This window comes from Rutilus rutilus (genome assembly GCF_951802725.1).
Source record: "Rutilus rutilus genome assembly, chromosome: 17".
NCBI classification, from domain to species: domain Eukaryota; kingdom Metazoa; phylum Chordata; class Actinopteri; order Cypriniformes; family Leuciscidae; genus Rutilus; species Rutilus rutilus.
The window spans coordinates 2,714,455-2,786,543 of record NC_140230.1 but is presented as its reverse complement, the minus strand read 5'-3'; the positions used below and the strand labels follow the sequence as shown (position 1 = coordinate 2,786,543).

Sequence of the window (72,089 nt, the reverse complement as noted above, 5' to 3'; positions counted from 1 at the left end):
GCCAACGAGCCAGTATTAACACTCGCTCGCCTGCACACAAACGCCGTTTTCACGGCGACCCAGATAAATCTCAAAAAGAGTATAAGTGCTTTAAGTGTAGAAAATGTGCCCACACCCATGTGCTCACTGCTTCACACAAGTACAATCCCCATGGTAACGCGCCCAGAGCGCTCTCTCATAAAGCGGCCTCACACCGCTCGAGTACTAAATGTAGTAAATGTGCCCACACTTCCGTGCTCACACCTACTCGCTGCTCGCTCTGTCACTCAGTTACCTCAAGTTGCTACGGCTCAAGCCGCAGGGGTATTAAGTGTAGAAAAAGTGCCCACTCCCGTGTGCTCACTGCCTCACACAGACCAGGCTCCCATGGCAACGCGTCCAGAGCGCTATCTCTTAAAGCGGAAACTTTCCGCTCGAGCATCAAGTGTAGAAAATGTGCCCACAGCCTTGTGCTCACACCTGCCCACTACCCGCTCTGCCAGACAGGTTGCAAACCTCATAAAGCCCCCAAACACTGGCCGTGTCATAAGTGCAAATCCTGCGCCAGCTCACGAGCACGCGCACCCACTTTCAGACACCATAATCCCCACGCCGCTCTCGCGCCTGGGTTATTTGACAGCAGTTCACGCTCCATCGTCCGAGATCGAGCTACTAAAATCTGCACAGTCGGCCAGCCCTGTTCTTCTGCCCTCGTGTCCGAGCATCGGCGGCGCACGCGCCGCCCCATCTTCTCTGATACAGGTTCCCCATCCCGCGCAACGCGGCGATCTGAACCCAGAGACCATTCGACCCCTAGCTATGCATGCAAAGGCATGGGAGGCTATTCAGGGCGCGTCAGAATGGGTGCTCAACACCATAAGACACGGTTATTCGCTCCAATTTGCTCGTCGCCCTCCGCGTTTTCTAGCGCAGACGGAAACGAAAGTGAGTTTGGAAACAGCACATCTGCTTCAAGCAGAAATAGCAAAGCTGCTGCGAAAAGGGGCCATAGAACAGGTTCATCCTTCCTTGAGCGAGTCAGGCTTTTACAGCCGTTACTTCCTCGTTCCCAAGAAGGACGGAGCATTAAGACCTATTTTAGATCTGAGACATCTGAACAAGGCTCTCATGAGACGGCCGTTCAGGATGATTACAACCAGACAGATCCTTGCGCAAATTCGCCCAGGAGACTGGTTTATCTCTCTCGATCTGAAAGACGCGTATTTCCAGATCCAGATAACTCCCCGTCACAGGCCATTCTTCAGATTCGCCTTCGACGGTCGAGCTTATCAATACACAGTCCTGCCGTTCGGCCTGTCTTTAGCACCCCGTACATTTACGAAATGCATGGACACGGCTCTCGCTCCCCTGAGGAGTCAGGGAATGCGAATTCTGAACTATCTGGACGATTGGCTCGTTCTAGCGCAGTCAGAGACAGAACTTGTGTCTCACAGAACAGCGCTACTCGACCACCTGGAGGGTCTGGGTCTAGCGGTCAACTGGACCAAGAGCTCGCTCTCGCCCCGGCAGTCGATTTCCTTTCTCGGAATAGAACTAGACTCGGTGGCGATGACGGCCAGATTGTCGGAGCAGCGCGCGCGCCGCATCCAGCGCCTCGCTGCATCCTTCAAGGAAGGCAACCAGGTTCCCCTGAAAGCATTTCAGCGCATTCTGGGGCATATGGCCTCAGCTGCAGCAGTGCTTCAGCTGGGTTTACTGCGCATGCGCCCGCTTCAACGCTGGCTGAGAACGCGCGTATCCCATCGAGCCTGGGCGACCGGCGGCTCGCTAATCAGAGTGACTCAGGTCTGTGTCTCAGCCCTGCAGCCCTGGCTAGCAGCCGAATGGTATCACACGGGAGTGAATATGGGAGTGGTTTCACACCGGAAAGTTGTCTCAACAGACGCGTCCAACCTAGGTTGGGGAGCGCTCTTCGAAGGCAGACCGGTCTATGGCCACTGGTCAGACCAGGAGAACCTCCTACACATAAACTGTCTAGAGATGCTCGCGGTCGAGAAAGCACTCATGCACTTCCTCCCATTCCTCCATGGTCACCATGTTCTAGTCCGCACGGACAACACTTCAGTAGTGGCCTATGTGAACCGCCAGGGCGGTGTCAGATCAAAGCAACTCTGCGCCCTGACGGAACGCCTCCTCGTATGGGCTCAGCACTCTCTGCGCTCTCTGAGAGCATCGCATGTGCCTGGCCATCTGAACGAGGGCCCCGACAGACTGTCCAGGGACAACGTTCCCCCTGGGGAGTGGTCTCTACACCCCCAAACAGTCCAGTCGCTGTGGCGCCGCTTTGGCAGAGCGAAAGTCGACCTCTTTGCGTCAAAAGACAACGCACACTGCCCAGTATTCTTTTCAAAGAGCGAGGACGCGCTGGCCCAGTCTTGGCCCAGCGGCCCGCTATATGCGTTTCCACCGGTCTCTCTGCTGCCTCAGGTCATCGAGAGAGTCAGGAAAGCGCGCCACACAGTGCTCCTCATAGCCCCGTTCTGGGAGAACCAAGCTTGGTTCCCGGAACTCATACAATTGGCAGACTCAGCCCCCTGGCCGATTCCGGTGCGGAGAGACCTTCTCTCTCAAGCCCGCGGCTCGATTTGGCATCCCCACCCAGAGCACTGGTCTCTGCATGCGTGGAGCCTCAACAATTACATGCTGATCTACCAGAAGGGGTGATGAACACGATCATACAATCTAGAGCCCCCTCCACGAGGCGGCTCTACACGTCTAAATGGTCGGTGTTTAACAAATGGTGCACTACCAGAGGGCTCAATCCACAGACATGTGGGGTCTCGCAAGTATTGTGCTTCCTTCAAGAGCTACTGGACGCGGGCAGGTCCCCCTCCACGCTCAAAGTCTATGTCGCGGCCATTTCAGCGCTCTCTGTCTCAGAGCCGGGCCGCGCATTAGGAAGGAACGAGTTTGTCATCCGCTTCCTTAGAGGAGCGAGGAGGATGAACCCCCCGCGACCCCCTTCGGTTCCTATGTGGGATCTTTCACTGGTCTTAGACGCACTGAAAGCACATCCCTTTGAACCCTTAGAAACTGTGGATATGAAATACCTCGCGCTCAAAACCGTTTTTCTGATAGCACTGTCTTCAGTAAAACGTGTGGGAGACCTTCACGCGTTATCCACTAACGCTGCGTGCCTCGAGTTCGGACCCAATGACTCTAAAGTTATTCTCAGACCGAGGCATGGGTACGTCCCCAAAATTTTGGGCACTCCCTTCAGAGCGCAGGTCATTTCCCTTTCAGCCCTGCCGAATGCTGGCTGCAAGGCAGATAGTAATCTCCTCTGCCCAGTTAGGGCGCTGAGAAGCTATATTTCACGCTCCGCCGCCTTCAGGCGTTCAGAGCAGCTCTTTGTTTCGTTTGGTGGGCGCACCAAGGGTCTCGCCGCCTCGAAACACACCCTGTCCAGATGGATAGTTGATGCTATCGCAGCTGCTTACGCATCTAAAAACCTGCAGTGCCCTTTGGGCATTCGGGCACACTACACCAGAGGCATGGCCTCATCGTGGGCGTGGTCCAGTGGGATTCCCATTCATGACATTTGTGCAGCGGCAGGCTGGGCCTCCCCCTCCACATTTGTTAGGTTTTACAACCTGGAAGTTCCCGCTTTGCAGGCCAAAGTGTTATCAGTCTAAGTCTCGCGTAAGCCAGCCCACTGTCTGTGCGCGGGCTACGCTGCTGATTTAGCTCTACTGGTTGAGCTACACTATGTGGGAAGTGTTAGTTGGACCGGCTGTGCCGCTCCCTGCCCCATATTATGTGCTTGTGTACTGTGGTATCTTGGCCGCCCAGCTCCGCTTCGCGTTCCCTGGGCTCCCCATGGGATTCATTCAGGATGCTGGGCGCGCGCACGGCGTTGACAAGGGTGTTCCCGCAGCGTAAGCTAGCTTACGCAATACGAGAGAACCTCTCGTAAGAGAACGTACTCGGTTACTAACGTAACCTCTGTTCTCTCTAGAGAGGGAACGAGTATTGCGTAACCCGCCGTGCTCTCGCCACGAGCTCATTTCGCTTCATGCGACAGAAACCAGCGAAGCAGCCTCTGTTCCTTGCTTATATACGCTAGGCCACACCCCTAATGACGGGCTGTGACGCATTAAGCGCGCCAAGCGCGCTCATTGGACGTGACGTCACGCGCAAGGCTCAGCCATAGGCTGCTGCAGTTGCCGCAGAGCAGCCAATGGGCACGCGATTCGCCTGCCCTAGGTCTGCAGGCTGCCGCACTGCGTTGACAAGGTTTAAAAAAATTAAGGATAATTTTTGGCTTCAGTATCTCAAGAAAGGAGACTTTCCCGCAGCGTAAGCTAGCTTACGCAATACTCGTTCCCTCTCTAGAGAGAACAGAGGTTACGTTAGTAACCGAGTACGTTTTACTTAGTTTTTTTTCTAACCAGTTATGTACATTAGGGTTTTGTGTTATATTTAATGTTGTTAAATCAATGATAATTGCATTTTTAATGTCATGTGTGTTACCATGATGGTGTTTACTGTTTGTGTGAATGACACTGTGCAACTTTTATTTTATTAGTATTAACTATCTTGTGGAAAAGCTACTGTCAGGACTCTGGTTTGATCATCAGCATTGCTGTTGTGTTTGTTTTGTGTCTTGGTTGTCAGTTTCTCTCATTCTGCCATCACAGCTGCACCTCATTCTAATCAGTGCTCCTGCGCTCTTCTTACACACACTCCTGTCTCCCATTTTGCATTGATTTTCTCCACTACTTATACTTCTCTCTTTCTTTGCTTCTCTGTCAGTGTGTCTTGGTTGCCGTCAGTTTCACTACTATCCTAAAAATCTTGTTCGAGTCGTGCCTAGCTTACATGTCTTGTCTGTTTATTAGTGATGGCAAAATGAGGCTTCCTGAACCACTGAGACCTCGCAGTCCATTGCTTCAGCCAAAGGTTCATTACTCGAAGCTTCATTCAGCATTGCTCACTAGTGACACCTAGCTACTGTGCAAAGAAATAGCAGACAAATTCATTCATTCTGAACCAGTGTGTGTGTCCCCTCCCCCCCTGTTTTATTTATTTATTTATTTATTTTCTTCTCACTGTTAGTGTCTGTAACCTTTCATTTGCAATAATAAAAAGACCTGAGCAGACATTTGTCCATTGCCTGGGTATAATATAAAATATGTATCTTTCTCTGTCTGAATTTACTTGTGCAGAGACAACTGTGACACAGACAGTTAATTAACTATTCATAAATTGTTTGGATAGTGACAGTATGAACAACAAAAGTGACACTGTGTTGAGTGCAGTGCTTATGGTGGAGGGAGTGTAGTAAAGTAAACTGCATCAGTATAGTCTGGGGTGGTAAAAATAGTTTCTGGTTGGTTATTGTGCAGGGAACTGTTACTAGTTCTAGTGCAGTGTTGTGCTTATGGGACTGGGGATATAGAGGAGCAAACTGCAACACTGCAGTTTGGGGTGGGTGAAGGAAGGATTACAATAGATTTTTATTGAGAAACAGAATTATTTCAAGCGTGTTGTGGTTTAGATGATTCCTCTTCTCGGACAAAATCTCTCCAGCCTTGGAAAAGAAGGAACAGAGGATGCAGGGGAACATAATAATGCCAGTGCCAGCTGGTATAAATGAGGATACTGATGCTTCTATTGAGCACAGACAGGGGAGGATTCCCTCTTTCTTGCTGGTCTATCACCAGGAAAAAGGAAGAGGTCACAAAAAGCAAACAAATCCAAAAGGGCAATCCAAATCAAAAAGCAATCCAGTCCAGATCCAAAAATCCAAATCAATCCAAATAAACTTATCTAATTAATATAACAAGACTACAATATAGCTACTATAATTAATGATAACAATATACTATAACTATTCTAACCTGATGATGCAATAATATACAGCCCTAACACATATATGACGCAATAACGACAATGACAATGATAGTTATCTAACTCTCTGACTCTCTGACACACACTACTACAACTGCTTCTACTACTGCTGACAACACCCACAAGGTGGCGCGAGTTTCGAACCCCCTTTTTCCGGAAGCAACACTCAGACCGAACCGATGACGTATTCACACAAACCGAGGCCTCGTTTGTCATTAGTCACGTGATTTTCACGTTAACAACACAAGCCTCGAATCGCGGCTTCATCTGGCATGCCCATTTTTTCTCGACACAAGCTCCGACGCCTCGGTTCAAATGTCACATCACTACTGTTTATGTAATCTTGTTTTTTCCCTCTGATTTGCCTGTGATGTTGCTGCGTGACTTGTGCCAGGGCTAGCATCGCTAATCATAGCTTACATTAACTTTTACTAGCAGTGATTTTAAATGGATTTCTCCAAATAGCATGCCAAACTTTACCTGTCGAGTAGAAACTTCACGACTGAGGCATCAGTGGGAAGCCCAACCTGTGCTTTTAGCGCACGCCAGCGTGTGAAATATTCTCCCAAAAACACTCTGGTCTTGTTTCTTTCTTCAGAGGCATATCACCAGAATGATTGACAACTAGGAGGACCAATAGTCTTGATGATCCACCCGGAAAAAGAAAATCCTCCACTATACCTTTAACAATCCTCCTATTTATTCCGGTGAGCCTACAGTGTGTCGTGCATTCATTATTCAGTGTGAGGTGATTTTCTCTCTGCAACCCCTCACTTACGCCTCAGACTCAGCCAGAGTGGCGTTTGTCATCTCCCTTCTTGCCGGCCGGGCTCTGAAATGGGCCACTTTTGTCGACCGTGTGTCTGCTTTTTCAGTTTCTGATGCTCCAGTCCACTCACCTGCTCCGGAACCTATGCAGTTGGGCAGGTGCCGATTATCTGCAGAGGAGAAACAGAAACGTCTATCCAAACAATTCTGTCTCTACTGTGGTCGATCTGGACATTTTGCTTCTTACTTCTTCCTGTACGGCAAAAGCCAACGCTCGCTAGTAAGCAAGGGGGACTGACGAGCGCTACTTCCACCACCCCATCTACTGGTCCCTGCTCTATGCTCCCAGTCTCGGTCACATATGAAGGTGCTGTCCATCAACTCTCTGCCCTCATTGATTCAGGAGCCGAAGGGAATTTTTTTTTTTTTTCTTGGACTTTGAAAAAAGGCATTTCTTTTCAGTCTCTCTCTCCTGTCTTTACTGCTCACGCTTTAGATGGCAGAGAACTTACCACCATTTCTCAGACCACAGTTCCTCCGGTAATCATAGAGAAGAAATGGTATTCTTTGTTTGTCACTCACCCCTCACTCCTGTGGTCTTAGGTCATGCCTGGTTAACCACTCACAATCCACACATTAACTGGTCTGAAAGCACTATCTTATCATGGAGTCCCTATTGTCATGCCCATTGTCTTGTGTCTGCCTTGTCTTCTGTCTCTTCTCTCCCTGTGTTGCAGGAGGAGCCGACTGATCTTTCCCGAGTCCCGGAGGTCTACCATGATTTGCGGGCGGTCTTCAGTCACTCACGGGCCGCATCTCTTCCTCCGCACCGTCCCTATGATTGTGCCATCAATCTTCTCCCTGGCACTTCTCCGCCCATGGGACAATTGTTCTCCTTGTCAGCTCCCGAACGGGCGACCATGGAGAAGTATTTGTCGGAGTCTCTGTTATTAATCCTTCTTCCTCTCCGCCGTGGTGGGGTTCTTCTTCGTGAAGAAAAAGGATGGTTCCTTGCACCCTTGCATTGATTGTCGGGGGCTGAATGACATCACCATTAAAAACAGGTATCCCCTGCCATTGATGTCATCAGCCTTCGAGATCCTGCAGGGGGAAAGGTACTTCACTAAGTTGGACCTCCGCAATGCTTTTCATCTGGTTCGGATCAGGGAGGGGGACGAATGGAAGATGGCTTTTAATACCCCCACGGGAATTTTGAGGACAGGGTCCTTCCCTTCGGTTTGACTAATGCCCCAGCCATCTTCCAGGTGCTCGTCAATGACGTGAAGAGACATGATCAACAATCTTGTCTTTGTGTATCTGGATGACATCCTGATTTATTTTATTTTTTTCTCGTCCACTCCAGGTACATTCAGCACGTCAGACAAGTGCTGCAGCGGTTGCTAGAGAACCAACTGTTTCCTAAGGCGGTGAAGTGTTCCTTCCGTTCCGTTTTTGGGACACATCGTCTCGGTGGAGGGGATCCGCATGGATCCTGCGACGGTAGAGGCCGTCTCCAACTGGCCCACACCTGGCAACCGAAATTCACAGCAAAAATTTATTGGATTTGCTCATTTCTGCAGGCGGTTTATCCATAATATTGGCCAGGTGGTGGCTCCTCTGACAGCATTAACCTCCACAAAGAAACCGTTTTGCTGGTCCTCAGCCACTCAGATGGCCTTTGATAAACTTAAGAGGTGGTTTTCATCTGCACCTATTTTAATAACTCCGGATCCTACCCGGCAGGTTGTTGTGAAGGTTGATGCGTGAGAGGTAGGTGTCGGAGCGGTTCTGTCTCAACGATCCCCTCTTGACAACAAATTTCAGCCTTGTCCATATTTCTCACACCGATTGTCTTCCACAGAATGGAACTACGACATCGGCAATCGTGAGTTGTTGGCAGTGCGGCTGGCTTTAGGGGAAGGGCCCCAAATTTGCATTGATTTTCTCCACTACTTATACCTCTCTTTGTCTTTGCTTCTCTGTCAGTGTGTCTTGGTTACCGTCCGTTTCACTACTGTCCTAAAAACCAGTCTTGGTCGAGTCGTGCCTAGCTTACATGCCTTGTCTATTTAATCTTGTTTTTTCCCTCTGATTTGCCTAGTCCCTGTACTCAATCCTGTTTCAGCTTGCTCACCCGGTTTCAATCTTCTGCTCTTGTTTTGGACTATTGCCTTGGCTCTACCCCCAGGGCAGTGGATCTGCCTCTGGTTTTGACCTCTGCCTGCTCTAGGTACCCCCTTGGCTCTACCCTCTGCTCTTGGGTCCCTTTTTATCCCAGCACCTGTAACAGTTGCTTGTGATGAGCTTTGGTTCATCATGTGACTCACCACCGCTGTGATTGGTGCATTGTAAAAAAGCCAACTTACAAAAAGTCCTCCAAATAAACATAAAACAGTAAAATTGAACTAAGATATTTTGATTGGAGGTGTTCATGCATGATACTAAGTTCATTCAACAAATTGGTTCCTTAAATGTTAAAAACATGCAATGTTTTGTTGATCTTACAAAGAAGTTTTCGTTTTCATTGAATCTCGCGATTCTCGTTCGCGCGTGCGCAGTTTGAACATTGAAAGATTTGAACAATTCCTTGACATGGTGTCAGAAGTGGCGAGGTAAAGAGAGAACTACATGCCCGAAAATGCCACTGTTCAAGCCGCCAGACAACTTTACATTCGACAAGCCGGGAGAATGACCGTCATGGCGACAGCATTTTGTGAGATACAATACGGCTGCCAAGCTCACAGAAGAGGACGGGACCGTCCAAGTGAGTACATTAATTTACGCGATGGGAAATGAGGCGGAAAATATTTACAAATCCTTCGTTTTCAATGAAAGAGAAAAAGAAGACGATTTCGAGACAGTTTTGAAGAAATACGATGACTACTTTGTACCACAGACCAACATCATTCACGAGAGGGCGCAGTTTCACCAGCGATCTCAGAGATCAGGGGAAAAAGCTGAGACATTTATTCATGCACTGTACGAATTGTCAGAAAACTGTGACTTTGGTGCTAACAGAAATGAGAACATCAGAGATAGATTAGTTGTAGGAATTAGAGACAAGGATTTGTCAAAAAGATTGCAACTAATTAAAGACCTCACACTGGATGTTGCAGTACAAATGGTAAGACAAGCAGAGGAAGTTACTCACCAGGTCAGCCAGCAGGGGGATCCAATGCCTTGTCTTCTGTCTCTTCTCTCCCTGTGTTGCAGGAGGAGCCGACTGATCTTTCCCGAGTCCCGGAGGTCTACCATGATTTGCGGGCGGTCTTCAGTCACTCACGGGCCGCATCTCTTCCTCCGCACCGTCCCTATGATTGTGCCATCAATCTTCTCCCTGGCACTTCTCCGCCCATGGGACAATTGTTCTCCTTGTCAGCTCCCGAACGGGCGACCATGGAGAAGTATTTGTCGGAGTCTCTGTTATTAATCCTTCTTCCTCTCCGCCGTGGTGGGGTTCTTCTTCGTGAAGAAAAAGGATGGTTCCTTGCACCCTTGCATTGATTATCGGGGGCTGAATGACATCACCATTAAAAACAGGTATCCCCTGCCATTGATGTCATCAGCCTTCGAGATCCTGCAGGGGGAAAGGTACTTCACTAAGTTGGACCTCCGCAATGCTTTTCATCTGGTTCGGATCAGGGAGGGGGACGAATGGAAGATGGCTTTTAATACCCCCACGGGAATTTTGAGGACAGGGTCCTTCCCTTCGGTTTGACTAATGCCCCAGCCATCTTCCAGGTGCTCGTCAATGACGTGAAGAGACATGATCAACAATCTTGTCTTTGTGTATCTGGATGACATCCTGATTTATTTTATTTTTTTCTCGTCCACTCCAGGTACATTCAGCACGTCAGACAAGTGCTGCAGCGGTTGCTAGAGAACCAACTGTTTCCTAAGGCGGTGAAGTGTTCCTTCCGTTCCGTTTTTGGGACACATCGTCTCGGTGGAGGGGATCCGCATGGATCCTGCGACGGTAGAGGCCGTCTCCAACTGGCCCACACCTGGCAACCGAAATTCACAGCAAAAATTTATTGGATTTGCTCATTTCTGCAGGCGGTTTATCCATAATATTGGCCAGGTGGTGGCTCCTCTGACAGCATTAACCTCCACAAAGAAACCGTTTTGCTGGTCCTCAGCCACTCAGATGGCCTTTGATAAACTTAAGAGGTGGTTTTCATCTGCACCTATTTTAATAACTCCGGATCCTACCCGGCAGGTTGTTGTGAAGGTTGATGCGTGAGAGGTAGGTGTCGGAGCGGTTCTGTCTCAACGATCCCCTCTTGACAACAAATTTCAGCCTTGTCCATATTTCTCACACCGATTGTCTTCCACAGAATGGAACTACGACATCGGCAATCGTGAGTTGTTGGCAGTGCGGCTGGCTTTAGGGGAAGGGCCCCAAATTTGCATTGATTTTCTCCACTACTTATACCTCTCTTTGTCTTTGCTTCTCTGTCAGTGTGTCTTGGTTACCGTCCGTTTCACTACTGTCCTAAAAACCAGTCTTGGTCGAGTCGTGCCTAGCTTACATGCCTTGTCTATTTAATCTTGTTTTTTCCCTCTGATTTGCCTAGTCCCTGTACTCAATCCTGTTTCAGCTTGCTCACCCGGTTTCAATCTTCTGCTCTTGTTTTGGACTATTGCCTTGGCTCTACCCCCAGGGCAGTGGATCTGCCTCTGGTTTTGACCTCTGCCTGCTCTAGGTACCCCCTTGGCTCTACCCTCTGCTCTTGGGTCCCTTTTTATCCCAGCACCTGTAACAGTTGCTTGTGATGAGCTTTGGTTCATCATGTGACTCACCACCGCTGTGATTGGTGCATTGTAAAAAAGCCAACTTACAAAAAGTCCTCCAAATAAACATAAAACAGTAAAATTGAACTAAGATATTTTGATTGGAGGTGTTCATGCATGATACTAAGTTCATTCAACAAATTGGTTCCTTAAATGTTAAAAACATGCAATGTTTTGTTGATCTTACAAAGAAGTTTTCGTTTTCATTGAATCTCGCGATTCTCGTTCGCGCGTGCGCAGTTTGAACATTGAAAGCATGCGCATAAGCTACTTCTACACGGAGTTTCAAAAAGTTGATGCAGTTGAGAAGACGACGACGACAGCGGTTTCCAGAAGTTGATGCTGGTGAGAAGCGGATGATAGCGTCCTAATCAATCCAATTTTTCCTGTACAATAACTAGTATGAATTAATCATAATCGCCTATGTTATTTGTCATATAGATGTATGGTGCTCTTTACAAACTGTTGGTGTAACGTAAATCACTCATGATGTGAAGGAGTGGTGTCGTGCCTGATCAATCCTGCTTTTCTTCAAAATAACCGGTGTGTATTAATCATTTTTATAATCGTCTGTATGTTATTTGAAATATTTAACGAATATTGTGCTCTTCACAAACTGATGGCCTAATTCCATTTCACAGTGTGTTTCTGATTTCGTGCACTTTTTCCGATGCTGATGTGAAGGAGTGGTGTCGTTCCTGATCAATCCTGCTTTACTTTAAAATAACCGGTGTGTATTAATCATTTTTATAATCGTTTGTATGTTATTTGAAATATTTAACGAATATTGTGCTCTTCACAAACAGACGGCCTATAACGTTACGCTAATTTAGCAGTGTTTGTTACTAATTTCACACACGGGAAATGTTTCAATCGTTTTAATAATGGAGAAATTGCGAAAAATAATGTCTATATATGTATAGACAAAAATATTGACCATCTAGACATCTTCCTGCAATTTCTTTAAAAGAAAATGAGCACTGTGCACGTCTATTCAAGTTTTTGAGAGAAGTTTGCAAATGGAAAAAGGGATTTTATGTTAATCGTTTGATGGGAAAAAAATAGTGTGGTATTTATAAAATGTAGTAGTAACATGTTACTGATTTTCTGCACTTTTTATAAAAAAAAGAAATTCAGTATAAAAATGGCCTAAACTGTTGAAAAAAAATGTTTTCACAGCGAATTAGTCCATAGGAGGTAATGCAGTGCAGATATTGTAAATTTTCTAACACTGACCCAGAAGTCCTGGTAAAGCATTACAGGCTTCGTCATGGACAAGGTCATAAAGGAACAAATTGGACTTGCCTATATTCAGATTGTGTCTGATCATTCCGGACACAAAGTGCTTTAAAATCGCATTTGTCATGCTGCCACACCCGCAGAACTATTATAGGCAAGTCAGCCTAACATTTAAATGTGATCTGTGTGAATTTGAAAATGTTTGCAGTGAAACCATATTTTTAGACATCTTAATGGACATCTAAAAAGGCATGAAACTGTACAGTGTCCTTTTTCTGGCTGTGAGTATAAAACCAACAGGCTTTCCAATTTTGCCTCTCACAGGACAAGGAAGCACAAAACTTACACAACAAAAGATTTAAGAAACTCTGTCATAACTGAAACTGAGAACATTAACACTGATACAACACTGAACTTTGATGATAATGATGACCATGATGCTGGGCAGTCCTCACAGGTTGTTCAAGAGTCTACTGACTCTGGTTGTGAAAGTGTGGATGTTGAAACTCTTGAACATAAACTGGCTTCTGTATTTTTGAAATTGCAAACAGTCTTGCATATATCCAAGAGTGCCATACATAACATAGTTGAGGAAATTCATGATATATTGCACTTTTCCAAGTCTCTTGCTGTTGAAAGCATCAGAAATATTTTGGTCAAACGAAAAATTGATGTAGATAATGTCAGAGTATTGTGTATGCGACTTTAAGAGTACTGTGTATGTGACTTTAAAGGAAGCCCTTTTAAGGAAAAGCCATATATAAAGTGAGCTCGCTGAGAAGCAGCACTTGTGTACTTGAACCTCTGTTCGTTATTCTTTTCGTTATTAAATGAAAGAAAGAGTCATCGTCTGCCTCCTTCCTTGACATGGTGTCAGAAGTGGCGAGGTAAAGAGAGAACTACATGCCCGAAAATGCCACTGTTCAAGCCGCCAGACAACTTTACATTCGACAAGCCGGGAGAATGACCGTCATGGCGACAGCATTTTGTGAGATACAATACGGCTGCCAAGCTCACAGAAGAGGACGGGACCGTCCAAGTGAGTACATTAATTTACGCGATGGGAAATGAGGCGGAAAATATTTACAAATCCTTCGTTTTCAATGAAAGAGAAAAAGAAGACGATTTCGAGACAGTTTTGAAGAAATACGATGACTACTTTGTACCACAGACCAACATCATTCACGAGAGGGCGCAGTTTCACCAGCGATCTCAGAGATCAGGGGAAAAAGCTGAGACATTTATTCATGCACTGTACGAATTGTCAGAAAACTGTGACTTTGGTGCTAACAGAAATGAGAACATCAGAGATAGATTAGTTGTAGGAATTAGAGACAAGGATTTGTCAAAAAGATTGCAACTAATTAAAGACCTCACACTGGATGTTGCAGTACAAATGGTAAGACAAGCAGAGGAAGTTACTCACCAGGTCAGCCAGCAGGGGGATCCAATGTGCAGCGAGAGATCAGACGACCCAAACAGCGTACTGGCTTGGTCGAGTCGTGCCTAGCTTACATGCCGTGTCTATTTAATCTTGTTTTTTCCCTCTGATTTGCCTAATCCCTGTACTCAATCTGAGCACAGCAGAGAAAGACAACCTGGTAAAATACGGAATGGCGAGGACAAATGCAGCCGATGTGGCAAAACAAAACGTAAAGACAGAGAGAAATGTCCTGCTTTTGGAGCAGAATGCAGGAGATGTCACAAGAAAGGCCACTGGGAAAGCTCAACTGCTCACTTAGAATCTTATACCAATCAATTAACTGTTTTAATTTTCCCGTCAGAAAAAGAATTGTTTCTCAACTTTTATTGTCAATCTTGGATTATGCCGACACTGTATACCAAAATACTACAGCCTCCTGCCTTCAGTCTCTTAACACTGTCTACAATAGCCTGTGTAGATTTATCCTCCGCTGCCCCTACAGAACACACCCTTGTGAAATGTACCATCAACTGTCCTGGCTGACCCTACCAGATAGAAGGCATTTTCATTGGTTACAATTTATTTTTAAATGTATTTTTATGGACTATCCTAATTATTTAAAACAATATCTAATTCCATTTAGCTCATTTTATAACTTGCGACACAATAACCAAATCTATTTTCTCATTCCTCAAATCAATAAAGAAATAGGAAGATATGCATTTCAACATAAAGCACCGTATGAATGGAATAACCTTCCAATTTCAATTCGCTCTTTGACTTCCTTTCCAATGTTTAAAAATGCCCTAGCTTAACATTTTCAGAATTCATGCAATTGTTTTTAATTTTTTTATTTTTTTTTATATCTTTGTGCTGGTTTGAGGGCACAGGTCAGGGCAGATGCTGTAGCATTATCGGTGGTCACTACTGCACTACTGCTTTACAATGGTTACCACTGATGGAGTTGATATCCTTAAAATTGATTAAATGGAACCTATTTTAAGCATGGTGCATCAATCCTTTACATTTATGTGTGTATACGTGTTTACTGTTGTCTAGATGTGTGTTCGGTACATATATATTACATGAGTCTACTCTGTTGAGCGATGAGTGAGCAACCTTTAGAGAGTCTTGTATGAGTGAATGTCTTGTTTGTATGAGTTATGTATTATATATTTCTGCACTTACCATTATCATATTGCGTTTTCTGTTTCATTTGTGTATATGTGTTTTTTGTTTTATTTGACTGCTGCTGTAAGGTCAATGTCAATTTTTGTACCTGGACTCGAGGACCCCCTCGAAAACAAGATGGCTCATCTCAAGGGGTTATTCCTCTTCAATAAATAAATGTCAATATATGTTGTAAAGGGCCCAACAGTGAATAATCTTCTCAGTGGAAGGGCAGCTAAAGAAATGGGCTTGGCTAAACGAATAGAAGAGGTAAATACTAACAATGGGGACCACGGAAAGCTAAACACTGAACCAGTTAAGATTCTACTCAAAGAAGGAGCAGAGCCGTATGCTGTTAACACTGCCCGTAGAGTCCCATTGCCACTGCTTCAGAAAGTGAAAGAAGAATTAGGAAGGATGGAAGCTAGTGGTGTGATTGAGAGAGTCACTCAACCAACAGACTGGTGCGCACCTATGGTGCCCGTCATCAAACCCAACGGACAGGTGCGAATATGTGTTGACCTGAAAAGACTGAATGAAAACATCAAAAGAGAACGATTCATGCTGCCAACAACAGATGAAATTCTCGCGAAACTAACTGGAGCCAAAGTGTTCACATCGCTAGATGCCGCAAGTGGCTTTTGGCAGATAACGCTGCATCCTGAGAGCTGCCGGTTAACAATATTCATCACACCATTTGCCAGGTATTGTTTTAAAAGACTTCCTTTTGGCATTAGCATTGCACCTGAGATTTTTAGCGAAAAATGCAAGAGCTGTTGTTAGGTCTGGAAGGAGTCCAAGTGTACATGGACGACGTCATCGTATATGGAGCGTCGATGCAAGAACACGACACACGATTGAAGCAGGTAATGGGAAAAATGGAACTCGCAGGTCTGAGATTAAATAAAGACAAATGTATGATCAGAAAAAGTGAGCTGCATTTCCTGGGTCAGGTAGTCGACGAGAATAGAGTCCGAGCAGGAAAATATATATCCCATCTGGCAACACTGGGAGGTCCACTATACGAACTCCTACGAACCGAAACTGCATGGACTTGTGATGCGGCACAGGACCAAGCTTTCCGACAACTAAAGGAAGCGCTTATGACATCGCCAGTATTGTCATTTTATGACGCAGAGAGGCCAACAACTGTATCTGCCGATGCAAGCAGTTACAGCTTGGGAGGAGTGCTACTCCAACAACATGGAGACTGCTGGAAGCCTGTCGCATACTGCTCGCGAACCCTTAATAGTGCGGAACGTCATTATGCGCAGATAGAGAAAGAGTGTCTCGCAGGAGTCTGGGCGTGCGAACATTTCAGCAAATACCTGAGTGGAATGGGACATTTCAAACTCATTACAGACCACAAGCCGCTGGTTCCTTTGATAAATGTACCAATCAGATGCCAGAGACTTTTACTTAGACTGATGAGATTCAATATGACAGCTGAGTATGCCCCAGGTAAAACACTTGTTGTAGCAGACACTTTATCACGAAGCCCACAAAGCAGCACCATGGACAGTACCACGGAAGTGGACGTCAGCTGCTATGTTAATGCGATCCTTGAAAGCCTTCCTGCTTCAAATGGCAAAATAAGTGCAATTCGTGATGCGACGCAACAAGATGGAAAATTGCAGAGAGTGAAGCACTTAATTGGAATCGGATGGCCTGAACATGCTCGCGATGTACATCCCTCGGTGAGAGACTTTCACGCATTCAAAAGTGAATTGTCTGAGACTGATGGCTTGCTTACTAGAGGGAACCATATCATCATACCAGAGTCTCTTCGAGGAGAAATTATCGAACGAATACACGAAGGACATATGGGCTTGACCAAATGTAGGGAAAGAGCACAGACATCAGTATGGTGGCCAGGACTGTCCTCTGAATTAAAACAGAAAATCGAAAAGTGCACATTCTGCTGCGAACACAAAAGAACACAGAGAAAAGAACCTCTGAATCCAACTCCGTTACCAGAAAGACCATGGCAGCGCTTGGGGGTAGATTTATGTGAGTACAAAGGAAAAAACTACATCGTACTCTCAGACTATTACTCCAGATTCTTAGAAATCCTACACTTATCGAGCACCACAGCTGAACAAGTAGTCACCAAGCTCAAAGCTACATTTGCACGATTCGGGATCCCAGAAGTTGTCGTGTCGGACAACGGCCCACAATTTGCGAGTGAAACATTCCAGTCATTTAGCTGTGAGTATGATTTTGAGCATGTGACTTCAAGTCCACATCATCCCTCGAGTAATGGTCATGCAGAACATGCAGTACAGTCAGCAAAAGCCATCCTACAGCAAAAGGACCCGGTACTAGCGTTGCTGAGCTACCGAACAACCCCAAATGCGTCAACTGGAGTGAGCCCGGCAGAACTTTTGATGGGACGGAGACTCAGGAACACATTACCAACACTGGACTGCAACCTCATTCCGAAGTGGCCAGATCAGAGACTGATAAGGAGACGAGATGATGCTGCTAAGCAACAACATGCATTCTATTTTAATAGACGGCATGGAGTGAGAAACTTGCCTTCGCTAAAGCCAGGAGATCCAGTCCTTGTCAAGCTGGATGGGGAAAAACAGTGGAAGACTCCAGCGACAGTCATGGGACAGAGTTCAATGGAGCGCTCTTACATGATCAGTAGCCCTGAAGGGGGAATGAAAAGGCGTAATCGGTGCCACTTACAGCTTCAACGTCCCTCTGAGAGCAGTGATGATGCCGAAACAACAGGGCACTCAGAAACAAAGTGTGATGATGACACAGTTCGAACAAATGACTCACTGCTCACACAGAAGGATGTAGAGTAACAAGGTATGGTAGAGTGAGTAAACCAGTTCAGAAGCTGAATTTGTAATACTGTATGTCTTACAAGTAGTGTAAGAATAGAGTTGTTCTAATGTCAAACTGTTCTAATGTCAATGTTAGTGGTTGAAGTTAAGTATAGGAAAAGTGAAGAGAAGTAAAATGTTGATAAATGTGAGAAGCATTAATACTGTGTTATGTAAGTCATGCATACAGTTAAATTCTCTAATTTAAGGAATAGTTGGTTGTTTAGGAGACCATAAGTTGAATCTTTAAAACACAGCCTTATGCTAATTAATGTAGAGATAATATACTATGTTCATTGTAATTTGGGATACCAGTTCTTCTGTTAAAAGAAAGTTCTTAAAAGGGTGATGTCAGAGTATTGTGTATGCGACTTTAAGAGTACTGTGTATGTGACTTTAAAGGAAACCCTTTTAAGGAAAAGCCATATATAACGTGAGCTCGCTGAGAAGCAGCACTTGTGTACTTGAACCTCTGTTCGTTATTCTTTTCGTTATTAAATGAAAGAAAGAGTCATCGTCTGCCTCCTTCCTTGACAGATAATTCTATCCTCCAGGAAATTAACAGTGCTATTTTTGAGACCAATCCTCTTCTGCTGACTACTTCAGAAAAAGGCAGTTTATCCACAGACCATAAAAGGAATGTGTATTTCAAAGAACAATTCTCTGTAATTGAGCCAACAGAGTATCTCTATGACAGGACACACAAAAATCACTTTGTTTATGTGTCTTTATATCATGTTCTGGAACGCTTACTAGGTCTTTTCAAGATGGTGCTTACTTTAAAGAGAACCGACTTCTAGGTGAAAAAGACCTTGCAATATCTTTGGGACTGTATGTTGATGAATTTGAAGTGTGCAATCCCTTGGGCACTTCGAGAAAAATCCATAAGATTGTTGCCATTTATTGGGTGGTTCTAAACTTGCCTTCCAAATTCCGCTCTAGTCTTTACTCAATTCAGCTTGCGGTCCTTGGTAAGAGTGATGATGTGCGCTTCTTTTGATATGAGAAATTTCTTGATCCACTGATGAAAGATGTGAAGTGTTTGGAGCAAACAGGTGTTTTTGTGCCTGCTCTGAATCAGTACATAAAGGGGACAGTCTTTTTCTTTTGTGCTGATAATTTAGGAGCTCATAGCTTGGCAGACTTTCAAGAAAGCTTCAATTCTGACAAACTGTGCAGATTTTGTTTGATCAGTAAGCATGAAGTCAAGTCTGGTCAGGTTGAGATCATTGATTTCAAACTAAGAACTGTAGAAGAACACAATTCTTTTGTCCAGGAAGTGCAGACAGGTGGAAGTTTGCAAACATTTCATTTGATGAGCTCAATCACTGCATTAAGTCCTTCCCGTACAAAGATTAAAACAAAAGAAGTCCAAAAGAAGTTAACAAGCCAAAGGTCTTAACCAAGTCAAGTTTTACCAAAGGTACAATAGGTGGTAATGCACACGAGAACTGGACACTTTTACGTTTGCTACCTCTTATGATCGGTCACAAAATTCCTGAAAATGAAGCATCTTGGGAGATTCTAATAGACCTGAAGGTCATTGTTGAGTTAGTTCTATCATCAAAATGTTCAGAGGAGTCGCTTTGTTACCTAGAGAGCAAAATCAAAGACCACCAAAACTTGCTGACTGAAACCTTTGCCAACTTTTCTCTACTTCCAAAACATCATTTCATTAACCATTACCCTCATTTGATTCGTTGTTTTGGACCACTAGTGTCACTATGGACAATGCGCTTCGAGGCAAAACACAGTTACTTTAAAAAAGTAGTCCATGACACTCAGAACTTTAAGAATGTTCTACTGACACTTTCCATGAAGCATCAACAAATGATGGCGTATTATCTTGATGGTCAAGACTTTTTCAAACAATCACTACATGTGGAGAAAGTAAAGGTGTTCACACTTGCTTCTCTTGAAGCCCCAGTTATGTCAGCAATTGAGAGAAGGTATCCAAACACAAGCCAAGTGTCTCTCTCCTCCGCTATTCATTTGCATGGAGTTCGATATTCAGCTGGCATGATTATCTCTGCAGGACAATGTAGTGGCTTGCCAGAATTTTTTTAAATACTGAACTGTGTTGTGTCCCCCAAAGATGTGTCATTCCTTTGTAAAAAACTGTCCGCCTGGTATCTTGAACACTTCAGGTCCTTTGAGATAAAGGAAAACAGTTTTAGAGACATTCATGTTCTTGATCCTGGCATGCTGAATGACTTCCATCCATTGACAGCATACAAAGTTGGTATGAAAGTGCTTGTGACTCCAAAAGTGTTTTTAACTCATTAGGAGAGTTGACAGTTGTGTCTGTATTCTTGGTCAGACAGTATATTCTACACACTAGAATATATTCACTTAGGTTCCCACCATTGCTGTTAAGAATGAAAAAAAAAAAAGTGTCCCAGTGAATTAATGATGACTGCTTTTGACTCTAGGTTCTGCTTTCTATAGAGAGCATGTTGCTGCGGGTTAACATTTCCCCTACCAACATCAGGAGGATAGAGCTGCCTGAAAGGCCTGAGTCTGTGGACTATTTGAAGTATTTCCTTAGTGAGACATTGCAGCTGAAATCTGGATTCTCACTACAATTTGAAGACCTGGACTTTAACAATGAACTTTGTAACTTGAATGACATCAAAGAATTGCCAGCAGCAAAGGCAACTTTAAAGGTTTTGTGGGAAGAAGCATCTCCTCCGCTGGACATAACAGATGCAAGTTCAAGGTCCTCGCTTGATACAGCAAGCATGACAAGTTGTCAAAGTGATGTCCAAATCCCTGAATCATCTGTGTCCAGAAATCTTAGAAGTGTTGAACAGTGGCCCTCTACTTTTAACATACCTACTTTTTCTCTTGATGCGGAACTCAGGCTGCGTAAAGCCATTGAGATATACCAGCAGACAAAGAAGCCTCTGAGTGTCCAAAGGGACATGAAGTGTGAGATTCTGGACAAGATTGTGCAGGCAATTTTTGAAATTAAAGCCTACCCCGATGCCTATGAGGTCCAGTCAGTTGCCTCTGCTCTAGTACAAAAACATCCTTGCCTTGCAGAACCTGGCAAACGCACAGGTTGGGATGGATGGATTATGAGTATAAAGTTTAAGCTTGGCAATTTTCGAGCCAAATTGAGAGAGGCTGGTTGTTCAGAAGTTATTGTTAACACTAAACGTAAATCACTTGAGGGTATGACAGCCACCATTAAAAAGCCTAAAAGAGCAGAGGTGAACTTTTTACCGGACCATCCTGAGGGTCAGACAGATGATTCACTTGAGGAGGTGAGACTTGGTATGGTCGATGAAATGAAAAAAAAAAGGATTGATTCAGCACTCATTCAACTGAAAATGCAAGAAACATTTTCTCTTCGCCGCAAAGAAGTTGTAGAGATTCAGCCACTAGTTGAGGAGGTTAGAGAGAGATGGCCTGCACTTTTTCTAAAGGATGAGGTAAACCATTTAGTAACAAAAGTTGTTACCTGTGTTCTTCAGGTTTCTTATTTTAGTCAATATGAATTGCTATTATTTTAATTATAATTACCATTAGAAATTTTGAATATTTTAGTTATAGTAGCAACACTTACTGGTGATTTACTATTAATGTTGTTTTTATTATTTTATTTTTTTTTAATTATTTATAGATCTGCAAGGAGTTTTTTCCTCCTGGGGAAGTTCTACATGTCCCTCGAAACATACACAACACCTCTCCTGAAGCTGTACAGAAAGAGAACAGATGTATTTAGCAAAGAAATGAAGACTCTCTTGGATAAGCTGGATGAACAGGTACTCATTTTTTAATATATTCCAAATACTGCATTATTTACAGCTTTCTGAATAGGGCCATTGATGCAATTTTGTGTATTTTTTTTATATGTATTGGGTTTAACACATAACAGTAAAACATAATAACATCAATTGATGTTGGACTTAACATACACAATTTGCACATAACAGTAAAACCCCAAAACATCCATTGAACTTGGTACTTTTAGTAATAAGTTCAATGTAAAATTAGAATTGTTCACCCTGAAATTATTCTGTAATCTTTTTCTTACCCATGTGTTGTTCTAAACCATTATGACTTCCTTTGTGCTGCAGAACATAAAAGGATCAATTTTGCAAGAAAGAAGAAATTTCAGTCATTTACAGTGACATTTGATAGTTACCATTTTTCAAGGCCTTTTTGCATTCATTCAGAGTGGTGTCACAAGAAATGCCGAAACCAGTGGCGTTTTGGTAGTATTTCAGAGGTTAAGCAATTATCAATTGTGTTTTAATAAGTCACGAGATTCTACACATGCAGATAGGAAAATGGTCAGTAAATATTAACTGGCATATCTGTCTGTTTTTCACTCAAAGCAATTGTGTTAATTAGGAAACCGTGCATGAGTTTTGTGGACTAATTTTATGATGGTTTTAGATCTTTGTTGATGCCACTGTATACAAAAAGAGCAATCTGTATTTTTAAAACAGAAATATTATTTGTTCCAAAAAATAAAGCAAGTCATATGGGGTTGGAACGACTTGAGGGAGAGTAAAAGGTGACCGTAAAAGATGACAGAATAATTTTTGGGTGTACTGTACCTTTACCTACTAAATCAATAGAGTAGTTAAGGTCATAGAGCATCTGCAGATTTTATAAACAAAATATATATTTTTTTATTTTTAGGTGACTGACATTACCTCACATCGGAAAAGAACAGCTCTTAAGGGATTGCCAATTTTTCTGAAACTTACTTGCTTCCCTATACTGACCTGCTCTGGAGTGTCTCCAAATGGACACCCAACTCTGTACCTGGGTCTCGTCTCCTGGCGACGTCCCCACTTGGGTATCTGACCTAGTCTAACTTGTTTTCCCTTACTAATTAGTTTTCTTGCTGCGCAGCAGAAATGAACAGACAGACTTTCAGCAAATGTCCTTTAAATGCTTTAATGACGGCCGGGAGAGTCTTCGAGCAGTTCTCAGAGAACTCTCCCAAGAAGAATCAAGGCCGGAGGATCTCAGACAAATTCCATTGAGAAATCCCACCGTAAAACACATATACAACAGTTTTTATAGTATAGAGGTATGACATAAATGTCAGGCTGCATTACATAATTTCCCCACTATTTGATTGGTTCTTCATATGCAAACCCCTCTGTTACTAGGTAAAGCAAACTCTGATCTTGTGGTGGCTTCATCTGTTAATCACAAGATTCTAACAGACTGTCTAGTTTCATTTCCCCAAACTATGTTATTTTTACATGCATACGCACACGGTCAAAGACACAAGTTTTCCATTGGTTTCGTACAGTACATCCTGTTCCATTGTTAGATGTTAAATAAGGTTAGATGTTAGAAACATGGTTAGTTTAATATACAGTTTAAAATTTCCACGACAGAAGCCAGCAATGTTTACTCAAGATGTGCCTGGTAAAATACCATTTTCATACCCTATTTCTAAATCCTTTTTTTATACTATATTTTACATGTATTCAGTTTACTTACACAACAACGATGATGATGATAATTATTGTTATATGTAAATGTACATTTCCATTAATACACCACCATCCATTATTCTCCCAGGATACTGATCCTGTGGACCAGTGCACCAAAGGTGTAAAGATTGGAATCCTCACTGTGGTCGAAGATGATGTTGCTGCCGTCACATCATTGCCAACTGTAATCAACCTGGCCATAATCCTGGAAGAGGCCATTGCGCTTGAGGACATTCCAGATATGCCAGCAGCATTCGCATACTTGTTTGGTCTCATGTATGCTGTCACAAACCACTCCGAGACACGAAGGTTAGATCCAAATGCAGCTTTATTGGCTGGGGAAATCCAGAGGCGTAATCCAATGTACAGGCTAGGGTCATACACAGGCAGGCAGTCAAAACAAAGAAACAAACAAAACAAACAGGCAGGGACCAGAGGCAAGAGAGTAATCCAGGGAACAGGGCAAGATATCAAAAACCAAGAAACAGGAAACCAGGGGAAAATGCTTAGAAATGCAGTGTGACACTAGACAAGACTTTGCGGTGAGTGAATGAATGAACAAGGTATAGACTGAGACTAACAGGATGATAAGACAAAGGTGAATGCAATCAGTGAATGAGGTACAGGTGAATGTGATCAGTGATAAGTGATAATGAGTCCAGGCAGTGAGTTCTGGGAAATGTAGTTTGAGAGTGATAGTAATCTTATGTGGTGTGCCCTCTGGTGGCTCTCAAGGGCAACTCCAGCTGGTGATCGTTACATATGCACTCAACATGAGTATCCAAAAGAACTTCAGTATACTTTTGAAGTAATACAAAAGATCTTCATGGATCTTGGTGGCATCTGCTCTGCAAGAGTACAGTCATTGACGTCTAAACTTTGCTAAATGGACAAATGCATCTGAATAACGTTCTTCCAGTGGCCATTGTTTATTTTATACTTTCATAGTTAATGACTAAAAATCAATACTGTTTTCTTTCAATGCATTCATTAATGTGAAGTATTCACTTGTTACAACCTTTTTCCTTAAAGAGATAGTTCACACAAAAATGAAAATTCTTTCATCATTTACCTACCCCCAAATTCACACAGGTTTAGAACTTTGGGGGTGAGTAAATGATAAAAAAAACTTTTATTTTTCAATTTAATTAGACTACTTAAATAATGAATCAGTCTATATGCCTATAGATAATAGGCCTATTTGTTCAGTAAACCAGAAATATTTTGTTCTGGTATTCATTAGGTAAACATGACTATTTGTGTTGTGACAACTTGCGATGTTAATGTAATATTTTAAGTTGGGTGGACTTTAGTCCCTGATTGTCGAGTTTACTCAAAAAAGCACTTACGATAAGTTGCTTTATAATTTTAAGTTGAATCAACTTTTTTTTTTTTACAGTGTGTTTGTCCAACGCATTCTCATCCTAGGGCGTCATATACTGACGCTTTTGACATTTCGTCTACATCCAACACACATGGCACCCTTTAGCGTCAATATGACACGCACAGAGCTTTGTTCGGTTATGGGTAGGTTTAGGTCTGGGGTAGGGTTAGGGTTAGACCGCTAGGAGGCGCCTTCTGGCCCATATCTATCTGCGTCTCATATTGACGCTAAAGGGTGCCATGTGCGTTGGATGTAGACGAAATGTCAAAAGCGTCAGTAAATGACGCCTTGGGATGAGATCGGGCTGGTTTGTCAGTGTATTACAATGGTACAAAACAGATATTAGTACTTCAATAATCGGTAAATTTATATTATTTCAGATAACAGATACATTTAAGTCTCTAAAACCTAAATTGTTGCGAACGTATTTTTTTACCGTAAATTTAACAGATTTTTTTTTTACAGTGTACAGTATATACCACAAGTACTGAAGTTTACATTACAAAAGGTAAGCTTTTTAACTGAATGTAATACAATTATGCAAACAGTGATAAGAAAATAAATAAACCAGAGATTCTTTGGCATTTTACAATGAATGTTTAATCTCCTCTCTGTCTCACAATGCCTCAGTTCAGCGCTCAGCGATTACTGTATATAATAAATGCCATTGCATATCTCTGTTTGCTTATGCAAAGACAGAAAAGACACAATTGGCCACGTAATGAATGGAAGGAATGATGGAAGTGAGAAACGACCAGGACTGTGTCTGAGTCACGCTGTAGTAAAATGAGCGGCCCTGCCCGATCCCTGTGAAATCAAACAGCAGATCCATTGTGATGAGCGATGAATCACCGAGGCAGTGGCAGTGTGCTCAGGTTAAATGGATTGCATTCTTTTGTCATGTAGTTTTTTTAAGATATCATGGGAAAATTTGGTTTTGTGACACTGAAGCAGTCATAGCCTAAAATAAAAGATGTCAGAAAACAACACAGTTTGTGCTCTCTTGGCAGAAAATAAGATGAAAAGACGTGTAGTGGTCAATCGATATTTCAACAAGGCAGATATATCGGCAGATTTCATTTTTTTCTACCAGATTATGTTTTTTTATTAATTTTTTTTATTAATGTATTTTACTATTTCATTATTTGTGAAGAATAATGCATGTTGATATTTCCAAATTAAATATTTCTAATTTATGGAATATGTAAAAAATAATAAAAAAATAATTGCAGCAAATGTTATGCATGTGCTATTTACTATCTTTGGATTAAAAAGTGTGATTTCACAGTGCATCGGCTTTATGTCGACCATCGGCTCTGGCCATTAAAAAAATCTAATAATTTAAGAATCTGACATGCTCAAAAGTCCTGTTTTGATAAATAGAATCTAGAACTTTTTTTCTTTTGATTAATATATCTTGTCTATATAGGTTTTTTTTGTTTTTGTTTTTTGTGGTAAAATGTATGAAAAAATTATGATGAATTTGAGAAAACTCAAAAGCTGGAATTTATGTTTCATTATAATATAATATACCAGCCGCTGGAGTTGCACAATATCAGCCATGGTTTCTATAACAGCTTTTTGCAATATTTTTTTCTTAGACATCATGTTAATAATTGGCTTAGCATCACAAGATCACAGGATTTGCATTAATTAAATAAAGGAGGGCTCTCAAACACATGCAGACTCATTCTCACACACTATGCACAAACGAATGTTATGGGTGATTTGGTAACATTAATTACTAAAACCATAAAAAAAATAAAAAAAAACTGAAACATAGTTTTGACAGTTCTTTCATATTTTGCGTGAAGATCCGGACAGCAGCACATCCGTAGTTTGATCAGTTTGACTGGTCTGGGATTAATGGATCTTGATGATATTGAGTTTATTTCGTTTATATTTTCTGCAGAGGAATTCAAATTAATTCTTGCAATCACAAGAGACTAAAATTTGAGGTCAATGCAACAGACACATCCTTGTTATCCTAAACACACAGCTACAAACAAAGCTTTGCCCCTGAGTAGGGCTTTAGACTAGTCATGCATTTGTGTAGTCGATAACTTCAGCCACTAGGCGGCGCTGTCGGAAGCACTGAGGACTCGATCCACATGATGGAGGTTCGGATCATTTTACTGGCTCTCTCGTTCAAAGTCGTTCATCAAAATGAAGTAATCTTTATTCGAGTCATTTTGTTAATTTAAGTGGCTTTTAATGTTAGGCTACTTTTAATACCAAATTCCCTGAACACATCCACCTACGCAATCCTGATCATATTCTGCATTAAGAAATCATTACAACGCAGCCAAAAGATAACTTACAGGGAACATAAATATTTACTTTACCTTACGAGTTTTTCTGTCATTTGACTGACGCAACGAACGGATCGAACGGTTTATGAATGACCCAAGTCATTTTTTGCAAAGATCATCCTAAAATCTTGTCATGTTGATGAGTTTGCTTTTCTGAACGCAAGCAACCGTGATCATGATCAAGAACAGTGTCAGGAGGACCGTGACCTGACTTTTTGTTTTTCTATTATAAACTATTTCGCACTGGTTGAGTGAAGATCTAAGCGATGTGAGTACAGATCCATTATTGTTACCTGTGAACTGTTTAAAGTCCCCGTGAACCGGAAGTTGCAAACCACTTTTCTCCAGTGTTGTGACGTATTTCCAAGTGAAACGGAGGGCAGGGTTTTACTTTAGCGCTCCTCCTCTCCGTCAAACTGACGTCATCAGAGAAGGAACGCCATTCCAGACCAGAAGTAACTTTTCAGATTTTGATTAAAGATTACCACGGCAAACCATTTTTTTCTGTGTATTAACTTGCACGGATTAATGTTCACCACAAGACTAGTAATATGCGCTAACAAAGTAAATAGGGTCCATTTTGATTTCATGTCGACTTTAATATAACTGATTATATGCAATTATGCATGCACAAGACGTCGATACGCCAATACAAAACTAAACTCTTTATAAGTGATAGGCTAATTCTTATTTTAATGTTTGTTTCAATATGTAACAGAGGTAATTGTTGTAAACATTGGGCTATCAATTAATTAACAATACTTGAAAAAACTATTCTTTTCTTTTCATGTCTTTTTTGTTAAGTCGTAATGAAAAAGAAGTTGCGCTCGTCTTTTCTCCCCTATTGTGCCGTTTATCAGAGGGAAACACTACAGGAACAAGAACCAGTGTGGGCGGGGCTTGATTTTGTCTTTGTGAAATTGATTGGATGGTTATGGTTTGCTATTGGCTGATCTCATGTGAGTGACAGGTTATAGCTCCGCCCTCATCATCAGAGAAGAGAAGAGAAGAGAAGAGAAGAGAAGAGAAGAGAAGAGAAGAGAAGAGAAGCTGCAAGAGGAAGTTATTCTGATTCAAGATTATTAACACAGTAATGATGTGCACCGATAAATCATGGTGCACAACTATCCAATCAATTCCCCACAGACAAAATCAAGCCCCGCCCACATTTGTTCTTGTTCCTGAAACGATTCACTCGGATATACACACGTTAACCATGTAGAACTTAACCTGGACGAGAGCAGAGCATTATAATCATCCACTGTTATGGGTTTCAAAGCAAGTCACGTAGTGATGTGAAATTAAACTAATACTGTTTGTATGTAGTGCAAAATGTTCCACCAATACACTGCAGTAATTCACACAAATCTAATGGGTGAAAGTACACAACGAAATGAATAAATAGCCTGAATGAAAAAATAATCATCTCAGCAATTACATTTGCAGAAAGAATAACGATTCCTTGTTATCAGTATGAGCCTAAAATGCTAAATAACAAGCGTGTTAGGGACAGTGAAGGTCGATTTCCAAAAGCACACACTTTTTAAAAAGATGTTTTTAAACAAAATGTTTAAAAAGTTGTAATTACTGTGTGTTCAAAGTTTATGAAAATGAAAATATTAAATACAATTAGAAAAAGTAAAAAAAAAAAATAATAATAATCTTACTGTTTTATTTATCATATGATAATATATTACTTTTGTTTTATTTTTGTAAAGTCATAATTTTGTTATAATAAATATATATATATACTCTTTGGCTATTTGAAGTAATAGCTAGTTTGTCATTTTTGGTGCATGTAAAACCATATAGATTGACCCACAAATATTATAATAATTATTAACTATAATAAAAAAATTATATATAACACACAACAAGTAACACAAAAGACATATTGTCCCTATTTTTTTTTAATTCAAAGACAATAACAATTGAGATTTCAATTGATATTTTGACCGCTGCACTTGGAAATCTCCCCAGTTTCCATTTCTTTAACACAAGCTGTTTAAGACTTACAGTCCATTCAGTGTCATATGATCTTACTGCCCTCTTGTGTTCACTTTAAAATAACTCTGAACGGAGATAGATTACAAATGACTAATGTGTATAAACATTCAAAATATAATTCATAATCTTTGAGGGCAGTGAGACATTTTAATTCTATAATGCCATAATAAACATAGTTTATCATATGCAACGCACACTTAAAAATATCTGAATGCAATGGTGTTAGATGGACTGTGTGATTTACTCTGGCTCAGAACAGGTAGATCTCAGATGCTTTTGTTTGCAGTGATTTGACATCCGGAGTGTCTAATTGTTGAAGGTGACATTGACTTCACCCTTCGAGGCGAACGCCTGCGGTGTGATGTCTGTGTGCCGGTGGAAACTCATCTCTGTTTGCTGTAGCTCATTGCCCCGCTGTAATATGAGCGCCGGAGACACCTGTGCCCGCTGACACAGGACCTCAGTGAGAGCAGTGGACTGGCAAACCCCCAGTGATTGCTTTCTCCAGCGCCCGGACCCCTGCTCAACACACACCATTAACCTTTGGACATATCAGTGACCTCACTCATGAGAACTTCCTCACGACACACACACACACACACACACACAGATTGTCCCGGTACGGCCGTTTACTGATACTAGACCGGCCTTGAAATAAAATCCTGAGACCGGGACAAATGTGGTCGAGACCAAGACAAGATCAAGAGCTTCAAAAAATGATCTTGAGACCGGTCATGAGTAGTGTTGGGGAAACTAATGCATTACAATGAAAAAATATACTCTGTAAAAAAAGTAACTATTGCATTACTTAGTTACTTTTAATGGAAAGTAATCCGTTACATTACTTTTGTGTTACTTTCTCTCGCCTGGGCTGGGCTTTTTTTTTTTTTTTACAACAACAAAAAATATATATTTTTTGGGTAAATGTAAAGGCCCTTTTACACCCAAAGTGAACTGGTTAAGCCTCAGGCTGAAAGAAATGCAAATTTTTAATTAAGAAAAGTGTCCTATTCTTCAATCCTGAATGGCTTAACAACTGAAAAGTTTTTTTTTTTTTTTTAACGGCGCCCTCTACTGTACAGGTGTGAACAGTAGAGGGCGCAGTTAAAAAAAAAAAAAAACCTTTTCAGTTGTTAAGCCAGGATTGAAGAATAGGACACTTTTCTTAATTAAAAATTTAATTAAAATTAAACACAGATGTGATGTTTATCTAAAGTCATTTTTGTTTATTGTTAAGGTTGACGTGGATCACTGAAGGTCAGCAGCAAAGGCATTGGTTAATAAAGTGATTAAATACATAAAATATATTTGTGTCATTTAAAATATTTGTTATTATTGCAGGTTTGTGTAATATTCTGAGATTGTATTTCACTGTTTTTATTAATGCAGAGTAATACTAAATCTGTTGGGGGGTTTTTGCAAGTGAGATGAGTAAATGATATTTATTCTAAAACTACAATAACCATCATGTTTACACAGCACACACAAACCCTGTGAACTCACGATTATCTTAACATGAGGACAGGAGAGCTGTCAGTCAATAAATGGAAAACAAAGAAACTTGTGTTACTTATTTAAAAAAGTCACTTTTTTATTTTGTTGTAAATTTAAAAGTAATGTGTTACTTTACTAGTTACTTGAAAAAAAGTAATCTGATTACGTAACTCAAGATACTTGTAATGCGTTACCCACAACACTGGTCATGAGTACAACAACACTATCAATCCCCATTCCCAGACACGTGCGTGTACCAGATGTGGGCCGGATCCGGGCCGACACGATGTTGCTGTCTGGGTTGGCACATTGCTGAGGCATCAGAGTCCAAATAAATTGCATGTGTTGACAGGTTTCAAAGATTTATGATTTATTTCCCATATAATAGGTTTCTATAAAGGGTCACATTGAATGACTCGCTCATGAAGACACGACCATATACTGTAAAAAAGGATAGACAGCGTGTCTCCACTTCGTTCACTGAGGAAAAATGAACACAAAATAAAATGTTTAAAAAAATGTACTTGCATGTCATGTGCGGGGCTCCTTAAACTACAAACATGCACATTTGCGACACCGGTAATCCGCTAATCCTAGTTGTATTGTGAACCCGTAGTTTTGCGTGGACGGTGTAGTTTTGGCTAACTTAATCTGGACTACAGACAGACTGGCGTCCTTTGCACAGTATAGGCTGAGCCATAATCACTGGTTCAAGCGTAGAAAATACATGCAAGATATTTGATATTTGTTTTGACCATAATCCGCAGCAGAACCGAATGTGGACGTGAGGCACCGTATGATCTGCGCCGCAAGAAGCTCGCGTCGGCTTTATTGTATTATTATTATAATGTGTGAACACGCTGGCAATGCGAGTCGCTTGTTATTTTTATGTTTTAGTCAAATAGTTAACAGTGTATCTGTTGCATTAACCGTTCAATCGCCATTTTGAGTTCTCTGCCACGCACAAGCTTAATGTGTGACACGATGCGTTACATGTGAAATGTTAAATGACATTATTAAACGCAGCAGTAGTTTATGTATTTCTCTTGTGTGTATTTGAGCGACACATTTGTAAGAAACCGCCAAAATTCCTTAATGGTTAATGGCAGACGGAAGATCGTCCCTTTAATATTTAATTATTTTTAATAAATAATTATAAATTTTAATAAATAAATATTTAATATGTTATTATATTATATTTAATATTTGGCCACTTATTTACGCTAGAAATGTTACAGCCACTGTAATTTCTTGAACAATAACACTCATGAGGGTTTAAACGAGCATCGAAGACCCGTCTAACTGTTACTCCGAGTCACAACACAAAATAATCGAAAATGTTCTCATAAGATGTCAGGCCACTTCTTCATTTCATCCCCCACCACGGGTGTGATAAACTTTAACCATCACAGTGTTTAATAGTGCTTTGTGCGAGCTCCATGTGGATGGCATCAAACTAACGAAAACAAATCGTATAGTGGAAAAACGAACAGTCTTTTTTTTTTTTGGTATGTCCGATTGGATTACATGGAGAGGGGGGGTTCATGACCTGTGCTGCAGCCAGCCACCACCAGGAGGCGATCGAAATGCGTTCACTTTCAGACAGTCACTTGCCGCCACCTACTGGTGTGACAATGTAACTGAAGTCGCTTGAGTCATGGAAGTCGTTTTTATGTACTTCTGGCAGTAAAATAAGCCACTATAAACTTATATAAAGACCAAGTCATGCTAAGAAACAAATAGCCAACTGTCATATACGGTGAAACCGTCATAGCACCCAAAACTAATTCTATTGTGTGTTTTGTTAACACTCTTATATGCAGTGAAGTCCAAGGTTTTATAATGACCATTTTGTAGTATGAAATTGATGCTCCTGAAATAAAACCCAGGAAGTTATGATAAATTGTTTTTGTAAATATGACTCATCATGTACATCATATTCAGTCCGTATAAGGGTATGATTCAAAGTTTTCCCATGATCTAGTGTTAAAAAAATCACACACAAAAAAAATATTTTTGTTTCAAACACTAAACATTACATGTTTATTGCCATTGGAAACATTTTTGTTTGGTATCTGTCAGTTACTGTACATGCAAATAAAACTAATCACTATAATACGCTTTCACAGACAAAGGAGGAAACAACAGATGATGACAGTAATATTGTTTCCTTGTCTTTATTTAGAAGACATGAGGGAAATCACATGAGACACAAATCACCCTATAAAGTCATCTCTTAAATGTAATATAACCCACTGTTGCTTTGATAAAAAAAAGTATTATGTCATGATGATCATAAAATATGATATAAGGTATGTTTATAAAACCACCTCCCATATGATCATATTTCGTTTGGACAGGTTTCATGTGCAAAAGGAAAGTTGGAAAAAACACTTTCCAACTTATTTTAAGATCCTCAACTGATTTAATTTAATTTAATTTAATTTATTGATTTATTGATTGTTTACCACCCTGTCAGTTGGTAATATGAATCAGTGATATATATATATATATATATATATATATATATATATATATATATATATATATTGCTTTAAACGATGCCAAAAATACAATAATAAAGTAACAAGTATCTGAGAATTAGTATTGTAATTAATGGTAATTATAACTCTCAGTCTGTCTCACTCTCTCTTAGAGGCAGGTTCAGCAATGATTGATTATCCACATTTACAGTTTAACCAAAGCCTGATCAAGGAAAAAGATCAATCACCAAAAAGGACAACAGGAAGTGAATAAGGTGCTAAAACAGAAATACAGGAGATGAAGATGAAGATGAAATACAAAATAAAAAATACAAAATCTACAGAAAATAAATTAAGCTTAGAAAATCTAAATCTAAAAGTAAACTAATTCATGTAAAGGTGGTCATTTGCCAGTGTAATCTCTCTCTCTCTCTCTCTCTCTCTCTCTCTCTCTCTCTCTCTCCGGGGGAGGAGAACAGGTCGAGTCACACCTGAATCAGGAAGTAGAGGAATGAAGGTGTTACATTAAAACACGTCACTGAACCCCAGATCAGTTCTTCATAATCCTCTCAGACGCGTGTTATCGATCACTGGACTCGTCGTTTGGACAATATGGTAGGTCTGGGTTACTCTATTTTATAAATGGTGTTTATTGACAGCTGAGACAAACAGAGGTAAACTCTGTCATCTGTTTACATGACAGCAACGATTTATTATTAGTTTATATTATTATATTAGCTTCCTCTAGTATTTCATTAAACAAAAATCCAGCCGGTGTTTTTACCGGAGAGTCCGGAGAAGGCCAGCGCGAGCACGAGCGCGAGCGCGAGCGCGCGCGGTTGACAAGTATTGTAGAGTTTAGTATTGTTTGTTAAATGTATAGTTTACTATTGTTAAATGCACTATATATTGTCTCTTATTTAATCAGATGGACAGGTTATCACTGCTTGTGCGTAGAAAGTTCACCCCTACTACATTATCACTGCATCAAATGCCTACAATTTAATTTTTGCTCCAATTAGTGAAATCGAATGCTAATTAGTCGAGCATTATTGATAAAGAGTAAGACAATAAACTGATTTTGGCTGAGCCCCTCAGACAGTCTGGGAATGGATTTCAAAGCCATTTTCTACCTCTTTAATTTTAAGTTTGAAAACACTTTCAAGATACTCAGTTAATTTAATTTTATTTATTGACAAGTAACACTCTCACTCTCTCTTAGAGGCATATTCCACTATACACACGTCAGGCTGTCCAAGCCATGTCAACAAAGACACTACATGTATAGTGAACGTATATAAAATAAAATGAGCAAAATCGCAAGTCAATGCTGCACAAAATTAAGTACAATCAACTTTTGTATCAACTGTAAAAGTCATTTATGTAATTATTACATGTTTATATTTAATATGTGTATTTTGCATGCACTGGACCATTGTGATTTTTAAAAATCCATTTTATTATTGATGATATATATATATATATATATATATATATATATATATATATATATATATATATATATATAGGCCTATACTAGATATTCTCCATTCATTCTTTCAAGTCATTAATAATAAATAATAAATACAAATATAAGATCATTTGTGTAACTATAGCATGTTTAATTACAATTCATAGCATGCATTTTAAAGAGCATTTATTTGTTGATGTTTCAGCCTGATTCAGCAGCAAGAGCAACATGTGTTTGCAGCACATGGAGGACACAGGAGCTCTCCCACTGAAACACACACCCGTCATACGCCAGCATGCAGCAGTCGAGGTGTTTCCAACATCCACCCGCGGGCCTGAGCCGAGACACACACGACCTGCAGATGAAGGTGGACTTCTTCCGTAAGCTGGGTTACTCTCCTGAAGAGGTGAAGGCGGCGCTGAGGAAGCTGGGACTGGGGACGGACACCAACGCTGTACTGGGAGAACTGGTGCGGTCCGGGGCGAAGGCTGTGCCCTCCTCCAGCTCCGACAGTGACGATGGTTTGCCCCAATCTGGAGGAAGCTCATCCAGGGGACCGGGATCAACGCTGGAGGACAACAGTGAACCCGAAAGTGACCTGAAGCCTATAGTCATTGATGGCAGTAACGTGGCCATGAGGTGAGGAGTCGCTTCGGCTTTCAGTAGTCTTTCCGTAGGAAGAGAATTATCTAATGGAGCCAGTTTTATTTATTTATTTATTTATTTCAATAGACTTTCTGAAGGAAGAGAATTCTCTTAGTCTTTGCCAGTTTAACAAGTATCAACAAGTTGCGGTTCCAAAGGGAAGTTCAGGATAAATGTGCTCCGCGGTTGTGAATGAACTTTTCCCAAACTATGCAAGGCTTTTACTTTTATTACACATTTATTTTAAATGTCGCTCCACCTCAGATCGCTGTAACCGTTTAAAAAGCATTTAAAAAAGGGAATATCTCATCCAAATAATTGCATAAATGCACATGCAAAATTGCTGATGGCTCATTATTTGTAATTGTTTAATAAATCAGATCAAAAGTAGTAAGTAGTTTGTTGATTGTAATATTAGTTACCACTTCCCATACTGAATTGCTCACGTTGCCTTTGGGCATTAACCTGAAACCTGCTTCTTCTGAAAAGGAGTTTACTTCCTCTTTGTCCAAGCCTTTCTGTTCTGCAATATGCAAATAATATTTAACCTTTTCACTTCCAGTAAGCTAGGCATACTCACCCAGCGACATTTCTGGTCACGCTTTCTGCAAAGGTCACAGTAGGGAATTCTGTGGAAGACATTTTTTCCTTGAATGAAAGAGATTTAATAGTCATTTGCAACACTTTACAATTACTGTATGTGAAAGGCTGCTTATGCATTGATCTTTGTTAGAACATCATGACGTAATGAAAATTACAGTTTTGTATGTATTGTTACATGTAGCTTCCCAGTCAGAGCAAACAATTCTGTCATCATATCCATCTCTGGTTTTTCTTTATCACACATCTTTGACAGGCATCTGTCAGCAACTGCAGCGCATCTTCCAGTTGTCTTGTAGTTTTCTGTTTCGTGGTTATGCAAATCAGCTTGTGTTTAGCTTGCTTCTGCTTGCATTATTGCCTTAAGCTATTCCAATTTCCAGAGCTGAATTTAATTATTTTAGGTTCACTGAGTCTTCTGAATTCAAATCTGATATAAGTTAAATCACGATACTCAGTTTGACGCAGGCTGATTGGTCCTTTACATGCAATCTGCAAGCAATCACATCATTACATCATGGCACAAGCTGATTGGCCTCTGCTGATCCTGCAGCCAATGAGATTCTTGCTCAACATTTAAATAGGTTCAGTGTTTGCTGTAAGCTAGTCCTGCAGTGTTCCTCTGAATGAACCCCTCCACCTCCCCAGCTCCACCTGCATAGATCTGGGATTTATCTGTCTATGCAGCAGCAGAATATAATCGCAACAATAATCAACAGCAGAAATGTAGCAGATCTAATCCATCAAGACCAAATACATTAACATTTTCATTTTCAATAACATGCTAAAACTATTCGAGCTGTCACGATTGGAAAAAAAAAAAATATATATATATATATATACACACACACAGGTTCACACAGGACACAGAATTTTTTTATCTGATTTTTAAACGTGACATTCATGTTGCAAGTTGCTGAAAAAGCAGCAGTACGTTACTAAACCCCAGAGGGAACTTAACGTGTGCACAGACCAGCAGTTTTTGACATGCATATTTAATGATTTGTGCCATATGCCAGACTAATGTTCTCTCCCTCTCCCTCTCCCTCTCCCTCTCCCTCTTTCAGTCATGGGAACAAGGAAGTGTTTTCATGCCGAGGGATTGAGCTGGCAGTCCACTACTTCCTTGACCGAGGACACAGAAATATCACTGTGTTTGTGCCTTCCTGGAGAAAAGAGCAGCCCAGGCCTGATGTCCCTATTTCAGGTAGAGACACTCCCTCAGCACCTTTGGTAAAAATGAGTCATCACGGGTGTTTTCTCTTTTCCGAGAAACCAGTCTATCTCACCGCAGACTAAAGGTTCGGGGTCAGGGAGGTTTTTTTTCTAAAGAAATTCACACTTAAATTCATAAAGGACGCGTCAAACTGGTCAAAAGTGATAGCCAAGACATTTACAATGTAACAAAAGATTTATATTACAAATAATTGATGATCTTTTGAACTTTCTATTCATCGGTTTACACAAAAATATGACTTATATAATAATTATAAATGTTTCTTGAGCATCAAATCATCATATTATGCTGATTTGTGAAGGATCATGTGACACTGAAGACTGGAGTAATGATGCTGAAAATGCAGCTTTGATCACAGGAATAAATTACACTGTACTATATATTCACATAGAAAACAGCCGAGTAATATTTCACAATATTATTGGTTTATGTAGTTTTGATAAGCCTTGGTGAGAAGAAAAGATTTATTTCAAAAGCATTAAAAAATATCTTACTGACCCCAAACTTTTGAGCTGTGTGTGTGTGTGTGTGTGTGTGTGTGTGTGTGTGTGTGTGTGTGTGTGTGTGTGTGTGTGTGTGTGTGTGTGTGTGTGTGTGTGTGTGTGTGTGTGTGTGTGTGTGTGTGTGTGTGTGTGTGTGTGTGTGTGTGTGTGTGTGTGTGTGTGTGTGTGTGTGTGTGTGTGTGTGTGTGTGTGTGTGTGTGTGTGTGTGTGTGTGTGTGTGTGTGTGTGTGTGTCTCGACATCCTTTGGGGAGAAAATGTACTTTTAGACCATATGACTTCAATTAAGTTTGCTTGAATTAAGTTTATTTATACTAGTATCCACTGGCAATTGTTCTTTCCCCTTGTTTTAAGCGTAAACCTCACTAAGTTTTGTTATATTTTTTGCTGAAAAAGTAAGAAGGAAAATACAGAGGTATTGAAGCAATAATCAAACAAAATGTATTGGTTTGTTCAGACAGTTAATGTAAATAATAATGATAATACAAAAGACTCATCCCTGCGTAGAAGTCCTTATTTTACAATTTGTTAAGGGCTGTTTAAAATGCTGAAGCATACATTAATTTACATTAAAGTTTGCTGTTAAGTTTTTACATCACAAAAAAATCTCAGCTGGTTGTATTTTCAACTATTGCAGCGTTTTGTAAAAATGTAACTCTTTTCTGTTCATTAGTTTGTTTGTCCCTCTGTACATCTTGGTACTAGTACAACAATATGACCTTTGTTTTAAGACTTTAGAAACATTCATGTTTAGTTCAACAGCCCTGGGGTGTTGTCGTAGTTGATGATAATCTACTTGTTTATGTCCCTGGACTATCTCTCTTCTGTTGTGAACACCCCTGCTCAGATTCCTCAAGTCAGTTCGGGCAAGAGAACAGTAATAACAAAACCAGAATAATAAGGAAGAGTTAAGTTTCCTGCAGGTCTCACCTGGGAATTCCCCACCAGGAAGTTCAAGAGCTTTCCCTATTACCCACAGTTTGACTGTGAATCTTTAATCCAGTTTAGTGCTGCGTGCCTCTTTCCTGTTTCACAACTGATAGCCTGTGTTATATGGGATCTTATAGTTTATAACTTCCCCAAAGCAGCATTTGATATGGCCACTCGTGGTGGATATTAAATGCTAATGTAGGGAAATAACCATTTGTTTTGTATCTGTAATGTAGAGAATCAGTATTGTTGAGCATTCAGTTAATGCACATTGTACACAGTTGAAAATGCACCGTGACAATGAAACAGGACATGAGTCTCAAGATCGTGACACAGCGTCTTAAAAAAACGCAAAAACTAAAGTTATTTAACTTTTAAGTATTTAAGGTGTACATTCGATTTGATGGGTGTTATGGTGTGATCATTCTGTCAGCAATTGGTAAATAATGCCCTATGGCAATAGGGTTGGAAATCGAAAATCCATACTTGAGGTCAGGAATCGGGTACTTGTTATAAAATGAAAATTTTGACTCCTTGCGAGTGTGAGACGACTGGCGCGCTGTTTTCTGTCCTGCAGGCATGTGTAATTATATTGGGCAAAACTTAAAGTGACAGCAGCCTAATATTCCTGCTGCCGTCTCTATAATAACACTAATCAAACAACAAAAGACAAAGAGAAAATTCACTCGTTCTTGACTGAATAAAATTTGTAACTATATTTGTAATGTATATTTTATTTATAAAGAGCAGTATTATTGTACATTTGACATTAGTTTCTACCTCAATACTTGAAAATCTTAAAACACTGTTTATTTCAATCTATCTTTGTTCACTTGTATCTATTCGTTGCGATTGCAATTTTTTTTTTTTTTGTTCTTTTTTTAATTACTGAGTGTTTACTTGTCTTTAATAATGCTTGACATTTTATATAAGTTAGGCTCTTTGTTTTTCTATGGTATTTTTAAACCACAGGCAGACGTTTCTTGTGTAAGTGTTCTTTAGCCTGTAGATTTTTGTTCATGATAATCAGCTACAATTAAGTGTTTTGCAATAAGACTAAATGTCAGTGATATCTAAGTTTTTTTTTTTTTTTTTTTTTTTTTACCATATTGGAATCAATCAGAATCGGAATCGGAATTGTTAAAATTCAAACGATACCCAACCCTACATGGCATTGAGAAATACAGCCTCCATTCCTAAGCCATTCCTAAAAATTGTCCACAAAGACAATGAAATTTCTTTATTTCTTTATTTCCAGATCAGTATATTTTGGAAGAGCTGGAAAGGAAGAAGTTTCTCGTGTTTACACCTTCACGAAGGATCGGAGGAAAGCGTGTGGTCTGCTATGACGATCGCTTTATCATCAAGTTAGCTCATGAACTGGATGGCATTATAGTGTCCAACGACACGTATCGTGACCTGCAAAGTGAACGTCCGGAGTGGAAGCGCTGCATTGAGGAGAGATTGCTTATGTACTCCTTTGTAAATGACAAGTATGTTATTACATCAATATTTCTTCTAATGCTTTTGGTAACTTGTCCTCTCATTCCTATCCATTAGTCTAACCATCATACCTCCATCTTGCACAGGTTCATGCCACCTGATGACCCACTCGGCCGTCACGGACCCAACTTGGATAATTTTCTTCGGAAAAATACATTGTTGCTTGACCACAAGCGCCAACTCTGTCCATATGGTAAATATTTATCACTGTTTATCACTAAGAATCCTGTTATTAAATTTTTAACCACAAACCACTGATTGAAATATGTTTATTGGGCTGTCAAGTTATTGTGCCAGTTGTGTGCAATTAATTCTAAAAATATAGCCCAATAATAAATGGATGTCATCAATCATGCCCAATGACTCATCACATATTTCATTATAAGGGATTTTCCTGCCATCACAGACATTGAAGCCGAATGTAACACTCTGTAGGCCAGTGATAATCTTGAAGGTGAAATCTGTTCAATGATATGGAAACAAAACAAACAATATATTGACTTCTATAACAACTATTCTAAGTCTATAGTATTCAGTGCTAGTATTAAACTTTTCCAGTCAGAAGGCTTTTCTTATACCGATATTAGGAGTGTAGGGGTACATGCAGGGTGCGATTTGCCGGGGGGGATGCGTGGGATTTCCCCCTTTCTGGTCAATGTATCCCTGCCTCTGCTTAATTATTTTTATCCCCCCCCTCAAAGTGATCAGTGCTACTACACTAGTGGCGAGACGGATCACAAAACGTATCATGGATCCGTGGTTTGATTAAAGTCCATTTTATTTTAAAATGCGCTACTTTGGCTGGCTCTGATATAGCTGCCGCAGCCTCTCTGTTGCTCAATGTCCCGCCCACGGCGCTATCTGATTGGTTACACCTCACGAGTAATAGCCTATCAACACTTGCGAGACGGTTGGGCAGTGGAGCTGTGTGTCGAAAGGAAGGCATATTCATCTCAGTTATATGCTGAAAAATATTCAGCATATTACTGAAGCGGGAATAAACATCACAATCTGATTATCTGTTTCTATGATGACGAGCAAAGTTAGTATCCCAGTCACACCACTGAGAATGGCCGAAGTTACACATACGGTGTTTCACTCAATTGAGGCTAAAGCGAAATTAAAAAATAAATAAAGCTAAAGCAAAGGTTTTTTGATTACTCACTCTTGAGCATCTGGCGCGAGTGATTTCAATGTTAAGTCAATGTAAAGACGCGTTTACGCGCGTCTAGAGGTCCTGCGGCGCGAATGAGGCGTTTAGCGCGGCGCGGGCGCGTCCAGTTCGCGCGAATGAGGCGAACTGACTAACACAGATAATGCATCTGTCTTTTCTATCATTTCACTGTAGCTCAGCATCGCGATGTAAAGATAACGTTATTACTTTAAGAGCAGCAGTAAAACTGTTTCTACTGTGATGGTTTAAGTTTGCAATCAAATCCGAATGTTTTTTCGTTGTGCATGATCACAGCTCATATGTGTGGGGAAAGATAAGCTATTAAGTAAAAATATTGCGTTAGGCTACTTCATGAGTTAATAAGAAAAAAGATTTTACAATTCCTGAAAATGCAGTGATGAAGTTCATGTTCTCATGATTTATTTTTATGAATAATTTTTTTTCAAAACATACTATACTATACATACTATAACTATATTAGCCTATTTATTATTTACTTAACTTGTTTTCATGACAAATCTATTTAAATATGCATTAAATAATCAAGACATTGCTAACAGGTTAAGACAGCCACTATGTAAATGATTATATTTAAAAAATTGAATTGGAGTAGAAAATTTACTTTATAATTAGATTTAGAAGTTAATGCAAAACCTATGTGCAATTTACAGGTTTTTTTTTTTTTTTTTATGAGTGCTGATTTATTGTATCTAAAAATAGCAACTAAATAAAAAAAAATCTGGGCTCTTTTGTTAATTGTAATCTTTAATATTACCCACCTTTTCGAAAAGCCCAGTCTGCTCTGAATGTGTTTGCTCCTCAACGTGAAATCACTCACCCAATAGTTTATTGAGGGTGGGCCAAAGCAGCTAGTAGGTGGGAATTCTGCAAATGTGTAACATGATGGTGTTGCAAAGTCGCAGAAATAATGGCAGGATTACAAACAAGGCATTTCAGGCACGTGTTTTTTCTTGGATAGATTAACCTCCTTTAGTGTGGACTTTGTGGTTTGTAAATTTGCAGATCCTTTACATGCACAAACAGCTATACTTCATGAAAGGAAAGGAAAGCTAAAATAAATAAAAAGCATAGTAGGTGCCGTTAAAATATCTGCATTTTATGTAATTCATTAAGTCACTACATTTTTAATCAATTGACAGCCCTAGTATTTGACCTAACCCCATATCAGTGGTCTTCAGTCAAGCTCCTGGAGACCTACTGTCCTGCAGAGTTTAGCTCCAACTTTAAATCAAACACACCTCCGTATTGCTTGAAAACCACAGGTAGGTGTGTTGGAGTAGGTTGGAATTGAGCTTTGCTGGACAGTCTATCTCCAGGAGCCAGATTGAAGACCTCTGGCCTCTATAGCCGTGTTTCCACCGAAATTACCCGGAAAAATTTGTCCGGGGAACTTTTTTTGTCCCCCGGACCTGTTGCTGTCAGGTCAAACAGGAAACCTTGTTTACCTTGAAGATTAGGCAAATTAGTCCGGTGACATAGGACTGCTTGCTACTTTACAGTTCCTGCTGGATTTCATTCTCTGAATTTAAGCTTAATAAAGCCTAAACCTCATCGTCGGTCCATCGATCGTATTTTTTAAACTGCATTGTTATTTCGAATAGCAAACAACTGGTACTGCACGTGCCGCAACAGATAAAAAAAAAATGGTGGTTGAAATAAAATCCTGGGTGTAGTCAACCAATCAAAATGCGGCATGAACTCAACCAATCAGCATGTTCAGCACCCAAGTCCCACCCCTGAAAGTTCCTGAACTTTGAAAAAGTACTACCTCATAAGCAGGGACTTTCGGAGGGGGAAATATTTACCCGGAACTTAATTTAGACTCTGGTTCCTGTGGTATAAACACACAGAGAACCAGCCCAAAGTTCCTAGTTCCTGGGGAAAGTTCCTGCGGTGGAAACGTGGCTTATGTCAACATTCGAAGTGAATGAATGGAAGAACCAGAGTTTCTCAAATCACTGTTCTGCAGAGTTTAGCTCAAATCGTGATCAAACTCGCCTACCTGTAATTTTCTAGTAGCTGTCAAGACCCTGATTAGCATGCTCGGGTGTCTTTGATTAGGAGTAGAGCTAAACTCTGTCTGGCGTTGGGTCTCCAGGAGCTGGACTGAAGACCTCTAATAGGGTTAGGTCAAATAGTAGGGCTGTCAATTGATCAAGGGTTGGATTTGAAGAACCCTGAAATAGACCTTACAACACTTTTGTCTTTTTACTCTTCAGGAAAAAAGTGCACATATGGGATCAAGTGTAAGTTCTACCACCCAGAGCGCACTAACCAGTCACAACGCTCTCTAGCCGACGAGCTTCGCGAGAATGCCAGACTGTCTGGATCTAAAGAGGACAGCAGAATAACTGGGAGAGGCATGTGCCCAAGAAATGACCCCGGGTTTGGGTCCAGCTCTCCCTCCTTGGAGCAAGAACTTGAACAGAAGCTCAAATTGGAGCCCGAGAGCTCTGACAGCAGGGGTGTCATGCTCAATTACTGGGATGATATTTTGTCCATGAAAAAGCCTTTAAATATGGCCCCAGTGGGACAGCCCAGTCCTCTGGTTGACAGAACCAGTCTGCAAGCACCTTTCCCAACAAACCCTTCGTCCATTTTCAGTTCCGACTCTGGCTTTTCAGAGCCATCCCAGAGCATTGACGACTTGCATAGGATGAGATCGAGTCATCCGCCGTTGTCCGGTATCCCTACCACACCTGCAGGCGGCCAGCGCTACTACGACAACATGAGCCCTTACTCCAACTTTCATCCCAACTATAGTGCCTACAGCTCCCTACCTCTTCCCAACCCTGTCCAGAGTTACAGTCTTCCTCCTTATGGGGGCTGGTCTTACCCTCTCTACTTACCACAGGCGAGCAGTTTACCCGAACCTTTACCCTGCCCTAGCTCGCACAGGTCTCCCAATGGCTACGGAAGCCAGCAGCACTCAGCCATGCCACAGTCCAGCGCTTTCCAGGAAGAAAGAGAGGAGGTCAGGAAGAGGCTTCATGCAATTTTTAACCCACATCACGTACACAAAGTTATGGAAATGTTCCCACAGCTGAAAGACGCACAACAGCTGGCTGCAGAGATTCTCAAACTCAAGTCCAGGGGAGACTTCTTCTGATTACTTTGAAACTTTGGAACCACGAAAAAGGCAATGCATGAATAGTCTCTCAAAAGAAAGAATCACGTCAGAGCCGATAACTTCATGGGAAGTGCATGGGATCTTCGGCAACCCGAGTTTGAGTCCAGACTGTCTTTCACCTTTCCCGATCCTGTCCTCATTTCTCTCCCACTTGCTGTCAGTTCTCTGTACCAGGGGTGTCCAAACTCGGTCCTGGAGGGCCACTGTCCTGCAGAGTTTAGCTCCAAATTGCCACAAAACACCTACCTGAAAGTTTCTAGAATGCCCAGTAAGACCATGATTAGGTGGTTCAGGTCTGTTTAATTGGAGTTGTAGCTAAACTCTGCAGGACAGCAGGTCCCCAGGAGTAGGGTTTAAGACCTCTGCCTTAAAAGGGGACAACTGTGTACCATGTTACCCCTAGCTCAGTGGCCCTCCATGAGCAGGATTGGACACCCATGTTCTATACTATCCTATCTCATTAAAGGCAAAATTGCAAAAATAAAGAACACCCTGCCCATAAGTAGGTCTTACTCTCAGAAAAAAAATGCCCCAAAAATGTTACCTTTATGGGTACAACAGCTTGTCTCTGGGGCAATACCCTTAAAGCAGAGGCCTAGGGGGCAGTCGTGGCCTAATGGTGAGAGAGTCAGACTGGTAACCCAAAGGTTGTGGGTTTGATTCTCAATACTTGCAGAAAATTACTCAGGTACCCTTGAGTAAGGCAATAACCCCAAATCGCTTTCTGGGCACCACAGCAAAAAAGGCTGCCCACTGCTCCAGGTGTGCGTGTCTACGGGGTTACCGTAGTTGGCCTTCACATGTCTTCAAGCCTGCACATGGGGGCTTCAAGGCGTATTTCCAGCCTGCTTCAGCACACCTGCCTGTGTATTTTCAAGTGATCCTGCTTAGCTGTTTCAGGTGTGTTTGATTAGGGTTGGAACTAAACTGTGCAGGAGAGTGGGTCCCCAGGAGCAGGGTTGAAGACCTCTGCCTTAAAGGGACAACTGTGTACCATGTTACCCCTAAAAGGTTCATTGTGTTACTTTAAGGGTACTACCCTATGTCACTACCCTAACATACTAATTTGCTCCATTTGAGGGTAGATAAGGTACTTTCTTTTCACCCAATGACAAGCTGTTGTACCGCTGAAGGTACCGGTTTTGCCCATTTTATTCTGACAGTGTAACTCTGTTTTCATCTTTTCAGTTTTTTTTTTTTTTTTTTTTTTTGAGGTTTCAGACTGGGGCTCCTTAAAGTCTCAGAAACCTAAATGACTTATCACATAGTACATGTGGTAACTACGTATGACTACAAAGTCAAATGTGTGTCTAGTTGTTTTTAAAGAGGTTGATGCACATTGCATCAATTGTTGCTCCTAACGTGTAGCAAACTGTACCTTGCCTCAAAGGCTGCAGATTTGGTTTGGACCGAAGCTAAAATGTAATTTGAGCATTCTGTAAATGTAGTTGAGTGTAATTAGTCATTAAGGGCCAGCCCTGTTTTCAATGTTCAGAGTAATTTTGTTCTTAAGTCTGCAGCTAATTGGTCATTCAATTCTACTCCACCACATAATCACTTTGAATAGTAATAGATGGGATTCCTTGTCTCCTGCAGACTTTGTATTGTACTTCTGTCTTTCAGTTGTTAGGGATGGGAATCCCCTGATACGTTTTTATAATAGCACTCATTCCAAGCACTACAATATGACTCTGACACATTGCATTTTCAGAATATTGCCACAGTACTGGACATCATATTTCATTGTGCTTTAATGTTACATGTTTCTTATCAATCTGATTCAGTTATGTAATGTTGAGCTTGTGGATTTTGACAATTTGAATGTACAAAGGACATCTCTCATATTTCCTGCTATGCAAAAATTGACTTTAGTCATCTCAATATTCAAACGTCTGCTCTCAAATAAGAGAATAGTGAATTCTGTGCACTAATTAGTCATGATTTACGTTTATATGCGTGTCAAAGCCTTGACATAAAAATATATCAGAAAAAAATTAGGCTTTAGATGTGTCAATTCAACATAATGATGACATCACTATTATTATTATTATTATACTGATGTTTTATCCACTATTTTCAAATCAGCATATAGTTCTTTGTGTCATTTGTATCACACTTGTGTCTTTGATTGGCTAGTATCTATTTGAACTTTCAGTGAGCATGAGTTTGTCCAGTTTCATGTTTTCTCTCCAGAGGAGACAGTCTAATTTTAGCATCTGTTTGCAAAGATGTTCCATTAACATGAGCTTGTGTGCATTATGTTGTTGTCATTCTGTTTAATGTTTCAGTTCTAAAAATATCATACTCAGCTGTAACAGCTTGTCACGTTTAGTTCAAGGTGTCCAAGTAGCAACGTGCAACATGTTTATTACCTGCCAGTGCCTTATAATCATTAATGTGAACAGGAATTAAGTTCTCAGAGTTGCTTTGGCAAATGCAATGAATAAAGATGTACTTCCTGCTCCTTGTCCCTTAAACATTCATTAAAATAAAATGATAAATGTGTATTTGGCTTTTTCTTTTCTTTTTTTTCTTTTTTTGGTGCACATCATCTCATTGATCTCACAAATTAAAGTGATATAATAATTACACTGACCAATAATAAAAAAAAAATTGAGAAAGGAATAACAAAAAAAAATATGCGTGAGAAAATCTTAAGACCGTAGCTGTTCCCATCCAAAATTGTGAATTTAACTTATGGGCAAAATTAGAATATCACATAAAAACATTTGTGAATAAAGCAGCGTTTCCATCCCATGTGTTCAAGAGAACAAAATCATCACTTCCTAGGAAACTGGTGTAAGATATCTATAAACATTCATCAAAATAAAATGCTAAATGTGTATTTGACTTTTTTGTTTTTTCTTTTTGGTGCACATCATCTCATTGCTGTCACAAATTAAAATGCTGCATCCATTTATATATAATATAAATGGAAGTTGTTACAATGTGGCTCTTTTCCCCTCCATCATAAATGAGTTTGTCTCAGAGCGTCAGACGAAACACAGTAAACGCTGTCATGTTCTCTAGCGTTCGGATGCTGGTGTTTGGGAACACACTCGTGTGTGAGACGCTTCTGGAGGGAATTAAACCTTTATTAATGAATTAAACTTTGACTCCGGCGTTTCAGAAACACCAAACCAACATTTGAGATGCTGCGATGCCATTGGTCCGCTGCTTAGTCCAGTTATCCAATCACAGCCTCCGCTGAGGGAAAGTCACATGGGGACGAGGGATTTATTCGATAAATGTGTTTCAAACGTGTCTTCTTACTGGATAAATAAATATCCGCCTCAATTGAGCGCTTACATTTTTAAAATCACAGTCTAAAAAAAAAGAAAGAAAGACAGAAATAGAGCGGATAATATGTATATACAAATAGGTGTTAGCTCTAAAAAAAGCTGCATGCACAACAGTTTAAGAACAATTATTGAAATATGTTTGAACAGTTTTAGATACCACAAGTAATACCACAGACATGAGTATTTCATGTTGACTATGTTTTGACATGCTGGGGAACCATGATGTTGTCACGAAACAAAACATTTGTGTCAAATAGTTTCTGTTTTGATTTTAATTGTGATTGATGGCAAAGTTTAGGCCTCTGAAGTATGTACTTGAGCTCTAATTTTAGTCCATTACTATAGACACACCTTTAAATTCAACAGAAAGTTTTGTTATACTTCATTGCTTTTTTATACCGATTTCAAATAATAGTTTATCTCTGTCTACCTGATGTTAAACGATCCGCCTGCATATACAGCATGCGGGGCAAAACCTTTGCTAATTTGCTTTTACTGCCAAAAGCTATTTGCAGCTTATAAATAATGTCATTTTCACATGTAAATATATACAAAAATGATGTAGAGCAAAACAATATGTTTGATTTGAATGGTGAATCCACGTGTATATCATTCATTCATTGTCAAATTTGTCTTTTGGTCTCCTTCCTTCCCACCCTTTCTGACTATATATTCATCAGTCTCTACAAGGAAGAAGGAAGTTCACAAGCAACAAAAAGTGCATTATAAATATGCAAAACAGCTCCTTGTAAACCATGTGATCATTGTTTATTACTTTATCTCAATCCATAGGAATGTTATTTCCTTTCTTAGTAAGAGGAAGTTAGGTGACTAAAATAACCAAAAAAGGCAAAAGCCAAAGCAAACACTTTTGCACAAGACGTGTGTCACACTATTGCATCTTTAACAAACAGTTGATAACATGAGCCTTATAGTTTATCTAGGGTAAAATACAAAATTAAACCTTTTAACATCCTCTCAGTTTCCATGAAGGTCTAAAGAAACACATAATTCGACATACAGGGAACTCTTTAGATCCTGCAGATCATAGCTGGCCTCTTGTGATGTACAGTAAATACAGGGTATTTTCAGCCTAAACCTAAAATAGTAGAATGCAAATGAGAGGTGGCTGATATTTGCCTAATTTGGCTGTTTAAAAGTCAACTTCATGCCGGTTCAATAGGGTGTTTCTCTGATTTGCATTAGCGGATATTGGCAATAAGTAGACCTGTCTGGCATAGGTGGCTGCAAAATTCCACAGAATTTGTTCATCATTCATCAAACTAATACGCATGTCTTCTCCTTGTATGTAAATATTTTGGCTGATTCGATCATTCTCTTAGGCTACTGTTGAGAATGTGCTGATGTTCAAAATCGGTGGCTAATTTTTGTGTGACCTGCTTACGCCCCGCTGACGATTAGGGGTGGACCCCCTCTGGTGCTCCTCGGTTACTTTTGGATGAAAAATTGTACGTTTTGTTGTTTCGAATTTTTTACTTTGTCGGAATGGTACGAAACTTAACAAAGGTTTTGGCACTTGCTATGTAAAAAAATAAAATAATAGTAATCATGGACATGATTTGAAAAGGTTAAATGGTCCTGAAAAAAAAACGTGCTCCTCACGGTCAAAAATGAGCGCATTGGAAATGAATGGGAGACGAATTTCATCTAGTGCAGTGGTTCCCAATTCCAGTCCTCGTGACCCACTACTCTGCACATTTTGTATGTCTCCCTTATTTAACACACCTGAACCAGATCATCAGCTCATTAGGAGAGACTCCATGAACTGAACTGAGTGTGTCAGATAAGAGAGACCTACAAAATGTGCAGAGCAGTGGGTCACGAGGACTGGAATTGGGAACCACTGATCTAGTGGAAGCGTTTGGTACTGCGGCCAAACACAATCTGACTGAAAGCACATTTTTTGAGATATCAAGCTCAAATTTGGAACACAACTTTGTTCTTTGTAAAGCCAATGAATGGATTTGATTCTCTTGCAATTTTAGAGTAAAACGACATTTTGAAAATATATATTTCATATAAAAATTGAAAATAGTATTTTTTGTGCATTTTTCATAACAATACACGTAAAATTCTGTTACTTTTTTTAACTTCACTTTTTAAAACTTTTTCACTTCAGGCAATAATCTGCCAAGTGTCGTCTTTGAAAAGAGATCAAACTGAAGTCTGTCGCTCTGAAGCATTCAAGAACAGTTTAAGTTGGATATTTATTTTTCAGGTCTATACTCAAAAAGTGAATACATGGATTATAAATACAGCGTAAATATATTTTAGGACCATAAAATCCCCTAAAAATACAAAATATTAAATAAAGAACATTATCAAACTAAAATATAGTACATTTATTTCATTGAATTTTGTCATTTTTGACCGACACACGAAGAGCACCAGAGGGTTCATTTTTCTTATAAAATCCATACGTTTTCGTATCGTATAAATTCATAAGAAATCACCCCCTCATGAGATCGGGCTGGCAGATTCTGGTAACAGGTCTCACAGTAACCCATAAAATATCTGAAGTCCTGTTCTTTCCCAAAAGATTTTGCTCTGCAAGTGTGTCGTCTCCTACTAAAGCTAAATGAGCAAAGACAGGTACAGTAGTTACTTATAGATTGATTTGCCGAAAACATTGTTCTGTGCGTCCAACTGCACAATTGTGGGCCGGGACTGTTTTTGAGAGGGTTCGGGAAAACTGTCATCGTTTTTGCTATTTCACTTGATGACACTAATAGAAGTTCAATAAGGTCACTAGTTTGATAATAAGAAGTTACTGTACTGGTTAGACTACACACACGTGAATAGAGTGCTGCGGGGATGACATATTTCTGTGAGCCAAAACCCACAAACGAGTTTGCATTTTAACACTTCCTGTTCCATCGTCCTGAGGTCTCAAGATATTTTCATGTTTTATTCTTTGACGTAAAATACATTTGTTGAAGTGTAATGATGGTGACGTGGAAGTCATGTGACCGTGGTTGTAGTTCATTTTCAGCTTTTGACTTCTGCCAATTGTGTTTGCGCTTGTTTTCATGATGAACAAAACATGCGAGTACCACAAACTTTTGTTAGTCACAGAGCTTATATTCGGCAATAAGCCAATGGAGAGATCCTATTGAGTTTTTGTCGAGGGGTCCAGGATGGTGCTAACTTACAAAAATATCTCATCTCTGCAGTGGATCCGGACGGCGAACTGTTGTGCGACTGCAGTTCTTCACTCAAGTGTCCCTGATTTACTCCCAAGCCATCAACAATTTACTGAATGCTACAAATGCTCCATGTCCAGGGTCACTGAAGAGAAAGAGGAAATGAGAAAGAAATATCAGAAGAAAGGAACAGCAATGAAGACATGTATTTCTTTAAAGGGATCATCGGATGCCCATTTTCCACAAGTTGGGATGATTCTTTAGGGTTTTCATGTAAAGTTTGTAACATACTTTAATTAAAATTCCTCAATGGTTGTGTAAAACAACACCCTTTTATATGAAGATAATATGATGCCATAAAGAATCGCATTTGCATTAAAAGTACCATTTCGGCAACGAGAACGTTTCTGAGCCAAATGAAGAATAAGATGTGTTCTGGTGACTGGCGTGTTTATTGAACCAATCCGATAAAAGTGCGTACACCCAAAACCACGGTGACTTTGAGATTTATCAATATGGACGTTGGCGTACGGCACGCTCAAATCCTACGCCAGCTCAGGAGGTGGTGTAGGCCTACATGTACGCACGTTTTGAGTTAGTGTGGAAATGCGCAGAAAAACAATTCCTAACACCACAAAACGCACTGACAAACTAAAAGATATGATATATTATTACCCACTGTAAAAAAACAACAACATAGGGATGTTAACCGATGACCGTTTGACCGATGGTTGACCGTATCAACATTAACCGATTAAAGTTGTCGACAGTTAACTAAAGTTAAACAGTGGACTAAACGCTATACAGTTAGCCATCTCATTCCAAGATCTTTTTGTGTGAAGTGAACAAATCCCTCACACTCAATTTTTCATAACTCGCCTGTTTGTACTTAATAAACCAATAAAAACATTTGGTTTTCTGTGTCGGCTGCAAAGATTAAGTCTAATGACTCGCAATCTTCACAGTAGTGAACGCGCCAGAGAGAAATACACATTTCATACGGATTACATCGTTTTATTTTGTTTTGAATGGTTCTGTTTAAAAGTAGAGATTTCTATAGATAATAGATAGATTTCTATTTTTTTTTTAGGTGTGTGAGGCTAGTAGTCTACCTTATAGCCTACGTTGAGTTTCGGTTATGGATAATAGCTTAATGTTATCCAGTTCAGGCGCTGGCGCCTCCGTGTCTTTATTATCTCTGCCATTTACTTTTTATTTATTAAATCGAGAAATTGGATAATGAAACACTGATTAAAATTAAGATACAATTAATACAAAACGAAATTCGCTTTAAAGAAAGGCTTTGTGCTTTCTGTTTGAGGTCTCTGTGAATGTTTTAAAGCATGCCGCTTTCAGAGCGGTCGCATCCGTTGTGGATAACTGTCACGTAACATTGTTTTTTCCCCATAAATGTGAACACGAAAAATAAAAGACAAAAGACTTTTTTAAAAAGACAACCATCCACAACTCTATAACACTCCAGGCAAAGTATACCTCTTTTTTTTGTTCAGTAATAAAAAGGCTTTCAATGACCAAAAAATAATTCAGACTGACAAAATAATAAAAATGACATTCTTCTTCTTTTAAATAATAATAATAATAATAATAATACAAATAATAATAATAACGACATTCTTCTTCTAAATAACAATAAGCGTCATTAATAATAAAAATCATAAATAATAAGAAGAATATTACAAATTGTCATGCAATTATTAATGTGAATGAATGGTACTCCACATCACATCATCATCATTATTGTACACCCTAATACATGTGACGTGATACGAAATTAAATGCTAATTGTTTCAAAACACGTGCTGTAAAATAATGCAATTGTGATAGGTCATTTGCTCATCCAACGTCGGAGAAGTTTCTCTTCTTTGCCGTCTTCCGTGTGTCCATGGCGTAAAATGAGGGCGTGGGGGGAGCGGAGACTTGAATATATAAGGGCGTGTTATTCAAATGACGATCGTTTTCAGCTGCGCCATTTATCAAGGGCAGGTATTGCGTACACCTGGATTTCAAAGGTACGCACAGCTTCATAAATCAGGCGATGAGAGGAGTGTAAGCATAATCTTACGCCAATATATACGCCCGTTTCTACGCAAGAATGATAAATGAGGGCCAATGAGTGAGAGAATCGTGCCAAAAACTTGAAGCGCAGATGAAAGAAAGACGCAACTGAACAAATCGGGTTATTTCGGGGACTTTTTTGCCCAAAAGTCATATAGACATTTGCAACAGTTTATTTATTTTTTTTAAGTTTGATTTTACACAATGAATCTGTTTTGCAGTTCCTGACTCTGTTGTTTTCGGTTGCAAATTGCTGTTCACAGGCTTGCTGTGCTTTTGGCCGTATTTGTGCGCAAAAGTGTAAGCGCGGAAAAATGGAAGTCAGAAGAACACAGATCCTATTTATTTTGCGTTAGCATGAAGCTGCAGCTTCACAATACATGAATTACACTTACGAATAACAGTTTTTCTTACACTTGAAAGGCGATTTACACCTTTACAAATCTTCTCTTGCGCATGCAAATTTAATTTACGCTTGCAATCTTATGTACACTTTCACAAATCTTACCCTGTGCATGCGATTCTTTATGGCTTCATATTACCGTCATACTTTTACCTCCTCAAAAACAGCTCTGTTCACAGCGACCTGTTTCGGTGCATGTCTCTTTAAATGATAATGAGCAACTCGTACGCTCATGGCGTTTTAAAAACGCGGCGCTCCCATTGAAAACGATTGAAAAATACGCCAGCCGCGTGAAAACATCGCTTTGGTGGACACACGGCCTAAAAGTGAATTTTGCATCCGATGACCCCTTTAAACAGTGTTTCTCAACGGGGGTAATCAGAGAACAGAGGTGTTCTTGTGGGTCGAGTTTACACCGAAGATTCTCGGCGAGAGGAGATGAAACTTGTACTTGCAGAAGAGAATGGTCCGCAACATTGTAACACTGGCTGGACGCAACTTTCCAAAACTGTTGTCACACTCACACGGATAACATCAGAAACAGAACTGAACATCTGTTGACTGTCTGCGCTAGAACAGACAGCGTCACTGATGAGAACGGGTTCTGTTTGCTTTAGACGTGACTCGTCTGGTGTAGACGGGGTGTAAAACTTTAATTCAGTGTTTGTTTCTGTTAGCTTTCACAATGACATCCAGACATGATATCAATACTGACATCACTAAACAATCCCTTCAGCTTTTTTTCCCGGAATAATAAAGAAGAGAACTTCCTGTTTGCTGATTGACTACAGCTTGTGATAAGCTACCAGACAGTTTCAGTGTTCAGTCATAAATATTCACATGGCTTTTTTGCTCCCTGTGAAACTAATGATGTAATGCTATTCCAACTGTCCAGTCAAATCAAATTTGCTATTTGGCATTCAGTGGCATTCTTTTTTAGTGGTATAATAATAATAATAACAAACAGAAAAATAATCAACATTAATATTTAGGGAAGCAATATTTGATGCAGTGGTGAGGGATATAAATAATGAATGTTGGCCGAAAAATGTTGAGAACTATGGTTTTAAAAGAAGGTTATTATAGTTACTAATACAACTAAAACTAAAGCCATAAAAACAATAATTTTTGCAACTTTAAATAAAATAAATGTTAACTGAAATAAAATCAAATATTTCATCTAGTTGAAAAATAACTAAAATAACTAAAACTAAAACTGAAATAAAACATATTTTAACTAATAAACACGACAAAAACAAAAAAGAAATAACAGAATTATAAAAAAAAAAACGTTACAGTTAAAATGGAAATGGTAAATACAAAAATAAAAACTAATTCAAAATATTATGAAAAACCTATAAAGTATTTTAATAATACTAAAATAACACTGTTTAAAAAGTAAATGTATTCAATATGGTCAAATTCGTTCATTAATTTCTGAGTCTCCTCATTGAAACTTTAAATATTCATATGAATTAATTCATTACATTTATATAGCGCTTTTCTGGGTACTCAAAGCGCTTTACATAATTTAATGATATGTAAATGATAATCTATAAATGATCTTGTCGCCATGTTCTAATTACCGTAATAATGAGATTCGTGTCCTCGTAGAACTCGTAATTACGACTTGCAAACTCAGAATTTCGTGAGAACTGACTGATGCAGATTCATTTTGACGTTGATATTGTCGCCTTACAGAAACACATAATTCTGAAGACGTGGACATCTTTGAACGTTTACAGCATGAACGCAGAATTAGCTAGTCTTTTCATCAGTACAAAACCAAGTTTCCCATCATCCAAATGGAAATGAAGGCCAGAAACCAGTCTCATACCAGTCAAAGTAGCAGTGCCCTCCACAGGTGCCGTCATGCTGTCCGTTATCCGCCGACTCCAGTTCTACGCCGAGATGGTGGTCGGGAGAGTTCCTCATGTTGCCCAGGTAGCGTAAGGTACCGGTGCTGATCCGTCCCGAGGGTAACATGATTCGGACCCTGTGCCCGATCTTCAGATCCAGGGGAGAGTGGGGAACAAACACTCGATGAGGTCCACCTCCACTCCTCCAAGACCTTACACTGGAGAAAGAGTCAAAACATTTAACACTTACACAAACAGAACTCTTTAAATGTATCACTGATTGTTACACAGGAATTCTTGATTCTGATTGGCCAATCACTGCATTCCAGAGTCAATTTATTCCACAGTTCTCTGGAACACTTGATTGTGAGGGAAGAATGAACATGTCAAGCTTAAAGGTGCATTGTGTAATATTTAGGAGGATCTGTTGACAGAAATGCAATATCAAGTTACCATTCAGTGGTGTATAAAGACCTTACATAATGAACCGTTATGTTTTTATTACCTTAGAATTTGTCATTTCTATCTATTCAGTAACTTCTGTTGGCTGCAATTCACAACCTCACCACTAGATGCTGCTAAAAATGACCTTTAAAACATTATAAACCAGACCTGATGTTAGACATGGCAGAAGTGGCTCTGGAGTCTGATGGGCCGGTAACACCATAACTAAGCAATCCCATGTCAGGTCCCTTCTGCTGGTGAATCTGTCTGAGATTGAGACCACCTATGGAAAGGTGGAAGAGATGGTCAAATTTTTCCCATTCATTTCCATTTTCCTTACGCCGTGTGCTAACCAGACATGACCCGGTGACACACGATAAAATGCACCTTTTCCATGTTAATCAGAGTTTTTGTCCTTACCAGCCGGCTCAAACAACAACATTGTGCTTTATTTAATGTTAAAGGCATCTAATGTGATTTTGAATATCATTTTGTGTGACAGTTATAGCCATACTGAGAGCAACAATGGATAATTCACTACAGATGTTGAAGGGGACATATCATGAAAATCTGACTTACCGTGTTTAAGTGCTATAATCTTCTACCAACCCAGAAAACGTGAAAAGTGAAACCCAGTAACTTTGTTCTGGTGAGCCTTTCTCTGCAAGCGTGTCAAAAAATTAGCCGATCAGATTTCCCTCCCCTTCTGACGTATGAAGAGGATCTTATTATAATATTTCCGGCCCTTAATCTACACGTTTACACACACCAGCCGACATTTGGTTTCGTAAGCGAGAACAGAGACCAGTTCTAACGCAATGATAAAAGATCCAGCAAAGCATGAAACTGTTCTGTGGTTGAGCACAGACGAAGACTGAACACTATTGAACATCACAGCTGTCTTATGAAGACCTCAGGAACTGTGTCAACGTGTGTAAAAGTTAAACATGACGGTACATGCAAGTCGATGAGATCAATGTAACTCCACATCAGCTACATAAATGTGTCCACTAACATTCAGAAACGTCTAAAAGTGAAACTCTTCCCAAGTCTCTCCGTAAGGCTGCACTCGCTACTGGTTATTTCTGAGATTTTGGATGAGTGAGATTGGCCTGTTTTGTTATTGCCGGACTCTTCTGAACGGGGGCGGAGCAACAGCTCATTTGCATTTAAAGGGACACGAACAAAAACGGCACGTTTTTGCTCACACCCAAAAAGGGGCAAATTTGACAAGCTATAATAAATGATATGAGGGGAATTTTGAGCTGAAATTTCAAAGACACATTCTGGAGACACCATAGATTTATATTACATCTTGTGAAAAGGGGCATAATAAGTCACCTTTAAATTAAATGAAAGGAAACAAGAACATTCAAGCTTACTCAATGTGAGCAAACAAGTTCGACAAAGATTGCTTCTGTCACTCGGTAAGTAATTTTAATAATATTAAAATGGTGTAATATTAATATGCAGTGCACTTGCAGAGAGGCTCCGCCCACAAGCTCTTCTGATTGGCGTCTGGTAGTCGTGTCACATGATCTGGGGTGGAGAGACTTAAAAGATGGATAGTTCACTTTAAAATGAAAATTCTGTCATCATATGCTATATACAGAACGTCAGTAACCAAACAGTTATCTGGTCCCATTGACTTTCATAGTAGGAAAAAAAAATACTATGGAAGTCAATGGGACCAGTTAACTGTTTGGTTACTGACATTTTTCTAAATATCTTCCTTTGTGTTCAGCAGAAGAAAGAAATTCATACAGGTATGAAACAACGTGAGGGTGAGTATATGATGACAGAATTTTCATTTTAAAGTGAACTATCCCTTTAAATGCTTGTCGCTTGAATCGTATCCCATCGCGTCTGGTTAGGACACGGTGTAACACCAGGGCAGTTTTGACATCCAGTCCACCAAAGGAACATGAAACTCTTACTAGAACATTCATGTTCCTTCTCCTCAGAATCCAGTCCGTTCTCCAACCCAGACTCTATGAAGACCTCGTTTGTATCGTCTGAATCGGTGTCTCTGTACAGCAATCCAGACCTCACCAGAATCTCAGCGCTCAACTGAAAAGATCACATCACACAATTGAAATGCACGTTAAAAAGGTTAGGCTTCCGTCAGGTGCTTCATATACTGTATATACAACCTTTTAGGGGTTCCCATCATGGCATTTTATGGATTTAGTCCAAAATGATTTAGCTTTAATTCATTTTTTATTTTGATACGATTAAATAGCTTGTTGTTAACATACTTTATCACTAGAAAACTTGAAATAGCTCGTAAAACATGAAGACATTTCTATAAACCATTTTGGCATGAAGGGTTCTTTAGAACTGAATCAAGAACCCTAGAGTTCTATATAGAACCCTACTGAACCCCACTGAACCCCATTTTCTAAGAGTGATACAGAAACCTTGACTGTTCACACTGCAAAAAACAACCAAACAATTATAGGACTGGGTAGTTACCGCGGTATAAAATGTCTGAGATTTTGCTATATAGTGTATATCACGGTATGTAAATATATAGCTCTTTTGACACTTTAGAGTGATGAAATGCATGAACGAGAATATAAAGAGCGGGATGTGCTTGATGTTATAAAAGAGTTATAAGCGCAATCTATAAAGTGCTCATGCTGACTCCCACACTGCCACAGTCCACACACAGAACGCTGCCTCTCTCAGTCGATCGTGAATTTGGGACGTGCTCGATGTTAAAATGTTTTACTAGCAGTGAAAAGAGCTCAATGCGGTGCACGCGCTGACTGACACATCGTAAACACGTGTGTAATGTATTGATGATCGCGTGTGGTTGATCTGAACTGGCTTTTGCCCTGTCTGCCTATGATATAATGATGGTGATGCAGTAGCGCCTCACAGCGTTCACTCCATTACATTACAACATGTATCACACATGACAACGTGCACAGTCTCTCAGCATGTGATTGCGAATTCAGTTCTCTTTCACGCCTTATTGCGCTTGAATGGTCGAATACACACGCAATTATGTCAAAACGCCCATTGTGTGCAGTATTCATGTAAACCAGGGTTTCTCAAACTCGGTCCTGGAGGGCCACTGTCCTGCACAGTTTAGCTCCAACCCTGATCAAACACACCAAGCTGTGAGTTTCTAGTGATCCTGAAGACATTGATTAGCTTGCTCAGGTGTGTTTGATCAGGGTTGGAGCTAAACTGTGCAGGACAGAGGCCCTCAAGGACCGAGTTTGAGAAACCCTGATGTAAACACAGCCAGTTATGGTTATGGCTCAAGTGAAAGTAAACAGTTGGGTGTAAACTGGATGTGTATCAGTATTAGGGCTGTCACTTTCGATCGGGCACAATCGATCGGACCGACCAACACAAGTTTCGAAAACTAAAATAGGGAATCGATTTTAACGGCCTTCTCTCGAAGCGCGTCCAGCTCGTCACCATACGCCCGCAGCGAACGCGCGTCACACACAGCGACTGCAGGCTCTGACACACACACATAACAGCAAATTATACTTCTGCATAATGTGTCTCTTTTTACTACAAAACTGTGAATTCTGCCGGTATTCAGACAGTCTCATGCATACAGACACAGATTCGGGCTAGAGTCGCCTACGTAGGTGAAATTTCTAATCGTAAACTTCAAATCGTTGAAGCCGGCAGTGATGTTGTTCAGTGATGTTATGGCAGTCCACTCTGCTTATTGTTTTTCCAGAATGTTGCACTCCTGTTTGTCATTGTGCACGAAACTTCACGCCAATAAATCATCAGGAATATTGCTGACTTGTGCGTCTCAAGCGCCCTCTTTACGTTCGTCCTAAAGCCTGTTAGTTGTCCGTGGATTTGCCGATATTTGGCGTTGAAAATGGAAACGTCTTTGGACGTGGAAAATCGATTTTACAATCGATTCAATGAACACTTATGTCTCAAAAATCGAACAGGATTTTTTCACAAAAGTGACAGCCCTAATCAGTATAATAGATCTGTGTATTCGGTCTTAAAGTGACAGCAGCCTAATAAACCTGCTGCTCTGTGTGTCATTAATATCAATCAAACAAAAGAGAAAATCACTCAATTCTCTGAATAACTTGTTTAGCTTTAATAAGAAACTAATTAAATTCATACAGTGATGACTATGCAATATTTAATTTTTTACATTTGATTACTACATTTCTGTTCTAACATGTTAAATAAACCCATTGTACCTGAAAAACTTAATTTGTTTAATTCATATATTGTATTTGTCATATTGTTTGTAATTTGCTTCTTTTTTATTATTTTTAATACTAAAAGTGAGATAAAATAACACAAATAACTATATTGCGGTATATCGTTATCATAAAATAAAATTTCTCATATTGTGAAATAAGACTTTGGTCATATTGCCAAGTTTTTCTTACAGTGTTTTTGTCTTGTTTTCCTGAAATTTGAAACCTTATTAAATCAAGATTCGCTTGAGAAGCAAAATGACTCCAGACATTAAGGGCCAGATTTACTAACAGCTTACTGCACTATCAGCACAAACTCTCGTATGCCTTTAAAACATTTCTGTCAGGATTTAATAAAGACAGTGAAAAATGTTCGCAGAAAATGTCTGGACACAGGTATTTTTGTGGCTGACCTTATTGCATGTATACTGCTCACACTTTATATGAGGTGTTTTTAAATACTATGTAGTTACAGCAAAGGGTTAAGCGTGAGTTAATGGGTAAGGGAAGGTTAACAGAGTAATTAAAGATGCAATTATAGAAAATAATTCCAGATGTAATTACATGTGGGTAGTTTTTAAATATAAGTACAATGTAAAACCATGCATGTACACAGTAAGTGGATTGTACACCTAATATAACGTGGGACCTGTGCATTTGTAGAAGTTTGCCTCTTAGACACAGCATTAATAGGAGGAGAGTATTTACTGCAACCTTTAAGCATTGCTAGTTCCAGTTGCCAACCCCATCAATTACCTAATGAAGCAGTCATACTCATTATCAAAAAAGCGTGCATACCACATTTTGCATTTAAACGAAGGGTCAGGCGATCAAAGCAGCAATCAGGTGTCACAGGTGGTTCGTTATGATGGATTTGTGAGTTAGATTCATTTCTGAAATATTATTAGACACACATACCTGGTCTCTCAGATCACATTGTCTCCTTCGCAGCTCCACAAACCGCATCTCCCATGATGCTCTCTGATTTGCAATCTCTATCTTCAGCTCCTGGATCTCCCCCTCAGCCTTTAACAGTCTCTTGTGCAGGCGTTCACGCTGAACACAGTTTTCTGCTCTGGCCTTCTTCTCAGAGGCTGTCTTTACATGTGTCCCGGCGAGATGCTTGACACCTTGGACAACTACAGATTTATGAAAGGCTTAATATTAGGATAGTTCACCTTAAAAAATGAAGAAAAAAAAATATTTTCTCACTTGCATGTCGTATGAAACCTCTATGGTCTCCTTGTGGAACACAAAAATCTGTATTTTTTTTTTTTTTTTTTTTAAATGCCTCAATATACAATGAATGTCAGTGTTGTTTTGGATGGACAAAAACAGTCTTTACAGTATAATGTTCCACAGAAGAAAGAAAGTCATAGAGGTTTTGTAAGAGATGAGGTCCAAGGAATCAATGACAGAATGTTATTTTTTCCTTTAAGGCCCCTTAATTTATGAGTTCTGCAATGTGATTTTGTCAGACTATTTTTCATACAAAACTAGCCTGCCATCTATTGGACAGGTATGCACATAACATGTGTCTTGCATTTACAGATGCCTTATCCACGTTATGATGTATTGGCAGAGTTAAAACATTTACGTTACAATTGTAAAACAATCAGCAGATTTTGCATATAAAAAATTGATCAAGATTGCTCTATCCATGATGTTTGGATTTACCTGTGGTCAGTTTATGGTCAGTATCAGCTGCATGCTCCGTCCATGGGGCAGATTTTAGAGCACAGTATGGGCTGACCTACAGTACAGACAAATAACATTTGATTCAATTTACCAGTAATAACTGGAATAAGCTAAAATTATACAATGTATTTACATTAGCATTAAAGAGGACCTATAATGTTTTCTTTAGTGTGTAATATTGCTGTTTGAGCATGAAAAAGCTCTACAAAGTTACAAAGTTTATTTTATTTTCTCTTATATATTTCTAATATTTTTTAGTTATTCTCACTGTTTTTGAAACGCCTCAATTGTAGTCTTGAGTTTTCTTCCGGGGACGAACACGTCACAATATTCCTCATTTAAATAATTAATACGCAGAATAAAGGGGCGGGGCCTGGTTGAGTTAGTTAGTAGTGTGTTAAACTGGCGGTTATGGAAAGGGGCGGGACATTTCCCAAACACACTCGAACCGCTCGACCAATCACAACACACTGCTCCAGCCGACCAATCAGAGCACAGTGTGCTTTTCAGAAGGAGGGGCTTCATAGAGACAGCAACTAAACAGAGCGTTACTGACAGACTGGGAAGAGAGGAGCCGCAACAATGGAGAATATGAGGAACCTAATCAACATTCAAGCAGGAAAACCTGTTCTAGTAGAGCCTGAAAACAACATCAAGACTTTGAAGAAGGGCATAATAGGTCTTCTTTAACTGAAGAGTACACAATCACCCAGAAAAATCTCCATGTGCACAACAGGCCCTTGAGAGTCCAGGCGACTGCTGACCACACACACGTAGCCATTTTATGGAGATTTCACATGGTGCCTGCAATACACACATGGAATTAATTCAAGCATAATTCTGTATATTACGTCCTTAAATTCTGACTCAGGTTTAATGACTGCCAACCCGTGTGGCTTTGAGTGAAAGAGGAATCTATTCTGCTATTTACTTCTGTAAAAACATTGAAGCATGTAAATACCTTGATACAACAGTTGAATGATTCAGTGTCTGAATAAAGATTCCTGTTGAACTTCAGTGGATATAAAAGTGTGTGTTGGTTTGTTTCTCTTCAGTTGGTCATCCGATGGCATGTTCACAGACCAAGACTTCAGCAGACGCATCGAGCCTAGAGACATAATCCTGTGTAATCTGATTAGTGACAGGGTTACGTGCTCCTCTTGCGTCCCATCAAACTAATTTTGGTTCCTGGTCCTATTTTTCCCAAGTCCATATATCTGTTATAATATAATATTTAGTTAAAACAAAAATAAAAATAAACAACTGGAAGACTTGGACACTATCACTGGTGATTCAATCACTATAAACAGCAGGCAATTCTAAAATGCAAATGTACTATAGTGATGTTAAAAGATTAGTTTACAGGTGTGATCAATGTCACAAACACTATGAAGCAAACTGATGCTTATATGTCATTCTGGGGGAAACCATGGATTATTGAGTTGTTTATCATTTATGTAGTTACAACAAGATGATTATTTGAAAAAATAATAGTAAACAATAGTAATAAAACAGATTCTAAAGCTGTGTAACGTTTTTGTTGTTCAAAATTAACAACATTAAACTACTGAATCAATACATTATCAATCCTTCTGTCATCAATGTTTTTGTCTTACCCTGATTCACTATGGTAAGCCTATTTGTGAAGATCTTTTCATTATGATTGTTGTAGCGCTGTGGAATATATTTTCAAGAATCTGACGTGTCTATTAAAGGACAAAAATCACCACAGGCCTCAGTGCATGCCAGGGTTGTGGGTAAGGAGGAATGAAGCGAGGAATCAAAAGCAAAAAAAAGCAACAACAAAAAAACAACAACCCCATGGGGGAAAACAAGACAGCAACTGGACAAGGCAAGACTTGGCTAGGAAAACATGATCTAGCAGGGCAGGACACAAGGGGTGCATTTGACGTCTGGGTGTCCCCTATCTGAATCCTGACAGACTGAACCAGCCAAGACTGGACCCAGCAGAATGAGCTTTAAGATACTTCCACCCACCAAGCCGGACGGTCGGGTCAGCGTAGGCTGGATGCGTGGATGTGACATTCTGGACTATAGATTAGGGCCTAGACTATCAGGATGGGGCTCTCAAAGACATCTGTAACCTTTACTTGGAAGACCACAGTGGGAGATGAAGCGGGTGAGAGCCTTGGGGTTCTGGGAATTCTCCAACTATCTACACCTTCACAGACATTGGGCAGCACTAACATGACCTGAATCCTTTTGCAGCGTCCAACCCGCTCTCTCTTCCTCGTCGAGTCAAGTTCCAGAGCCAGTCATGTCAGCTCCTGCCGGTCCACAGCCAGTCGAGTCAGCTCCTGCCGGTCCACAGCCAGTCGAGTCAGCTCCAGCCGGTCCACAGCCAGTCGAGTCAGGTCCAGCCGGTCCACAGCCAGTCGAGTCAGCTCCAGCCGGTCCACAGCCAGTCGAGTCAGCTCCAGCCGGTCCACAGCCAGTCGAGTCAGCTCCTGCCGGTCCACAGCCAGTCGAGTCAGCTCCAGCCGGTCCACAGCCAGTCGAGTCAGCTCCAGCCGGTCCACAGCCAGTCGAGTCAGCTCCTGCCGGTCCACAGCCAGTCGAGTCAGCACAAATTGTCATGCCCTCAGAAGCGGAAGAAAAGGAGGTCCCATGTTGGCAAGTCAAATGCCCTTCTTATAGAGGCGCCTAGCCCGTTGGTCCGGGAGGTCCTGAATTAAGTGGTTCCAGCCCCTGACAAGAGTCCAGTGATGGCTCCAGCTCCTGACCAAAGTCAATCATCCGCTCCAACCCATGAGGCTGTCCCTGAGGAAGCTGTCCCAGAGCCCGCCAGTGCAACCCCCCCGAGGGCACCCCAAGTCCAGTGTCTGTCCCTGCAGCCATGGAGGATGTTTCTGAGCCAGTGTCTAGGACTTTTCACAAATCTCCTGAACCCATTTCCCTAGCACGTACCCTTCCTTCCAGTTCGGTCATGTTCGGTCAGTTCATCCCCAAGTCCTTCCCCAATCAAGAATTTATCGCCAAGACTGTTTCTGACACCAAGGCCGTTTTCAATCCCGACCATTGGAGAAAGCCTGTGTTCCCAGGAAAACCTCTAATTTTGTCCCTACCCCTCCCATCCCGCCATCTGTGTTACCTGCTCATTACGTGTTTCCAAGGCCGGCACCTTCCCGGTCAGCCCCGAACTACTCCTCTGGATTATGTTCTTCCCTCCCAGCAGTTCTTCGACCTGTTGTGCTCTGGAGTTGGTTCCAGCTGTCACTGTTTCCCGTCGACCCTTCGGTTTGGACTGTTCCTGCCTCACCCTATCTTGTACTGTCTTCTGTTAATAAATATCCCTCCCCTGCTCATTCTGCTTCTGGGTCTCCCCTATCTGAATCCTGACAGTGCAGGTTAGTAAAGTTGACTTTATGAAACGCAGAAGGAACGTGAATATGATATATATTATTTATATCAGTAACATTTGCAATAAGGTCCCATTAGTTAATGTTAGTTGATGCATTAACTAATATTACCTAACAATGAGCAATACATTTGTTACAGTTTTTATTCATCTTTGTTCTTGTTAGTTACTTAATGTTAACAAATGGAGCCTTACTGTAAAGTGTTAACTTCATATTGTGTCCATATTTCCATTGATATACAGTGGCTAATAAATCATGTGGGTTCTTTCTCGGTGGAAGAATGAGGTTCTCCTCAATCGCATTAACTATGAACACGTTCCATTAATGTTTGACATCCACAAAGTGACAATACTTTTCGTCTTAATTTTCAATACTATATATATATATATATATTGGTTTATCACTTCAAAACTAGAAGACTTCTTCATCTTGATTGGCATCCAATGCAGTGACATACAGCAATTTTTAAGTTTTTGGAGCCACTAAGTGCTTTAGTCCTGCCACTAGATGGCAGAAGTATTCATTTCACATTCCTGATTTTAAACTAGAAATACTAGTTCAAATGTCTACAGGATATCCAATAATATTCTAAAATGCATTCTGTGCCACAGTTACTGTTAATAAACAAATACACTGAAATTGTGAAATGATCATGGATATATGGAATCAGATATATTCTGTGGAATTCTTATCGACACATTGTTTCTGTTAAGTAGGAACTTTTTGTAATAACAAGAGGTAATTTAAGGAAATAGTTATATTACAGCATATAGCATACTTTCAGAAATATGTATTGGTCAAGCTCAGACATATTAAACTTTGCTGGTTATAACTTTATCTAAACAATGGCAAGAAACGGTGGAAATAACCATATTTTGGTATTATCAGATTTACTTTTTCTTCTCTTTTTTTTTAGAGTGAGACAAACTATATCACAAAACAGCACAGAATCCATCAAATCCGTTTAGTTTGTGCTACTGTTTTCTGCACAATTAAGTCCCTTCCCGATGTAACGTATCAAAACCTTTAAGATGGCCGGTCAAAGAAAGTTATTCCTGCAAAAGCGCATCAGAATGGTCATTTTAAAATGGAAAAAGTGCCAAGTAAGACATAAGCTGCTAACTTTATACCCACCGACATTAATCTGCACCTTTTTAATTGAAAATGTCAGTTAAAGCTTGTGATTCCTAATTTAGTTCATTGTGTATGTAAATAGAGTGAAGACAAAGAATTAGCTGAACAGATTTCAGCATATGAGACATAAGACAAGTTTACAATACATTTGAGAGTTTATGATTATTACAAGGCCAAACTAATGTTATTTAAGTTTGTAACACTTTAGAATAATGGTCCGTCATTAATATTTAATATTCAGGAAGTAATGCAGGAAAAAATTAGTATAGTAGGGGAGACCGGGGATGGTTGTAACAATTTTGACCTTTCTGTCTATAGCTTGAAGTACTTTGAAGTCAGTGTGTTCAAAATCTGATCCAAACTAGTTACAAGTGTCTGCTATTAAATGACATAGCTATTATCTTTGCAACACAAACAGAAAATGCATGGTTTAGTTTCAAACACGAGGAGTGAAATGTTACAATTCACCCCATAGTCAGGGTTAGTTGTAACATACCCTGGGGTGAGATGTAAGATCATGATATCCACCGGGGTGATATGTAACATAATGAAATAAGGATTTTGACAAAAAAAAATATTTTGAAAGGTTTTTATTCAACACTGACTTTTCAGTATAACTGATGTGTGTATCACTCTTAGTCTCAGTGTGTTTGTCACTCTCAATCATAGTAATTGACCATTATAAATTGAACTTGAACACAAACATTGCTTGTTTGTAAGCATGTTTGTTACTGCCAGTGTTAGTAATGGCCATAATAAAATTTAACACTTGAACATTGTGTGTGTGTGTGTGTGTGTGTGTGTGTGTGTGTGTGTGTGTGTGTGTGTGTGTGTGTGTGTGTGTGTGTGTGTGTGTGTGTGTGTGTGTGTGTGTGTGTGTGTGTGTGTGTGTGTGTGTGTGTGTGTGTGAGTGTGCGTGCGTGTGTGACTCTGTTGTTTCTCTGTCATAGTAATTGACCATAATAAAATGAACTTGAACACTTGAACATTCTATTTGTGTAAGCATGGTTGTTACTGTAAGTCTATAGTATTGGCCATAATAAAATTTTGTTTCATTGTTGTTACAACTAACCCAGAGTCTTGTTGTTACAACTAACCCAGAGTCATGTAGCCATGAACTAGCTCACCTTACAGCTAACAGGCAAAACATTAGCACTAACAACTTGCATGGAAAATATCTACACAGACACACAATAACCATAATAAAAGTTTGAGTTTAACTACAAAGCAGAAATTCCCATAACAAAAACAAAAAAAAGTAAAAAAAGTAACTTTCTTATCTCAAAATAGTTTTTTCCACTCTAACATGTGCTGTGTCTGCCACAGGGCTCTACTTTATCACATGTGGAATAAGAACTAAACTGAGGATGTGCGAAGTGAATCAGGTGATTTGTAACTAGTTCCTGATTGGACAGATTGGAATTGTTACAACTGACCCGTGTTACAACCATCCCCGGTCTCCCCTACTAGATTAATTACTGAAGCCTCATTAAGAACTATTAACATGTTTTGACAAATTATAAAGAATTATCAATGAATTACTAATATGCCAAGTGTTACCTAGTCACTCTTCAAGAACTATTGTCACAAACTGCTCTGAGACGAGAAGGTTGCGGATCCAAATGCAGATTTATTGAAAGGGTAATCCACAATCGTAGTTGAAAACAGGCAAAGGTCATAAACACCGGGTAATCAGTCCAAACAATAACAGGGTCAAAGGGGCGCAGGCAAAACAGAGGAAACCAAGAGACCCCACAGAGAATGCTTGGAATTGCAGTGTGACACTGGAGGCGGCCATCTTTGCTGAAGGGTCACAGGATGGATTTGATGTGTGTGCTGCCCATACACACAAAATAGCCGTGGCCATGATGATTGAGTATCATCCGGAGCTGACTCGGGCACGGCGGCCATCTTGTTTGAGGACTCTGGAAAGGGCGGCCTTGGCGGGAAAAAGCTCGGGCTCGGCAGGCATGACGTGAAGAAGCTCAGGCTCGGATCACTGTAGTTCTTAAAGATCTGAGTAATTAGAGATGCACTTTATGACCATGTTCAGAGTCAAAAGGAAAATTGCTCAGATACGTTAATGTTGTGTTTGGTAATTCTTTATAATTTGCTGTAGTTCTTAAAGAGGCTAATTTCATTCAGTAATTATTGATTACCTAATAAAGAAATATCTCAGTCCCAACTTTGCTATTAGTTCATCTTGTTTGCATATTAGTTAATATAGCTGAAGTGTAGATTTACTCATTGCTTTCTGTAGTTACCTATAAATGATGGACCATTATTCTAAAGTGATACCTAAAAAGGAAAGGAAGAGCCTACATGCATTTTTAGATTAATATTGTATCAAATAGGACAAATGATGGGAACATGAAAATGCAGTACAGCATATTCATATTCTCCTATCAGAGGACTGGTCGTGTCATTACAGTATGACTCGATGAGCCTTACTTTCAGCATTTCATTGTTGCAAATATATTTACATCCACATTGAGGCGAGTTTGTTTAGGAAGAATTCATCAATCCCTCCAGACACATGTGTTTGTCCATAATGACATGTAAAGCATGATTCGACTTCTGTTTGAACATGTTCTTGTTGCATGTGGCAGTGACAGGCTCATTTTCCATTCATTGTGAGTTCTGTTGATCTAGAGCTTTTAAAAGAAATCGGAGCTTAAAATCACTGCGACTGATTGTTCTGTGTAAATAGTAGTCGGCTGTGTATTTTTGGATTGTCAGAAGTGGGATGGGTGGAAAATCGAGGCCTGGTGTAAACAACAGTGTAATGTTTCCTCTTTAACAGTGACTCTGGGGAGTGCTTATACATCTTAAAGTGAAAGTTCACCTTACAAATTAGCATACGCTAACACTTCATTTCAATGCTCCACTTTAGTTCTACTGACTATAAACTGCATGTCAACTTCTACAACTAACACCTATCCCTAACCTAACAGTCTACTAATACTCTGATGAGAGTTGGTTGACATGAAGTTGCAAAGTTACTTAGTTTCGTAGTCAGTAGAATGTCCGAACTATCGGAATAAAGTGTAAACGAACATTCGTGCATCATTTACTCAACTGTTCCAAACCAAAGTCCCTTTAAGGCAAGTCATTTCACCCGACGGCTTAAGTTTAAGTACAGCTTATCTCTTTGAATGGGCAAACATCAAATTCTCCAATGCTGTTATTAAATTTCATATTTGAAATCACCAATGAAAATTCTGAAGAATATCTTGGCCACTCTTTTCCATAAAATGAAAATGAAAGTGGACTGTGTCTAAGATTATAAAAAACACATATCACTTACAATTTTTAGTCTGTCAGAACAGTATAGCACATGAGACTTGTGCACTTGTAATTTGTATTATTTTTATGGGGTAATTGGGGTAATTTTGCAGCTTCACAGGCACAGTTTCCATCTAGGCTGTTCTTCAGAAATGCACCTTTTCAGTTGGTCTGGTGAATGGATGGATGTGCAACACACACGTGCCGTTGGCTGTGAAGTGCCTGACTCTCGGGGGTTTCATTAGTTCACTCCCCGAACACCTGTCCACAGAGACACAAGAGCCATACAGGCTTTTAAATTCAGACGCAGGCGTCTTAATGAGGCATTTTTTCAGGTCATGTCCTCTCATTCACTTCAGTTATGAATTACCTGCATTGTTATATATGACTGAGCACTTTCATTCATTTCATTTAAAGCACTTTACAGAGTTTGCTGTCTTCCTGTCATGGCAAATATGTCACATTAATCTGGATAATTACCATTTTCATGTTCTGTGGTGGCCCAAAGTGGCCTAGTAAAATTGACATCTTCACTCTTTATTTAAATATTATTATAAATGTGTTAAAGATTTTGAAGTCATTATGCATAGTTCTGCTTGGAGTCAATTATTTTATTTCTGAAAATAACGCAATGAAACATGACAAGTTGTGCGACATCATTTTTGCCCAGACTGTCAAACACAGAGATTATGTACACATGCAAAAGCAAGAGAGAACCAACTAAATATGAATAACTGATTGTGTTGTAGTCAATGTTTGCTTTTTCCTGTCAGCTTTTTGTTTTTCTATGCATTTTGTTTTTTCTTTGCATAGTAAAATAAAACCTGTAGCTGTAGTTTGCCCATTCAGTTTGTCAGATAAAAACCTTAAACAAGTTTAGTGTTTTGTTTTTGCCTCATATTTAAAATATTAAAAATATATATTTTCCTCATATTTCTATGGTTTAATCAAACTTGTAGGGTCATTAAAAACTAACATCCCCTCCAGACATCATCACTTTTGGACACTACTGTACTACAAGGTACTTAAAAGATATTTATACTATAAATAAAATTATACTACTATTAAAAACACACACACTGTTAAAAAACACACAAATGTATTCAGAAATACTGGTACCTTGAGTGTCTATTTTTACCTTATCTAAAAATATTTAACCTTTAATATTTAATATTTAACCAGGAAACCTTTGATTATTTTTTAGTTCACACTGGATATAGCTCATATCCTTAAGTTAATAATATATTTATTATTACTACATTTATTAGTAAATATATTCCTGCAGTTCGGACAGATAAACTTATGAACCTTGAATGCAATGGTACTGTAAGTCGCTTTGGATAAAAGTGTGATTGTGATTATACATTTTTATATTAGATTTTGATTTATTTATTTATTGAGCATTGTAACGAATGAAGTTAAATGGAAAGTTATTTGCCTGTGTCTTAGATATGACCATGTCATTTGACTTCAGTTTAACGACATGCATTTGTCTTGAAGTGCAGTGCAGTAATTATGAAAATGAGAGCTGCGATGCAAACGTGTCCCCTGCCTGCTGAATGGAAATGCAAAGCCACATATTTGAGAGCAAAATTTTACAGATGACAGAAACATACTTTATTTGCTCACGACAAATGAAGGGATTATTTCGGGTCATTTCAAAGAATCTTTTTTTATTCTTATGTTGATCTTTAAAGTTTTAATACAGTTATTTCTGAGGAATCCTATTAGAATGACTTTTAAAATGTTGATGTTTAATAGTCTTTGCTATTTTTCGAACAATTGGGTCAAGTTCTAAGTCTAAATGACATAGAGGATTGGGTAAGCTGTGCCATAATTTATTTATGTTGTCATGGTCGAGGAGAAAGTAATAAATGAATACACTTCATTTGATTTAGGATGCCTACGATCAACTAATCTACGACAAAGTAATGCCCACATTCTCCCAGAAAGTCTCTTGGTAACTCTTAATTTCAATGGTCCACTTTAGACATTCTACTGACTATAAGTAACTTTGCAACTACATGTCAAGTTATTCTACTAACCTGAACCCTAACCTAACAGTCTACTAATACTCTATTGTTACTTGTAGTTAGTAGAATGTCTAAAGTGGACCATCGAAAAAAAGTTTAACCAGAGATTTTATAGAAGAATACTTCTGTCAGGACCACTATCGTCAAATACAATTGTCAATTGCATACGGTTTGGATTGGCGATATGGTTCTGTTCTGGGCAAGAACTCCCTGCGCATCCATGTAGCCTAGCAGCAATAACCCCCCTTACGGTAAACAGAACAGAACCAACATGAATGTATTGCAGATATCATTAATTCAAGATTTTAAAGTACAACATAATTCGAGAATTTATTCTGATTCAAGGGGAATCAGAATGCCAAATCCTGACGGGGCGAGAGCAGGAGCTGGGGATGGAGGAGGGTAATAGGCCTTCATCGCATCGCAATAGAACGCCGGAAGTAGCCGTTTAAAATTGCTGAAGCAGTGTACTGCGTCTTCCGGTTATTGCGTTCACTATGGCTGCCTGTTAATTATCACTGGACTACTTCGCACTCGCATCTCCCAAAAGATTTTTTTTTTTTTTTTTTTTTGATTCCATTTTAATGGTTTAATTAAATTGTTATAACCAATTATTTAAAATTTAATGATTTAAGCAAAACTTTCTCCAAAGGTTAAACCAAACT

At 39.8% G+C, this 72,089-nt stretch overlaps 2 protein-coding genes across 3 annotated transcripts; one reads left to right on the top strand and one right to left on the bottom strand.

The window, feature by feature from the left end:
- The first annotated feature begins 33,722 nt into the window (after nucleotides 1-33,722).
- zc3h12aa (zinc finger CCCH-type containing 12Aa) lies at nucleotides 33,723-44,955 on the top strand. Its single transcript, XM_084385837.1, is given in 7 exon segments — nucleotides 33,723-33,847; nucleotides 34,909-35,051; nucleotides 35,053-35,342; nucleotides 37,016-37,155; nucleotides 39,875-40,109; nucleotides 40,206-40,312; nucleotides 43,534-44,955. Coding segments are annotated over 6 exon segments (1,782 nt in total). The 5' UTR covers nucleotides 33,723-33,847; nucleotides 34,909-34,931; the 3' UTR covers nucleotides 44,424-44,955.
- A 3,542-nt stretch (nucleotides 44,956-48,497) lies between these two features.
- Nucleotides 48,498-62,725, bottom strand: LOC311276268 (uncharacterized protein). Of its 2 annotated transcripts, XR_014625050.1 has the most exons (9): nucleotides 62,554-62,725; nucleotides 62,302-62,396; nucleotides 61,572-61,647; nucleotides 60,813-61,033; nucleotides 57,630-57,762; nucleotides 55,861-55,975; nucleotides 55,227-55,466; nucleotides 50,738-51,055; nucleotides 48,498-49,452 (listed from the first exon to the last, which is right to left on the bottom strand). XR_014625050.1 is itself a non-coding variant. In XM_084385838.1 (8 exons), exons 2-8 carry the CDS (start codon nucleotides 62,371-62,373, stop codon nucleotides 50,998-51,000), a joined length of 915 nt encoding a protein of 304 aa, XP_084241964.1. In that variant the 5' UTR covers nucleotides 62,374-62,396; nucleotides 62,554-62,725; the 3' UTR covers nucleotides 50,120-50,997. The 2 variants fall into 2 exon arrangements, 1 of the variants encoding a protein (XP_084241964.1); XM_084385838.1 differs by lacking the exon at nucleotides 48,498-49,452 and having other exon boundaries at nucleotides 50,120-51,055.
- Between the last annotated feature and the right edge of the window lie 9,364 nt (nucleotides 62,726-72,089).

Excerpts from the sequence above, each read along its gene's own strand:
- LOC311276268 (XM_084385838.1), bottom strand. The coding sequence starts at position 62,373 with ATGGCTACGTGTGTGTGGTCAGCAGTCGCCTGGACTCTCAAGGGCCTG. Across the intron at positions 55,976-57,629 it reads GAAGGAACATGAATGTTCTA|GTGGTCTCAATCTCAGACAG; the intron begins GTAAGAGTTTCA and ends ACCTTTCCATAG. Across the intron at positions 51,056-55,226 it reads GGGCACTGCTACTTTGACTG|TGACCCTGGACATGGAGCAT; the intron begins GTATGAGACTGG and ends CTTTCTCTTCAG.